Source organism: Cannabis sativa, chromosome 4 (assembly GCF_029168945.1).
Source record: "Cannabis sativa cultivar Pink pepper isolate KNU-18-1 chromosome 4, ASM2916894v1, whole genome shotgun sequence".
Classification (NCBI taxonomy): domain Eukaryota; kingdom Viridiplantae; phylum Streptophyta; class Magnoliopsida; order Rosales; family Cannabaceae; genus Cannabis; species Cannabis sativa.
The window spans coordinates 13,547,212-13,608,159 of NC_083604.1; the positions used below are offsets into that span (position 1 = coordinate 13,547,212).

Below are 60,948 nucleotides of genomic sequence, written 5' to 3' on the forward strand. Positions count from 1 at the left end.
GTATATTTTGGGAACATGATAGCATAACTGAGTGGGAGTGCTAAACATAAATATGGAATCTATAGCTTCTACTGGTGTATAGAAGTCAAGTGATGATTCCCTTCGAGCTTAGTTAAATAGAAGTAAATGGATGAGCTCTTGTTTCAGTGACTATATATATTAGATTACTAATTCATCATTTACAGGTAACTAAGTGTTTTAAGGGGCAAAATACATTGAGGGGTATAAACGGTAAATTTGTCCCATCTCTATGTAAATTATCTATATAGAGGATCGTTTAATCACATTAAGATTATAACAATGGTTAAATGAGATAGCATATGGATATCGTGAAACATATAATATGCTCTATATAAGTCTGAGAGTGCAATTCCAAGTTCTAAGAGTGGATTCAACAAGGAATTAATAAGTTAGGAATTTACTTGGTAAATCGGTTCAACTTATTGGAAGCTCAACAATATAGATCCATGGTCCCCATTCTAGTTGAAACTATACTGTTTGTAAGACTCTATAATTGATTCATGATTAATCAATTATAATTCTAAAAGTTAGACTATGTCTAATTTGTGAATTCTCACAGTTTAAGGATGAAATTGTAAGTAAAAGGGTTTCTAGGTTTAATTATTAATTAAGAGACCTTGTATGTCTAATTAATAATTATTTTAAATGACAATATTATTTAATAATATATTTTAGTTATTAAATAATTAGTTTTGGCATTTAAATGGTTAGAATTGGAAAAATAGCATTTTTGGAGAAATAGAAATAAAATTGAGGAAACTGCAAAATCCATGTGAGGCCCATATTACACCATGGCCGGCCACCTCTTTGCATGTTTCCCAATTATTATTTTCAATTTTAATTGCCATGTAATTGCTAATCAAAGCCTAGCAAATATAGGAAAGTGGTGGATCACACTAAATAAGGCAGTTAATCAATTACACGGTAAAAGAGGAAAATGTTTATTTGGAAAGTTGAGCTCTCCCTTTCACTATATATTGCCGTCCCTCTCTTCTCTTTGTAAGCCATCATTATACACGAATTCAAGAGAGGAAAAAGAGAGTGAATTTCGAATTCTTTGTGAGAGATAAGTACCCACACACATCATACAGTACATCAATCATAGCTTGGAAGATTGTGAAGGATCACATCCAACTGAAGGACATTCGGGCTCGGATCTTGATTATACTCTGCTACAGACAGGAATCAAGGGTTAGAGATCTGAGTGGAAGGAGACACTTAATTCCGCTGCTATCACTGTAAGTTATTCTTAACTTTTATGTGTTTTGTTTATCGTTTTGGAAGTTCATATTTAAATTGTTAAATCAACATACTTGTGAGTAGATCTAAGATCCTGGTAAAATTAATTCCAACAGTGACCTCCTGGGAAGTTTTCACATGAAGTGTGCGAGTGAGGACAAAGCACGCTGAAAACACTCGTGTTGGTCTGTAGGGTCAGTCATCATTCCATGAAGCAGCCAGAGTGACGTACTCGTGTACAAGAGCCATTCATTCCGTGGGTGTAAGGGCCCAATGGAGGCTTGACGCAGGAGCGTTACATTATCGCAAGCTCATTGCCACTTGGGTCTAGGCATTGGTTGCTGAGAGCCCTGACTTCCCCACTAGCGAGTTCTTTGAGCAGTTCGATAAGGTCGGTCTCGTTGCTGTGTTGTCGCCTGGGGTTTATACTTTGCAGGTACTCTTGCCCTTTAGTTGGAATACAAGATTGATCATTTTTTTAAAAAATGAAAATAACATTATTATTGTGTTTATATTTACGGGTTTTATGGAGAATTGCATTTTGGATTCAATTTGTGGGTTGGGGTAAGAATTGTTTAGGTTGGGATAATTTATATGTGGATTATTTGGGTTGGAATTAGATTTTTTGGGTTCAATTTTTGGGTTGGGTTTGATTTCTGGTTTTGTGGGGGGGGTTGATTTTTGGGAAGAAACAAAGAAGAAGAAAGATGAAGAAGAAAAAGAAAAAAAATATATTAATTATTTTTTCTGATTTTTAAATATTTTAAATTATTTTTTTAATGTTTAAATTATTAATATTAGGTGGACTAATAAAAATTTTCCATGTGTGCACCGTAGCAAACCACTTTGTCACTTAACAGACCAAAATAGACAGAGAAGGACTATAGAGCAAAATAATTGTCGAGCCTAGGGAGTAGCCATAATTTTTCGAATAAGGGGGTTAAACTGTAACAAACATAAAAGTATAGGAATTTTAGCCTCAAATTACCCTTGTATATTTGTAATATAGAATGGGCAATCTTCTATTTCAACACCTTACAAAAATTATTTCAAATTATTTAGTCCCATGATTTATCAGTGCACTGGATTTACACTGACGTGATAATCAGCAATGATGTTTGCTTACACTTGGACAAGGGGAATGTCTTTTCCAAGGAATTAGTAAAGTAAAATAGCATTGGATGTATCGGCTATACATCGATGTCGTTATTTAATAAAACAACCCTGATTCTCAAAATTGATATTTAAGTATTACAGTTACTACCATGAACACCTAATCCCTGGTATCCAAATGTTACCGTCGTTGTCAAACCAGACAACCTGAAATCCCACTCCCTGGTATTCATGTCATTGTCTCTACCTGATCAAGATTACCGAAAAGTAAGAAACCTAGTAACGATTTTAGTTTACAGTAGGGCTGTTCAAAAAAACTTAACAAACCGCCCAACCCGAATAAACCGCCCACACCAAATAGAATAAACCGACAAAAAATACAACCCGAATAACTTTACAAAAAATTCAAACTGCCCAATGAATATATTGGGCGGGTTAAATATTATTCTAACCCACCCAAATAACCCGAATAAACCGATTTACATATTTTTTACTAAAATTATTTATAATATAATATATAAATTATGTTTAATAGTTAAACTATTTTACATTTAAAGTTTGTATTTTATAGTGTTTATTTTGAAATTTAGAATTTATAGTTGATAATTTTGATTGTATTTGAATATTGAAGTTTAAATTTAGAATTTACACATGAGTATATTTTTTTTATTCTATTTTTTGAAAAATATTATTTAATACTTTAATATTTATTCAATTCATATTTATTTTTTAACATTAATTTAAACTATAACTATTTTAATTTTGAAAGGCATATAGTATACATTTATCTTTTCAAATCAATTATTTGAACACCAAAAACTAACAACAATGAAAAAAAAAATAAAGATCGGTTTAAACAGGTTAACCCGACCAAACCGACAAAAATCATTGGGCGGGTTAAACTTTTTTTTTATTTTTTTATTAGACAGGTTACAATTAAATATTTACAACTCGATATTTATATTGGGTAAGTAAAAATACACTATAACACGACCAAACCGACCGATGTACACACCTAGTTTAGAGCCATGACTTTTCCCAGTTGTCCCATGTGGATCAACCCAAATACCACTCCTAATATTCATATCACTGTCGTTACCTATGGAGATACCTAGCAAATAGAGAACCTAATAATGGTTCCAGTTTATAGTCATTACTTTTTCTCGTTGTCCCATGTAGATCAACCCGAATACCACCCCTAGCATTCATGTCATTGTCGTTATCTATGGAGATAACCGACAAGTAGGAAACCTAACAACGACTCTAGTTTATCATCATGACTTTTCTTTCATAGTGGTCATGACCGCTTTCTCACTTTCATAATGGTAATGACCATTACCTTGCTTTTATAACGGTAATGACTGTCACCTTGTTCTCATAATGGTAATGACCGTCACCTTGCTTTCATAACAGTAATGACTATCACCTTATTTTTATAATGATAATGATCGTCACTTTATTTTCATAACAGTAATGATTGTCACCTTACTTTTATAACAGTAATGACCGTCACCTTATTTTTATAACAATAATGGTCGTATCGCTTCTTTCATAATCAACTAACTCACAAACGATCTTAATCGTATCAGGCATGCTATGTGGTATAGATGTACTTTTCTTACCTTTAATCCAGATTCATGCATGCTGACAAACTCGAGTGGAGAAAAATACCTGATGATCTCGGCCCTAGTCGCAACAACGGTAAACCGATAAGTGTCTATTCCAAAACACTACCTAATACTCGGATAAAACAATCTAGGGCTTTTCTACCAAATCTCGTGGTATAAATTATAAGAATATTTTTATTTTAGGAAATATATTTCTATTTAATGAAATAAATTTCTATTTAAGGAAATAAATAAATAATTGATTTTCTAATAAATGAATATTTTATATTTATTGAATCTGGACAAAATCAATTACGTAATATTCTATATATGGTCAGATTTAAATATTCATTACCTGATTTGATTTCCAGAATTAATTGTCAAAATATTCTGAAAATTAATGTGGCGCAGATACTGATGGAGTATCTCACCTATAAATATATGGTCTTGGTCCCCGAGCTCCTCACTCATTCTGTTTATACAGCAAAATCCATCTAAAGAGAGTTGAGAGAGCGAGGAAGCCCAATTACCCACATGAATCGGTTTCTTTTGCAGATCAAGCTTATGTGGGACTAAAGCTCAAAGATTCAATGGCTGGAGGTATTTCAATCCTATATTCATATAGTGTATATGTTTATTTATTCCGCATGTTATATACACATACATATATTTCAGTTTATACAAGTAAATGTCTAACAGTTTATACATATGTTATTGATTTCATTCCATATAATTGATTATCATAATTTATTATATATTTTTATGATATTTTTATATGGTTTAATATGTATATGCGATTATATATGTATATATATATTCACGTGTTTACATATTTTTCGAGATGGTGGGTTCAAAAATTTGTTTATTTTCTTTGGATCTTTGATGCGTTTTTCAACATTAATAGCCTTATTATTTTCATATGATGTTATACATTCAATATATGCATGAAAAGGTTTTGAAAACCATCAAAATCTAGAAAATTTACTGAAGAATCCACATTCGGACCCGAATTTTTCATTAAAATTAAAGTTGACGTTTTGCGTGTTTTAGATGTATAAAACCCACTTTGATCTCTTTATTTTTTTTATTTGGATCATTTTGGGTTTAAAAACACGTAATTTGGTCGTCAAAATTCTCTTTTCCAGTCAGGTTTGGGTCGGGCCTATCGGACCCACGTGTAGAAAACGGGTCAAAAGTGACCCGGCTGAAGGTAGTCGTTTTCTTCATAACTACAAACGACGTGTCGTTTTTAAGGGCAAATTTTTCAAAAAAAAAAAGAAAATTAAGAAAAATTTAAGAAAAATCCGAAATTTTATTATTTTGATTTATTTTTGAAATTTTATTTTATTTCCTTATTTTTGTTGATTTAGTCAATTAAATTACATTTGTTTAAACTTTCCATTTTTATTTAACATATATCTTCATATATTATATGTTATTTAGTAATAAATTATTATGCAAAATTTTTAATTTGGTAAATTAATTACATGCTTTATTTTTACATGTAATTACAATAATTGTGATATTTTAAGAATGTGAATAATTGATTATTCTACAATTAAGTACACAATTATTATATTTATTTACCAATTAAGTAATTTACTGATTGAATTAATTGATAATCTGTCATTAAGTATATTCTTTAATTTTGCATTTAATTCATTTCATATAATTAATTGTACTAATTTGTATATTTACCTTATTTATACAAATTTATTATTAGTGCAAATATTTAAGATATTATATGGCCATAAATGCATAATTAATTATATATTATGGAATTAAGCATTTAATTTATTATCATAAAATAATTGTATTGATTTGTATTTATTTGGCAAATTTATTTTTTAATACAATTAATTTTGATTTGTATGATTTAAATGCTATACATAAATTCATTTTATAGTGCTAGATATATTTAGAAATATTTAAACATTAAAATAGGTTGAATATTTTATATAGCACATTAATTAAGTTTTATAAAACTTCATAAAGTTATTCATAAAATATTCATAAAACATTCCTAAAATGAATAAAATATGAATAAAATGTAAGTAATTTTGTGGTTTGACATAAGAAAACAGAAATCTGGGACAAATGCTCATATCTAGAACGGTTTTTAATGATCTTTAGACGACCACACTAGGAGCACTAATCTCGGTAATTGTGTATTATGTTAATAACGAAATTACTTTTAGGTAGAGCCTAATACCTAATGTCAAAGTGAAAATATAGTTTTATATAATTAGGGAGTAGCCACAGCATCCTTGTTTGTATAAAATTATATATCAATTAAAATTCACCTTAATGGACATAACTTGTAATTACTTATATATGTATAATAATTTTACCCCACGGGGATTTTATTATATTTGTATAATTAATTAGGATAATATGTTAAATTAAATTCTCTTAATTTACTCCACAGAGAGTTATGGGGATTTAATTTAATAGTGTTATCACAAATTTAATTAAGATAGATAATAAACTTTCATTTTCCTAAACTAATTGTTTAATTAAATCCATCATAAAGTTCATCTAATTTTATTAAAATTAAATTTAGCCCACAGGCAATTTTAGATTTAGTAAAATTTTAATCTTCAGTTTATATTTTGGTGTCTAGTGAACCACATAATTTTAAATAATTAAGGAGTAGCCACAGCATCCTTAATTATATAAAATTATATATATTAAGTGGATCAAGATCACATAATGGACATGAATTATGTGAACATAATAATCTTACCCTATAGGGATTTTATTATATTTACATAATTAATATGTTAAATTAAATTCTCTTAATTTATTTCACATGGAATTATGTAGATTTAATTTAATAATTTTATCATAAAGTATAAAATTTTGAAACATTTATAAGTGTTTCATACCTTTTATTGAGATAGAAATATTAAACTTTAAGTTTTTTCATAAATTGTGTAAATATATCATAATTTACATCTAAATCTAATCTTATTAAATTAAAAATTTAGCCCACAGGTAATTTTTGTTTAATAAGATTTTATATTTAAGCATGTTTATTCATTGGTAAAAACATGATTCATTTAAACCTCAAAACTATAAATGTAATTTTATTACATCACTATTCATAAATTTCTTCCATAAGAGTAGAAATTTCCAAAATTTATTCTGATAACTTCATCTAAAATGTACAGTTTTTACTGTATAATTAAGAAAAATAAATCACACTTTATTATCACCAATAAATTTTAATTTATTGTGTATGAATTCATTCTAATATAGTTAATGTGATTATTAACACATAGTGGATTATTTTAGATTGTTATTCCACATTCATAATTTCTTGCAAGGTTTACAAATAAACCTAAGAAAGTCAGTAACTGTGAGCGAATCTTATCCACAGACATGATGACTTCTCACATTTAGAAGTTTAAGGAACAAGCAATATAGTAGTGACTTTGCTTTGAAATTAGCAAAGACCTTTATGTTCCAAGCTTCTTTTGAAACTTGATTTAGACACATTTAAAGGTCTTTACTATAAAATGATGTCACTCATAAAGATATGCAAGTTCATTCTGACAATAAGAAATGTATTATCAATAAGAATTTTTCTACATTATAGCACCAAAGATTATGGAACATATCTCCATAAATAGAATAAATGTTAGTAAATAGTGGGGATATTCATTACACTTGATTTTACTAACTTTATTTAGAACTTGTGTGAATTTCATTAAGAATATGTATTCCAACAAGTCAAAATCGGTGCATATTAGAATTTTATCATATTAGAAATCATACAAGTCAATTAATTTTGAAGACATGGACTCAAATTTTGCATCTCATTTTTAATGATTACTCACATAAATTATATTTCTACAAAAGTATAGATTTATATGTTTCAAAGACATTTAAATCTTAAGTAGAGAAATAGTGCATTTTGCATATTAAGATAGTGAGATCAAATATAAAATGGAGAATACTACATTAAAATTCATGAGTATGGATAAACTCCCAGTCCATTTGCAAAGTTTCTTTAAAAGCATGGGTTCATTGCCCGATACATATGCTTGGTATACCCAAATTATAGTGTGTGACAGATTTAAGAAACTAAGCATTTTTTGGACATGGGGTGGAGCCTACATAGCAAACTCCAAACTTTCCTAAATCTTTGTCTATTGATACTCTTCAATGGGGTGTACATATCGAATCGTGTTCTAACCAAAGTTGTTTCTCAAACATATTTTGAGTTGTGATAAGGTTGAAAACTGACTTGATGACATGTACACATTTTATAAATACCCATATATAGTTAGAGTACAATTCTCAAATAAAAGATCTGGGTCCAAAACCATAAATGAGCATATTTCATTTGGAAAGCTATAAGGTTTAAGGGTTATATATTTTATTGTCCATCTCACAACACTAGAACTATGGAATTAAGAATTGACTTGATCAGTGGGAGTGATCAATCTAGGAACCTAGTTTCTGAGAAAGATCATTCATATTTTCTCAAACTTCCACCTCAAGTGTTAGATTAATTATGATTCACAACAACCCTTAAGGTTAAAGGTTATTGAGAATTCATAACTAATCATCAATAATCTACAAATCATTGATAAAATTCTAATAAGTTATGTTATTTAGTCATTGCTTATAATTTCTAAAATAACATGCATATTGAACCATTTGCTCTTTTAAGAGTTTGTTGGTCCATCCTTAAGATGACTTATTAGAACAATAAGATCAATATTTTCTAGTGATTACATTTTGTACAATAAGAGTTCAACTACAATATTAATTTGAGACACAAATTAAATTATAGAATGATAAAGAATTAAAGTTGTAGTACAATATGCCATGAATGAAGAAATGAATATCTTAAAGAGCAATAAAGTTTATCTTTAGTAAAGTTGCATAATGGGGTGGAGAACATTAATTAAGCATAGGTTTTTTCACCAATAATATTCATTAGGAAACATTGAGAAACATAAAAATATAAAAGAATATTCATTGCTAAGAAGTTCATTTTAAAATAAGAATCAATAACAAAGGAGATTTACATTCTCACTTGTTTTTATAAATGATTCTATTATAGACCTTGGCATTTGTTGCTCGTTTCAATTCATTAATCAATTCCAAACAGTGAACTAGAGGAGAAGGTATACAGACTGTCATAAAGATTTTCCTCTAATAGTGGTGAACATATGCAAGCTTATAGTGTCTACCTATAGATTAAAACAAACATCTCACAAATTGGTATTATATCATCTTTTCCTTTAGGTTTGAAAAGAGAATTATGGAAATAATTATATACCAGAAGGTTAGTGGGAGTAATATTTGTTTTATACATAGACAATATATTACTTGTAAATGATGATAAAAGTTTTCTATATAAGGTGAAATAATTCATATCTCAAATTATTATTTTGAGATAATAAATATAAATAACATGTATAATTTTAATTAATTAGAGAGTAGCCACAGCATCTCTGATTAAATAAAATTATGTATTATTCATTTGATATAACTTTTATCTTTAAGTGTGATAAATTCAACTCGAACCAACATCTGAAAAATAATTTGGAATGAGAATAAATTAAGAACATTCATTTGCTTCTATTTTAGAAGCCTAATGTATGCCTCAGAGTCTGAATAAGACTTTACATTACATTTGTTTCAGGATCGTTAAGTAGTATCAGAATAACTAAATTAAGACCACTTTATTCTTCATACAAAGTGATGAGGTGTCTTTAAGATACTAAAAATTATATTCATACATATTTTAAGATGAATTGACAATCTAGAAATATAGTTAACCAATTAGATTCTAACGTACTTCACTAATTGTATTGATTCACGTAAATCAATATTTTATTACGTCCTTAAGATTACCAGTAAGTTATATTGTAGAGAATCTTGATTGTTCTTTCCACTATAGAAGTCAGATTCATTTATTGTTTTGAGGATACATCTCGTATGATGTATTATAGAGTTTCATAGTAGACCTAGAGTTCAAAATTATAGTTTCATTAGGCCATTAAGAAAATTTTGCGATAAATTCAGCTACAATATTTATGGCTAATAACTATAAGAGTATTGGTCGAAGCTAGCATATCGACATTAAGTATTTAGCCATAAAAAGGCGTGATAAGTGGTCATTAATCACGCAAACTGAATTGGGTGATCACATATATCCTTGACTAAAAGTATGCTGCAACACAAATTCAAGGATCATAAAGTAAATATGGGATTCAGTTAACCTATATGCAATTTTTTATTTGTACAACCAAAAATTATTCAATGAAACTCTAATTTCGATATTTTCTCATATTTATGTGCACCTTAATTTTGTTTGAGAAAATTATCATAAGAGGACCTGAATAAACATAAGGGTTAGGGTTTATTCACTTAAGTACATTGCCACATAAAGTACATTGTTATATAGTAAATGTATTGTAATACATAGAAGATAATACTCGACTCATAATGAGGACATGTCGCTATGATTCGTATGTTTATTATATAATGAGGAACGTTGGATTTGAATGTTTTAGTTTAAATGCTGACCAAGAGGGAGAATATAAGAATATTTTTATTTTAGGAAATATATTTCTATTTAATGAAATAAATTTCTATTTAAGGAAATAAAATAAATAATTGATTTTCTGATAAATGAATATTTTATATTCATTGAATCTGGACAAAATCAATTACGTAATATTCTATATATGGTCAGATATAAATATTCATTACCTGATTTGATTTCCTGAATTAATTGTCAAAATATTCTGACAATTAATGTGGTGCAGATACTGATGGAGTATCTCACCTATAAATATAGGGTCTCGGTCCCCAAGATCCTCACTCATTCTGTTTATACAGCAAAATCCATCTAAAGAGAGTTGAGAGAGCGAGGAAGCCCGATTACCCACAGGAATCGGTTTCTTTTGCAGATCAAGCTTATGTGGGACTAAAGCTCAAAGATTCAATGGCTGGAGGTATTTCGATCCTACATTCATATAGTGTATATGTTTATTTATTCCGCATGTTATATACACATACATATGTTTCACTTTATACAAATAAATGTCTATCATAAATACCTTAAAATAAAACTTATACTTTGGCTCTAACATATATACCATATTGTAGAGCTCTTCGCAAGTTTCAAAACGGTATATAGAACGTCTAAAATGGACACTTGAGGGAAAAATTGTGGCCAAAATACAAATTTTGAGCCTCTCAAAGAATACTAAAAAATGGCAAGTTGTAACGCCTTAAATCCTAGGGACGCCATGTGTGTGCTTTTGAAACGTAGTTTTTAATAGTAGATTAAGTATTTAATCAAATCTGTGATAATAGTAAAAACTCCACCAAGATAAAACTATAGTAATGAACATGATGACATCGCTAAAATTTATTTCGGGAATCCCCTGAAATAAATTTTTAGCAATGTCATCCTGTTCATTGCTTTGGTTTTATTTTAGTGAAATTCTTACTATTATCACAAATTTGATTAAAAAGAACTATTAGTAAACTATGTTTCAAAAATATACATGTGGCGTCCCTAGGGTTTAGGGCATTACAACTTGGTATCAAAACCTTGACCCAGCCGGAAGTATGGTCGATGAGGACGTCAGACCTCGTAAGGGGGGTGATTGTAGCATTTAGAGTCTCGTGATCCAGAAGGGGAAAGATCGGGAGCTGTGCAATCCCACATCGCTTGGGGAAGGTTAATGTGATGATCTTGAGACTGTGTAGGTATGGGACTATACAATTGAAGAGGACTTAAATGGATTGATTGGTACCACCTATATCAACAAGGTGCATCTTGTTTTTTGGTAGGCCATCACAATAGAACTCCATAGTTAAGCGTGCTTGACCTAGGGTGATTTCAGGATGGGTGACCTCTTGGGAAGTTTTCCCAGGGAGCGTGCGAGTGAGGACAAAGCACGCTGGAAACACTCGTGTTGATTATACCTGTGTATAAGAGCCATCATTCCGTGGGTATAAGGGCCCAATGGAGACTTGAAGTGGGGATGTTATAAGGAAAGCTAGTCCTCTTATGGAAAGGTTTTCTGGATGGCTAGTTGTTCCCTCCTGGAAGGGAGTCTCGTATAGTCGACTCTAGATGTCGCTATTCCTATTCGGGAAGTCCTTTCAGCGTACGCTTTGTTCTATCTTCTAGGAAGCGTATGACTTATTCGGAAGCGCTTTAACTTGAGCTGACGTGGAGATATTTCTACGAGAAGTTTGTTAAGTTGGTTAAGCCATAACTAACTTAACAAATTATCATTTGCAGCCACTGACTTTGGGATCCATATCCCTGATCTATATATATCACCAACACTTATCATTTTGGTGAGGACAAATTTTGAGAGGTGTGATAACTCTATGGTATAGAGTTATTTTTTATGCTTTAAAACTAAAAATATTGTGAGGAGAGTAGTGAAAATGTGTTTGGTTGCTTAATTTTAAGTAGTTTTAGTTTAATTTCTAGTTAGGAAGCTAACGTTTGAGTCTTGTAAAAATTATTGTGTTAATTGTGTGTTTTTTTAATTAAATGTTGTTTATTTGTTGTGGGTAAGAAGAATTAATTTGCTAGGAAAAAGAAAGTGATGCAAAAGAAAAGTTTGAATAAAAGCTGAAAACTGGACAGAAATGCTGAAGCAATGCTATAGCATTCTGGGCAGTTTGGACAGTGACGTGGAAAAAGTCTAAGAAACGACTTTCACTTATCCACATCACCAAATTTGTCCCAATCACTCAAAATGCAATAGCTGGCTGTTGTGGAAGGAAAAAGACTAAGCCTAGTGGACCAAAGTGGAAAAGATTGGGCTTCTATTTTTAGGGTATGAATTTTCTACCCTAGAAACCCAACAACTAAAAGAGGCGAAAAAGCAAGTACACCACCATCATCCTCCATAACGTAAGCAGCTGCCATTTTTTGAAGGGGAGTAATTGCAGAAAGTACACAGCAGAAGGAAGAAGAGAGGGGGACCAAGATTTTGTGTTTGAATTTTCTTTTACCCTCTCTTAATATTGTTCTTTTTCTTTGTCGTTTCTTTGTGCTTGTACTTAGAAATTAAAAGAAACTTGTTGAACTAAAAAAGAGGCAGCATCCATGGTTAAACCATTTTAAATTTGGATGTTATTTTTTTATTTGAATATGAGCTAAACTATTAAGGCTTGAGTGACTATGAACTCCTATGTTGGTTATGGTTAATTTTAAAGCTTACTTTAGTATTTTTGCCTTTGTTCATTCAAGTGAGTTCTAATTTCTATTTGATTGTTATTTCTTGGCCATTAATAACAATTTTCTAAGCTAGATCTTGTTCCGGAAGGGCTAGATCTAGTAGTTCAACTTGAATGGAGCAAGAGAAATTCTAGATTGAGGTTTTTCTTTGTAAGTGGAATAGGAATATTTCATTTACCTTGGATAACTTAAGAATTGATGCATAATTAGTGTTCTCTAATCTGGTTTGATATAGGAATATGTAAATCTAGATGGTTGAACTTAAATTGTGAGTTTTGAAAAATTCTCATAAACACATAAAAATTTTGTTATCACTGGCAGGAATGCTGAGGTAATGTTGTAGCAACTGGGAAAAACTAGCATAGGATGAATTAGCTATTCAAGCCACTTTTACCATATTATATTTTCTTTCTTTTTTGAAAGTATTTTTCTAGCAACAATAGCATTAATTTTAGCAAGTTTAATTACTGTCATTTTAATTTTGAATCATTGCTCACTCATTTTCATGTTATTTCTTTTTACTTTAAGTTGTAATTAGTTGGTTTTACAACATATTTTTGTTTGCAATCCTTGTGGAGACGATCTTACTTATCATTTTATTACTTGTATGACTACGTATACTTGCGTACATAATTTTCAAGGTGACTTCGAAGTTGAAGATCGAGATTGAGAGGTACAAAGAAAAGACAAAGATTGGGTTTGAGATTTGTATGAAGAATCTTCTGTAGATGAAGATGATTCTTGGGTAAGAGTATAAGAGATAAACACTTTGAGAGATTCCAAACAGAGAATCAATCTCAACTGTAATTGTACCATGTTCTTGCTCAATCAATAAAGACAATTTCGGTGGTATTCCAAAACTGGAATAGAGCCATAGATCACATTAATCTATAAGACTTGTACCAATGTATATCTTGGTGTTAATTTCATTATTTTATTGCTTTAATTTTCTGGTTGCAATTACTCTGTTCTTCCATATTTTATCTCTAATTTTTGTTTGTGAATTGCTAATCTTATCATTGCTAATTGTTTGTTGATTACGTTTGATTTGATTTTGTACATAATAGTTGTAATTTTTCCTCATCTTCCGATAACGTCAAAGAATTTTAATGAGAGTACAATAATAAAACATTGCTTATCATTTTATTTTAATTTTTTTTTCAAGAAAAAAGATTAACGGTGTATTACAATAAATTATGTTAACATGTAATGATAATATATTAGAAGCATAAATATATGTATGTAATATAATTTCGTAATGGGCATTTAAATTATATAGCAATCCAAGAACAACTTAATATTATTCAAATGAAATTACGTTGTTATTAGTCATCAAAAACCATATAATGACTTGCTACAAAAAAAAAAAAAAAAAAAAAAAAAAAACCTTACAATGACTAATGAGGAAATACATAACCAAATGCAATTGTGTTGTTATATAAAACATACTTATACCGCGTCAAACAAAAAATATACTAATACATTCTCTATTTATCTAAAAATATATATTGTTCAAGAATTTATGGTTCTTTTTTTTTTCTTAATTTTTTATTTATTTACAGTCCCTTTAATTAAAAAAAAAAAAAGAAATCTAATCAAAACAATATAATAAAAAACGTGTTGGTGTATTATAAAGTAAATCAAAACAATTTTAATGTTTAAAAAAAATAATAAGAAATGACATTGTGATTATATAGTGAAAATACATCTCACCAAAAAATATATTTACAATAATACACCCATAAAATTATATATTTTATTTTGTAAATGGAAAGACCTAATAAAAAATTATTTATTTGACAAATGTATTTGTAGTTAAAAAATCGAGTCTAAGAAGTCAAAATAATTTTATAATGGTAAAATCTTATTTGTCTCTAGAGGTGTTACACACCTCAAAATGAGGTGAGGGACTTCATAAGTCCCCTAAATAATAATAATAAAAAAAAAATAGTTGAACATTGTTGACCGTATTTAGAAATTTGATTAAAAATAAAAGAGAATGAAGATGAAATAAAAAACACACAGGATATATATGTGGTGAAATGGTAATGAAATTTTAACTTACAGTCTACAAGATTTAAATTTTTACAATGGTGAATCTGAAGAAATTTCAGTAATAATACATTCCATTTATATTTTGTTGCAATTTAGTATAGTTTTTTTGTTACACTATTCATTAGATTGGCTCATGATATATACTTAAAATTTAGGTGATTTTGTTACAAACTAGGTGGCGACATGTTACACATATGCGAAATGTAAATTTTGTCAGTATATTTAGCCAATTGCGTCGACGAAAGTTGCCAGCAAAAGAACAAACATGAAAGAGCCAAAATATTTAGCCAAAATTTTTACTGAAGCATATTTGCTAATAAAAGCAATTTGTACTGGTGCAATCCAGTAAAACTATGAAAATTAACCATCTTTTAGAGAAAACATTTTTTAGAAATTGTTTATTTTTACTGGAAGTCACATATTTTTACAGGAGAATTCCTACGTGCAAATATTCTTTGGCAGGATAGATGACTTTTTCCCAACGAAAATATGCACTGGCGAAAGCCAACAAAAAGTATGTGGAAAATTTTCGCCTCGCTTTTCGATAAGCGAAAAAACTTTAGCCAGCACAAATTTGCACCGGTAAAAATATAATGAAATGGTGCATTTCATTTTTCAAGGCTTTTATTATTTTGTGTTGGCGCATTAAGACACTTTTACCAGCACAACGAATTGCGCCAGTAAAAGTTTCTTAATAAGACACGAAATGAATTTTTTCTTTCCCATTTCTCCTCCTCCTCATCCTCCTCCTCTCTCTCAACTGTCTCTCTCTCATTCTCTCTATAGTCTCTCTCTCTCCTCTCTCTTCGTTTGCCACCCACTGTCGTCCCCGTCTACTCCGCCCTGTCCCCTGTCCCCCATCCTTTACCACTCTATCCTCTCTCTCTCAGTCTGTATGTATATTTAAAAAAAAAATAACTCTGGCCACCTACTTACACACTTCCAACCACCACCCGAAGCGAAGGACCTTTGCTTCCACCATTACTTTATTATTAATTTTGAGTAAATCCTAACACTACTACAAATTACACTATTTAAGTCGGTCAACACTACTGTTCATAGCATTGACCGACGTGAATAGTGTCCAAATAATTAGACCCGTCTATTTAAAAACGACACTAATAATATATTATTTGCGTCTTTTGCTTAAATGACGCTGTTGTGATAAATCCAACACGTAAGTATACGTATCATTTTAACAAGTAATACTCAAGTAAGTGAGATCGTTCCCACGAGGACTATAGTTAAGTACCAATCAATTAAATTCTTATTTCTATTTGGCAATCGAATAAATAAATTTTGAACTAAATAAACTAAGCAAAATTTAATAAAACAAACAAATAAAATGTTTAACAATGGACGTGAAATTAGGGAGATGATTTCAATTGCTTTGATTATCCAATTATTAACACTAATTAACTATTCTTCTTCCTCTTATGTGATGACAAATTATAAATTAATCTAAACTCTTTTTCAGATCATAAAGGTCCTAAATTGTATGCCAATTAATATTTCAAGTATGATAACGAAAGAAAAAAACTTGAACCCATTCCATTAACCACATAAAAATATGAAAACATAAAAGTTAAAACCTTAGCAATATATTGATAAGCTAAGAACCACCGTATGCAATACAACCAACATAAAATTTAAAAAAAAAAATAAGAAGAGAATAAAATATCATGATATTAATCATCAATAATGAAAAAATAATGAACGTACAAATTAAGAAATAAGAACAAATAAAAATACCGGTGAAAAATTTTCATTGTCTTGTTTACAAAGAGAAATCATAGCTTTTCTATCTTGCACATTGACTTCTTGTAGAAATTAAAACTTTTAAAAATACTTTAGTAGAATAGATTTATAAAATTTGGGAGTTTTTTTAGGAGGAAAGAATAATCATCTTCATCTTTAAATATTCAGAGATAATAAGGAATTACAAAATAAAAGTCTAAAAGATATTTGGTAGAAATGAATACTATGGGGAGTAGAAGAGTTTTTTTAGTTAGTAAATGAAAAAACGAGTTTTTACAAATGTCAATAATATATACGAAAATATAAAACTGTATACGTCTGCAGAAGTAGAATGTAATTCTATTACTGCAGAAACCAGTTTTGCAATGACAAAACAGAACAGGCAGAATATAAAAATAATTGCAGAAAATTAAATCACTTGACACAAGTGATTTGTATGTGGTATTAGTGTTCTTTCGAACACTCCTAGTCCACGGGGCCACGCCCAGAGAATGAAATCAATTAATAGAGTATCAACAATTACAAAGATAATTGACTTAAACAAGTTTAGTCTTCCTCTAAATTATTGTCGCAATTCTTTGTAATGAACTTTATGAATCTGACTTCTGAAACACCTCCTGTAACACCCTAACTACCTTAGGCGTATTACGTGATTTTTAAACGTACTGTGCAGCTCGTTGCTAATCAACGAGGTTTATGGAAAAACGTGATTAATTAAAATTTTGCTTTTTTAATTAAACTTATAAAACCATATTACAAAAGACTCGGGATCCCGATTATAAAAATATTTACAAAAAGTTTAACTGTTTTCACTGTTACATCAAAATAAAGTCGTCTAACGACTAGTTACAAAAATTCAGCCTTGCTGTCCCGAGGATCGTACGCTCCAGGCCTAACCGCCCCGACATGTACAATCTCATAAGCTCGCTCACGGTCCATCAGCTATAGCCTTGCCTTTACCTACACATGAACATAAACTGTGAGTCGACAGACTCAGTAAGAAAAGCATAATAATATCATACATAATTCTAACTGCCGTGTCCAACACGATACTGAGTCCCGCTACTGCCATGTCCAACATGGTACTGAGCCACTACTGCCATGTCCAACATGGTACTGAGTTCTGAACGTTCACAGGGACGGTACTATTGACAAGTATCCTCCTGATCGGTCGAACCGGTCATACTCCAGCCGCCGGTCATACTCCACTGTACCGACGGGATAGGTCAATAGCACCGAACCACCAACCAAATGTCGGCCCCGATCGGTCGAGCCGGTCATACTCGATTCTTTGGTCATACTCCACTCGTACCGACGTGACAGGGTTGGATGGTTCGAAGCCTATATACATAACTAATGTAATCTAGCAGGCTTCCTACATGCACGCTAAACATGTAATCTACATATGCATATTGTTATACTAATCTTACCTGGATTCCGATTTCAGGTGTGCCGGTCAACCTGACTGGAACCGAAGCCGAGCTACGGACGGACGGCTCCTAAACCATAAAAATCACAACGCTATAAGTGACACGCTAAATCACTTCCCGGGGACTAAAACTTGGAACTACAAGTTTCTCTATCGATAAAAAGCATGGCAATACCCCTAAAAACATAAAAACGAGGAAAACTAGGGTTCTGAAAAATTCCCCAACCGGCAGACCGGTTGCCCAACCGGAATTCCGGTTTTGGGAATTACTGAACCCTCATCCGGAATTCCGGATGCACAACCGGAATTCCGGTTCCTCGCGACGACAAACCAATTTTTTTCATAACTCGACCAATTCAACCCCAAATGGTTCCAAACTTTCCAGACCTGTTCTATACCTTCCCTAGAACATTTCTAAGGCCTCAAACTAACCCAGAAACCACAGAATCAAAAATCACCATTAAAGCTCAAGCTTTGAGTTCTAAACTCAAACTTGAGCAATTCCCACAAACATGCATTCAAACCTAGTTAATTCTACTCAAATATGCATGAACTCACCTCTGAAAACTATTAGAAACTACAGCAACAACACAATAACAGAATCACTATATTTTCCTCCAAAAACCACATTTTTGCATAGAAAATTCAAAGCTTTAAACAATCTATCCAATATGCTTTCAAAATCACATAAACAACCCTAATCTAACATGCTTAAACTCAGAACAACAACCAGATTTCAGCAGCAACAACAACAACTAATCAAGCATGCATTTCATCAATTTTCATAAAAATCTCAAGAAAACTAATTAGAAAAAGCTAGACAAGAATTACCTTGATTAGAGACACACTAACTAGCTGAAATTTACTTGAAATTGAAGAGGAAAAATCACCCTTGAAGCTGCCTCAAATGGCCGAAAAGAGAGAGAGAGAGTTGAGAGAGTTTTCTTTGAGAAAATGTAATTTTTCTAAGTTTGGAAAAAAATGAAATAAAAGCTATAAAATCCCATTTTATTCAGCCAACAATTAAACACTTAAACATTTAAATTTTCAAATAAAAAGTCATTAAAAAACAAAACACTAATGGGGCAAAAAGACCATTTTGCCCCTCCACCATAAAATCATGAAAATCATACTAAAGGGGTATTTTTGGGACATTCTAAATTCCCGGCCATTCCCGACATTCCCAATGTCTAAAACCCGTCCCCAAATTACTCACATACTAAGTTGTGATTTCTACTGAGCCAAACGCCGAGTTCCAAAATACCGGACACCGGAAATGCAAAATATAAAAACTACTGATGACATAATCATGCATTTCTGAATTCCATAAATAACAGTAATAAATTATTTAAATAGCTATAAATAATTTCATAATTAATCACAAACAACTGATAATTTCCAAATTAACTAAGCGGGCTTTACAACTATTCCCCCCTTAAAAGGATTTCGTCCCCGAAATCTAACCTGAATAACTCTGGATATTGAGCTCTCATATCTGACTCTAGCTCCCAGGTGGCTTCTTCCACCTTACTGTTTCTCCAGAGAATCTTGACCAATGCTATGGTCTTATTCCGAAGGACTGTATCCTTTCTATCCAGGATCTGCACTGGCTGTTCCTCATAAGTCATGTCTGGCTGTAATGAGACTCTCATAGCGAGTATATGAGAGGGGTCTGAAACGTATTTTCTCAACATCGAGACATGGAATACGTTGTGAACTGCTGATAAGGCTGGAGGCAATGCTAACCGATATGCCACTTGACCTATCTTCTCGAGAATCTCGAAAGGTCCTGTAAATCTAGGGCATAACTTGCCTCTTTTCCCGAAGCGTTTAATCCCCTTCATCGGAGATACTCGTAAAAACACATGGTCCCCTACTCGGAACTCAACATCTCTGCGTTTCGGATCTGCGTAACTCTTAAGTCCGCTTCCGTGAGGCAAGCATTCTAGCTTTTATCTTCTCTATCGCCTCATTAGTCCGCTGTACTGACTCAGGACCTAAGTATTTCCTCTCCCCTGTCTCATCCCAGTGGATAGGGGATCTGCATTTCCTACCGTACAACAGTTCATAGGGAGCCATCCCTATCGTACTCTGATAACTGTTGTTGTAAGAAAATTCTATCAACGGTAGATACTTACTCCATGAGCCTTCAAAATCCATAACACAGGCTCTCAAAATATCCTCCAATATCTGAATTGTCCTTTCGGACTGACCATCTGTCTGAGGATGGAATGCTGTACTGAATTTTAGCTTTGTACCCATTGCCCGTTGCAAACTTTGCCAAAATTTGGAGGTGAACTTCGGATCCCTGTCCGAAACTATAGACTTCGGTACCCCATGAAGTCTCACTATCTCTCTGACATATAACTCTGCCAACTGATCCACTGAAAACGTTGTTCTAACCGGCAGAAAATGAGCAGATTTCGTAAATCGGTCCACCACTACCCAGATGGAATCAAATAAACCCGTGGTCCTAGGCAACCCGACCACAAAATCCATCGTAATATCCTCCCATTTCCATTCTGGTAGGGTTAGAGACTGCAACAACCCTACTGGTCTCTGATGTTCAGCCTTAATCTGCTGACAAGTGAGGCATCTCGATACGAATTCTACTAAATTCTTCTTCATACCGCTCCACCAGAAGTACGGTTTCAAATCTTGGTACATCTAGGTGGTGCCGGGATGCAGAGAATACGGAGTAGAATGAGCCTCCTCAAAGATCTCATTTCTAAGTTCCACACTACTCGGAACACAAACCCTGGCTTTATACAAAAGCATCCCACTATCTGACACTGAAAAGTCCTTGGCTTGACCAGCCAACACCTCATCTCGGATTTTCACTCACTCCGGATCTGTCATTTGAGCGACTTTTATTCTTTCTAATAGATCAGACTGCAGCGTCAAGTTGTGAAGCTGACCTACTACAAACTCAATGCTGGATCTAACCAAATCCTCAGCTAGCTGGGGTGAGATCTGAACCATGCTAGCTACTTGCCCGGGACCCTTTCTGCTCAGGGCATCGACCACTACATTGGCTTTTCCGGGATGATAGAGGATCTCGCAATCGTAATCCTTCACTAATTCCAACCAACGCCTTTGTCTCATGTTCAAATCTTTCTGAGTAAAGAAATACTTGAGACTTTTATGGTCGGTATAGATCTCACACTTCTCCCCATAAAGGTAATGCCGCCAAATCTTCAGTGCAAAAATCACTGCGGCCAATTCTAGATCATGAGTCGGGTATCGCTGTTCATAATCCTTTAACTGACGAGAGGCATAAGCGATAACCGGTCGGCTTGCATCAATACACACCCCAAACCCCGTTTGGATGCGTCACTGATAGACTACGAACTTCTCCTTGTCCGAAGGCAAAGCTAGCACGGAGCGAATCAATCTCTCGCTTCGGCCTCCCCGAAAGCTAGCTTCACATTTATCTGACCAGATAAACCGCTGATTCTTCTTTGTAAGCTCGGTTAGGGGCATTGAAATTTTGGAAAACCCCTCCACGAACCTACGGTAGTACCCAGCTAATCCCAAGAAGCTTCTGATCTCTGTCACTGTCTTCGGTCTCGGCCAATCCCTGACGGATTCAATCTTCCCGGGATCCACCTTGATCCCATCTTTACTCACAATGTGCCCTAGGAAGGACACCTGAGATAGCCAGAACTCACATTTCTTGAACTTGGCATAAAGCTTATGTTCTCGAAGTCGTTGCAGTACCATCTGAAGATGCAACTCATGCTCCTCTTCTGATTGAGAGTACACGAGGATGTCGTCGATAAACACAATCACACAGATATCGAGGAAATCCTTGAATACTCTATTCATCAGGTCCATGAATGCGGGAGCATTGGTTAGTCCGAATGACATAACCAGAAACTCGTAATGTCCATACCTAGTGCGGAAAGCCGTCTTTGGAATGTCCTCCTCTCGGATCCTCAACTGATGATAACCCGAACGGAGATCAATCTTAGAAAAGACCATCTTCCCCTGAAGCTGATCGAACAAGTCATCGATCCTAGGTAATGGATATTTATTCTTCACCGTCAGCTTGTTCAATTCCCTGTAGTCGATGCACATCCTCATAGATCCATCCTTCTTCTTGACAAACAAAACCGGGGCTCCCCAGGGTGACACACCGGGCCGAATGAACCCTATGTCAAGCAACCCTTGGAGCCGAATCTTTAATTCCTTAAGTTCGAGTGGAGCCATCCTATACGGGGCTTTGGAAACCGGATCCACCCACCGGTGCCAAGTCAATCACGAAGTCAATCTCCCGCCGAGGTGGTAACTCGGAAGTTCTTCGGGAAAAACGTCCAAAAATTCCCGAACCACTCGATGTCCTCTCGGCCGAATGGTGTACGGCCGAGTGGTGTCCACCACCACGGCCGAAACCCTAAGCACCCGCCGTGCAACAATTCTCTCGCTGACATAGCCGAGATCACCGGGATCCGAGATCCCTGAACTGAACCCACAAATACAAACGGTTCTTCACTTTCCGGTTGGAAGACCACCATCTTCCTTTTACAGTCAATGCTCGCCGAATATTTAGATAGGAAATCCATTCCTAAAATAATATCAAATTCGACTAAGCTCATCTCTATCAGATCAGCGCTTAACTCTCTACCATCTATCCTGATCGGCATAGACCTAATCCACCTATTGGAGATAACCAATTCTCCGCCAGGTAACAGGGTTCCAAACCCTGTTTCATATCTATCAAAGGGTCTACCCAACTTACTAAAGACCCTGGCCGCCACATAAGAATGTGTAGCCCCAAAATCAAACAACACTGAATATAGCGAGTTGTTAATAAAAAGCTGACCTGTGACAACTGATGGGCTGGCATCTGCATCAGCCTGCGTGATAGCGAACACCCTGGCTGGAGTGGGTATCGCTGGAGCTCGCGGTGCCTGCGAGTCGGAGCTGGGGACATTCCCTCTTGAAGTGTCCGGGCATGCCACAATGAAAGCATCCCTGACCTTTGCACTCACCCCGACGGTGCCTCTTGCAGCTAGGGCACTCGAGATAGGAGAATCGGGTCTCAGTATCACCAGGACGACTCCCTCTGTTCTGGTTCCCCCGGAACCTCTTGTTCTGACTCGAGCCACCGGAAACAGCGGGTGCCCTCTCCCTCTGATCAATGGCCGAACCACTACTCCCCCTGCTATAGCCTGATGCAGGAGGGGTAGGAGGTCCGCCACTCACCGGAGTACCGGGCCGATCCCGACATACACCCCACTGCGCCCTCAGCTCGCAGTGCCTTCTCCACCATCTGAGCATAGGTGGTGCTGTCGTCGGTGGTGATCATCAGGTCATGCCTGATCTTGGGATTCAACCCGTCCAGATACTTCTCCTTCTTGCTGAAGTCGGTCGGCACAATTCCCGACGCTAACCTCGCCAACCGATCAAACTGAGTAGTATACTCAGTGACGCTCATGTTCTCCCGCTGGGTCAGGTGAACGAACTCTTTCCTCTTGGCGCTTCTGACCGCCTCATTGTAGTATTTCGCATTAAAGAGTTCCTGGAACCTTTCCCAGGTCATGGTGGTGACGTCATGGATCTGAGACACCATGTCCCACCATACCAAAGCGTCCTCCTGGAACTGAAACGTGGCGCACACCACTCTGTCGTTACCGGTGACACCCATGAAATTCAAGATTTTGGTAATCACCGTCAGCCATTGCTCGGCTTTCATTACATCCGGACCTCCCAGGAATACCGGAGGTGCTTGCTTCCGGAACCGCTCATACAATGGTTCCAATCTATGGGCCGCCACCACTATCTTGGCACAGGCGGCGAGGGTGTGCCACTGGAACTATAGGCACTGGAACTGCAGGAGCACCCTGCTGTCTCAACCTCTGAATCTCGAGGTCTTGTTCTTCGATTCGGGCTTGCATCTCCGCAAACCGTAACTCCCAGTTCGGGGCTCCCTGATCGGCTGGGGGAGCCTGGGCAGCCTGTGGCGGGTTCTCATCACCCCGGCCACGAGCCCTGCCTCGGGGACCTCTACCTCGGCCCCTGGCAGGTGGGGGAAACTGAGCTCCCTGTCCTTGGTTCGACCCTACGGAGTTGCCCTGAATCCTGGTAGTCCGCCTGGCGTCCATCTAGTTAGAACCGCCTGCGAAACCAAGAGTTGGCATATCACGTCGTATTCAAGGAGAGCTTACTAATGCCGCTTAATTTGGAAATTAAAAACGAAACATGTGCCTATTCTACTATCAGGCTACTAACATGCTTCCTAACAGGCTTTTCTTTTTCATAACTGAATAAAATAAACTACTAAAGCAATAAAGGCTTACTGAACCGTGAACCGAGCTAACTCGATGATGATTGTACATGTCGTGACGATCTTCTAAGACAACCCGGCGGCTCTGATACCAAATTGTAACACCCTAACTACCTTAGGCGTATTACGTGATTTTTAAACGTACTGTGCAGCTCGTTGCTAATCAACGAGGTTTATGGAAAAACGTGATTAATTAAAATTTTGCTTTTTTAATTAAACTTATAAAACCATATTACAAAAGACTCGGGATCCCGATTATAAAAATATTTACAAAAAGTTTAACTGTTTTCACTGTTACATCAAAATAAAGTCGTCTAACGACCAGTTACAAAAATTCAGCCTTGCTGTCCCGAGGATCGTACGCTCCAGGCCTAACCGCCCCGACATGTACAATCTCATAAGCTCGCTCACGGTCCATCAGCTATAGCCTTGCCTTTACCTACACATGAACATAAACCGTGAGTCGACGGACTCGCAAGAAAAGCATAATAATATCATACATAATTCTAACTCGCCGTGTCCAACACGATGCGAGTCCCGCCATCGCCATGTCCAACATGGTACCGAGCCACTACCGCCATGTCCAACATGGTACCGAGTTACGAACGTTCACGGGGACGGTACTATTGACAAGTATCCTCCCGATCGGTCGAACCGGTCATACTCCGCCGTCGGTCATACTCCACCGTACCGACGGGATAGGTCAATAGCACCGAACCACCATCCAAATGTCACTGATCGGTCGAACCGGTCATACTCCGCCGTCGGTCATACTCCACTCGTACCGACGTGACGGGGTTGGATGGTTCGAAGCCTATATACATAACTAATGTAATCTAGCGGGCTTCCTACATGCACGCTAAACATGTAATCTACATATGCATACCGTTATACTAATCTTACTGTATTCCGATTTCGGTGTGTCTTGGCCAACCCGACCGGAATCGAAGCCGAGCGGCGGATTACTAGCTCCTAAACCATAAAAATCACAACGCTATAAGTGACACGCTAAATCACTTCCCGGGGACTAAAACTTGGAACTAAAAGTTTTCCTATCGATAAAAAGCATGGCAATACCCCTAAAAACATAAAAACGAGGAAAACTAGGGTTCTGAAAAATTCCCCAACCTACAGACGGTTGCCCAACCGAATTCCGGTTCGGGAATTATCGAACCCTCATCCGAATTCGGATGCACAACCGAATTCGGTTCCTCGCAGCGCAAAACCAATATTTTTCATAACTCGACCAATTCAACCCCAAATGGTTCCAATCTTTCCAGACCTGTTCGATACCTTCCCTAGAACATTTCTAAGGCCTCAAACTAACCTTAAACCACAGAATCAAAAATCACCATTAAAGCTCAAGCTTTGAGTTCTAAACTCAAACTTGAGCAATTCCCACAAACACGCATTCAAACCTAGTTAATTCTACTCAAATATGCATGAACTCACCTCTGAAAACTATTAGAAACTACAGCAACAACACAATAACAGAATCACTATATTTTCCTCCAAAAACCACATTTTTGCATAGAAAATTCAAAGCTTTAAACAATCTATCCAATATGCTTTCAAAATCACATAAACAACCCTAATCTAACATGCTTAAACTCAGAACAACAACCAGATTTCAGCAGCAACAACAACAACTAATCAAGCATGCATTTCATCAATTTTCATAAAAATCTCAAGAAAACTAATTAGAAAAAGCTAGACAAGAATTACCTTGATTAGAGACACACTAACTAGCTGAAATTTACTTGAAATTGAAGAGGAAAAATCACCCTTGAAGCTGCCTCAAATGGCCGAAAAGAGAGAGAGAGAGTTGAGAGAGTTTTCTTTGAGAAAATGTAATTTTTCTAAGTTTGGAAAAAAATGAAATAAAAGCTATAAAATCCCATTTTATTCAGCCAACAATTAAACACTTAAACATTTAAATTTTCAAATAAAAAGTCATTAAAAGACAAAACACTAATGGGGCAAAAAGACCATTTTGCCCCTCCACCATAAAATCATGAAAATCATACTAAAGGGGTATTTTTGGGACATTCTAAATTCCCGGCCATTCCCGACATTCCCAATGTCTAAAACCCGTCCCCAAATTACTAACATACTAAGTTGTGATTTCTACTGAGCCAAACGCCGAGTTCCAAAATACCGGACACCGGAAATGCAAAATATAAAAACTACTGATGACATAATCATGCATTTCTGAATTCCATAAATAACAGTAATAAATTATTTAAATAGCTATAAATAATTTCATAATTAATCACAAACAACTGATAATTTCCAAATTAACTAAGCGGGCTTTACACCTCCAAACAGCGAACTCCCTTCGTCTTTGAAGTGTGCATGCTTACTTCCTCCCGAAGTAAGGCTTGAACAAGTCTTCTCCCGAAGACCACTCTCTTGTTCAGTGAACTCGTTCTAACAAACTCTAAGACAGAGTAGGAACTGATATGAAAAACACTAAAACCTAGATGAACAACTAAGTTCTCACAAAACAAAAACTCTCTTCTCACAAATAAGAAAAATGCAAAAAATGAATACTAGAATAGCTGATTCGAATGGCTGCTCTCTAGGTTCTATTTATAGAACATAGAACCCTAGAGACAGCCACAAGGTCAAATCTAAAGCTGTACAAAGCTTTCTTAAGATACACATGATCTACAGCATCAAAACCAGATTCTGACGTAGCAAATCATATCAAAAAAGGAAACTTGCCATAAACGAGTCTAATCTTGTATTGGGTCTTGATACCTGCTATAAACAGCGAATATGATCTGATATAATCAAGACAAAATCGAACTTAACAAGGAAAATGATAAAGAACAAAGTTTCCTTTAAAAACTAATTTTCCATAAGAGAATTTCTTCTCTTACAAGAAGTTTCCAAACAAAGAAAAATCCAGCTGAAAAATGCATATTTCCTAACATTAAAAAGAGCAATAAAAATCGAATAAACAAGGTGAGAAAATCAGTTATGAATGCAAATAAATATCACCATAAAGTAAAAAATATTTTAGCATCTAACTTGCCCAAAAAAAAACTTTACACTAAAAAAAATAAGAAAACATATATACATTCATCAATCACTTTTTAATTTTTAATTAATTATTAATTAATAGTTAAATGGGATAATTAAAATTTTAACTATTGAAATGAAAGAAATTTTGAAAAAAATAAAAATTGGGAAAGAAACTTATTGGAGTTGAATAATTCTAATCCTTTAGTGAAGCTCTTCACTTTGCATGAAATTCAATTTACTTTACCATTTTCATTTTTTTCTTCCAATCCTCCTTAATCTTAAATCAAATTTAAAGATAAATTAACAAAAAAACATATTACAAATATCCAAATTCAAACTCTATTTGACAAACAGATAATTTGAGAAATGATATCTAGAACATAAGCACAATATTGATGTATAATTAAATGGAATAAATAGAAAAACAATACTGATGTATATTGATAATATTAATGTAAACTTTATTTTTTCCCTTGTGAAACATAAGATTCTTAGTTTATGAAACAACATAAGATTATTTCAAATCATAATTATAGTACAAACAAACAAAAAATCTAAGAACAGAAATAAAAGAAACCCAATAATTACCTGACTATTCCCACACGATCTTCCCAATCAGAAAAAATAGTGCATTCTGCATAACAGAGTTAACGAGTTATTAGTGTATTACATTTTTATTATAAAATTATGAATATGTCAATGTCACAACAGCAATGTATATAGCCTCATGTTACTCATGTTACTCAGCTTTAGCTCAAGTGGATCACGTAGTAAGCGAAGAACCCAAGTCACCTATCAAGCAACTAAATGTAAGTTATTATGATTCTATTAAGGGAAATTTAACTTTTTATGCTTACAAATACTTAATATTTTTCCCCTAAACACATAACATGTAATATTTATGGGATATGACACATTTTACAATATCCCTAAAATACCCCCATTTACATTATCCCCTATCCCCTCTCTTCTTCTCTCTTTCTTCATACCCATCGGACCCCAATCGGGATCCCCATCAGACCCGTCGAACGGACCCAAAAACAAATTTTTTTCTAGCACATGCATCGGACCCTAATCGGGGTCCCCATCAGACCCGTTGAACCCAAAAACAAAATTTTATCAGCACATGCATCGGACCCCATCGGGCCATCGTCTTCCCCAAACTGCGATTTCCCCAAATCGTATATCTGAACATAAATTGAACCCTGAATCTAACAAAACTCACGGTGCACACATAAACACATGCATTATACGTTATAAAATCAATACCTATCAATACTCCAAATCATATATCACACAAAAAAAATGACAAAAAAAAGAGGGCCGAATCTTACCTTGGATATTTCGGTTTTGATGGGGCCGGCGATGTAGGCAATAGGCAGTGAGAAGTGCTCGATTTTGATTTGGGAAGGGGCGGGCCGGCATTGTGGCCGGTGGTGAGGGGGTTTTGGATCGTGTGTGGTTCGGTTAAGAGAGAGATAGAGGAAGAGAGAGTTAGGGTTGAGTTATGAGAGGGGTATTTTTGGGTTTTAGATAAAGTCTTCATAGGTTTTCAATTTTGATATGTATTAGTTTATGAATAAAATATTAAGGTATTTTATGCATATTTTTTCAAATTTTCCTATAATAATAAATAGTAGCACGAGTTGGAAACACAAATACTTTAAAAAACTAATGATGCAATGACTCATTAGCAGCTGAACTCCTTGATGGTCCCAAGAGCATTGTTGTTGCAGACCATCATCCAAAGAAAAACAAAAAAGACTATCACAATTTGAACATAGTAGAGACATTTAATTAGAGCCAAAAAAAATTTAAGTGAGTTGTCAATACCGGTTACATCCGGAGAGAACTAATGGGCAATGGATCCCAAAGACTAACACAATAATTATGAAGAACCTGAATAGACGAAAAAGAAAATAGAAATATATAGATAAGAATCAAAATAAAAATAAATTTCGTTTAAATAAAGAAAAAAAAAGTAAAGCACAAAGAATATATAAAGAACCAATGTTTCCAAAGCATAAGTATGGCTCTCATAATAGCACATACCGTCGAATGGTGAGAATAAATATAAAGAAAAAGTACATAACTTCAGTTGCCTTGAAGACTATCAAATTATTTTTGGGATGTTATTTTATTTAATGTGGGGCTTACAGTACTGTATTGCCAATAGCTTACAAACTTGAATGGGCGTCTTGGAACCCCAAAATCTTCAATTTTTTTCCAGTCACGTTCAAACATGTACAAAATTCAAATCCACACAATTAAGAACTGAATCGGAAGGGTGTTCTCTTCGTACCCGTTCAAGTCTCCATCGTTCTTCAGCTTCTCATTCTCGAGCTTTACAATCAAAGGCATCTCTCGAGCTTTACAATCGAAGGCATCACACATATGTAAGTCAAGACCATCCCTGTTCATCTGCACCCTTTCTCTCTGCATTTCCTTTTTGAAGCATCACACCCATGAAATGGGTAAAGACCAGTCGTCGACGATGCTTCAAAGAATAGATTTCTTTTTTATTGAAGCATCATTGATAATCGATTTCCTTCAAAATTTGCATTTCGATTTCCTTTAATCGTTTTATTGAAGCATTGTTGAGAATAATGGTTGGAGATTTGGGGTTAGTAAATTGGAGAATACCACTCAGAGCTTGGTAGAAGTGTTAGAATTTGAGGATAAGATGAATGAGGTTCCATCCCAAAACCAATCGGCAATGGGAGGAGTAGCCCATTCCTCTTATATATTCTATTATCTTTTCATACATTAGCAATGTGGGACTCTCTAACAACCCCCCTCAAGATGGTGGCTATTTTATATGCTCACCATCTTGGACAACTCGATCATAAGCGGCTCTTTTTTTGGCTCACTATCCCTGATCACAAGTGGCTCTTTTGCTCTACTTTTTGGATCGGTATTTTTGGATTTTTTGTGGCTCTTTTTTTTTGCTCACTATCCCCGAATCACAAGTGGCATTTTTTTTTTACTTTTTGGCTCTTGCATCAGTTTTTTTTTTAGGTTTTTGGTGGCTCTACTTCGATCGGGTTTTTTTTTTGGGTCGAAAGAGATTTTTTTTTGTTTGATATGCTCTGATACCATGATGAGAATCATGGGGTTCCATCTCAAAACCAATTGGCAATGGGAGGAGTAGCTCATTCCTCTTATATATTCTATTATCTTTTCACAGATTGGCAATGTGGGACTCTTTAACAAGAAGCTCCGGATCTTACTTCTGATGAATTCGAAGGTCTTCTACAATGGAAAGAGGAGAGAAGGCGAGGTTGGGGATTGTAGAGAACTAACACCATTATTGAGAAATACTAAGCTTTGTGAGAGAATAGGGTAAAATCGCAATACATGTTTTAACATAAAAGAAAAAGAATCAATAATGGCGTTAGTGATAATGTAAAATAAAATAAAAGAGATCGTTAAGTCAAGAATTGTCGTTAAATAACTATTTTTAATATATAAAAATATTGATCCAGCTAATAATATAATATTTTTTTATAACAGTAATATAATATAATATTAATATGACTTTAGAAAGAGTTTTTTTTTTTTTTTGAAATGACATGACTTTAGAAAGAGTTAATTTACTTTAATAGCACGTTTACTAAAGCGTAATCTTCATCGGAATAAATTAATGAGAGAAATAAAAGGGAATAAATGTTATGAAATCAAAATCATTATTCTAACATGTTGTTTACTAAACTGTCCGGAAACAGAATCACAATCATTTTATTTTGTTTACATCAATAAGGAAAAGTAATCGGAATACTTTAAGTTGACCATATTACCCTTAATATAAAATTTATATTTTTTTTTCAATTTATTAAATAAATTATTTTACATAAAACTAAATAAATTCATAAATGATTACATAAAAAAATTAACATAATACTGCTTAAAAAATCATCCTCATATTATTTAATTAAACATTATATGACCAAACCATAAATAAAATCTCCACATGAAAATATTCTAATGTGAAACATAAAGATAAACAGAATCCCAAATGTCTAGCAATTATAAAATTATGCATCATTTTGCAACATATTCAGGATATATAACAGTTTCATCTCATCTGATATTGCGTAAAATACTCGCATCAATGGAGGTTCTTTAGCCAATATGTTGGTTGCTTGAATACACTACATTGGAGTTAGGCCATTAATCTTACTGCTTATTTCTGTGAATAAATTGGTTTGCGAATTCATATATAATAGGGTATATAATATTTGGTGGCAAATTTGTCTTTTTATTTTTAATAATAAAAAATAAATAAAAAACTAAAAAGTAGCATTACCCATAACAATTTATACCTGAAGAAATTGGGAGGAGAACTTCTCCCATTCTTTTCTCCTAATTTGATGTCTTTCCCTTAGAGTATTCCAACCATTAAATAAAGTAAACAAATGAAAAGGAGTGATTACCATACCTATCACTCCCAATCCTGATTAGTAAACATGCCATAAGAGATAATTTGTCGAATTCTTTAACTTCAAGAAATTTTAGTACTAAGGCCTAATAAAAATATTTTGGGATACATTATTATTACTTTTTTGTTTAAACAGTGTGGAATACATTATTTGAAAAACAAATAGAAAATACAAGACAAAAAAGAAAATCTATGAAAATAAAAGGGGTAAATATAATCAAGTCAAATTACAGAGCAAATCAATAGACTTCATATCATAAATGTGTGAGTTAATGTTAATGGAACCACACTAATTAGATAGTGTCCCACATTATTAAATTATCAAACACCACCACTTGTATATTATTGCTTAATTTTTAATATAGTATATTTTTTTAACGCATTTTACATAAATGTATACATTTTCTTAAATAATTACAAAAAATGTGCAAAAAAAAATACAATTTTAAAAATATACACATTTGAAAACATATTTACAAAAATTCATACAAAATCTTAATTAAATTATAATAGATATATTAAATTAGTCATAAAAATAGTTATAATCTTAATTAAATTATAACTATTTTTATGACTAATTTATATAGTATTAATGAGTAAGCCTAGTAATTACATAAATTGTAAATTAATAATTACGAAACATAATAAAATACTAATAATAAACAATAAAATTTGTATTTATCATACAAATCACGTCAACAACATAAATGATATATTTTTAAAATTCAAAACATATGTAATCATAATTTTTTGATTAACTATGTCCAATATCATTATTAACTGATTTTTAAAAATCTTAATTTTCACTTATCTACAATTTATATTTTATTTTTTCTAATTAAATAATATTTGAAATTTATAAAGTTATGTTTGTTTATTTATTTTTTAATGTAAGAATTGTTTTTCAATAGATAAATTCGTTCACTAACTCATTAGAAAATAATCAACATATAGAAACAATAGAAAAAAAAATATATTTATTTTAGTATAGTATGAATATTAGATATGTCTATTTTTATGTTTACAATTACAATGAACATATCAATAATATAAAATATTTTGTATGTATATATGTGTTTATTTTATTTTCTATTAGTTAAACATACTAATTTAATAAACAAAATAATAATATTCACATAGGTTTATTATATTACTCTATGTGTGTCATGTTTATTTTTTAGTAATTTTTTATAAAATAAATAATATATATAAAAAAATTTGTTTTATCTTTTTCTTTTGTTTTTGTTTATTGTGTTATGTTTATTTTTTTTAATTAAATAATATTTGGAGTTTATAAAGTTATATTTGTTTATTTATTTTTTGATGTAAGAATTGTATTTAATTCGTTTACTTACTCATTAGAAAATAATGAATATATAGAAACAATAAAAAGAAAATATATTTATTTTAGTATAATATAAATTGACTATGTCTATTTTTATATTTACAATTATAATAAACATACTAATAATATAAATACTTTGTGTATATATGTTTATTTTGTTTTCTATTTATTAAACCTACTAATTTAATAGACAAAATAATAATATTCACATATGTTTATTATATCACTATGTATGTCATGTTTATTTTTAGTAATTTTAAGCATTGATTTATATTTATATACATTAATGTTTATAATTTTGATATTGTATTTTATTGAAGAAAAAAAAAAACTTATTAAATTATAATAATTCATACTAAAATAGATAATAAATATTTTTTCTTTAATAAAAAAAATATTTAATTTGTTTATTTTTATAAAATTGTTTATTATTTATTTAATTAATTTTAAAGAATTCTTTGTTTTGAATTTTAATAAACATGTTTTATTATTAATAATTTTTAAAACATTAATATAATAAGCATAAGGATAAAATATTACAAAATAATATTAGAAACATTAATTACAGTTTTCTATTCATGGTAATTAGTTTAATTATTAATGATTAAAATGTATGGTTTTATGTAATAAATTTTCAAAATATATAAGTTTTTCAAATAATTTTTTTTTTTTCACATTTTTTGTAATTATTTTGTTTTTGTTGTACATTTGTGAAAAAAACTTTTTTTTACTTCACTCATAATATAACAATAAAAAAATTGTGTCGAATGTCCTATAACATGAACATAACGCACTAACAAGTATTCATGTATTATTTGTGGTATTTTTGCACGCACGCCATCACAAATTCACAATGAGTCTCACAATCTCATTAGCTTTATGTGGTAATAAGAGAAGTGAAGAGTGTGTGGATATGTGTCTATGGAAAATCGATGTTATTTGTTTGTTAGTGTACTTTGTAAAAATCTGATTTTGTGCTGGGTTGGTGTGGTGTGGTGGGGTATTGTTTTATATAAATTACAAATAAAGTATAAATTAAAGGAGCTAGGCAAGTTGAACATTATATTAATATAAAATGGGCACAGCTAAGCTTATTAATAAATTCAGCTCAACTGCCACGGGCATTGCCTAATTTTCTCTTTAAATTAAGCTCATCTCATGACACTACCACAATCTTCTCATTCAATTAATTATATATAATATAATAGATATTTCTTCTTTTTTTTTTCATTTTGTGGATCTAAAAAATATGGCCGATTTCAACAGTGCTAGTAATAGTACAGGGAAAGAAAAAGAAGAAGAAGAAGAAATAGTAAGAGTTGAATTTAGTGAAATAGAGAAGAGCAAAGTGGGGATAATGAGGGCTCTAGTCCAAAATCAAGATTCTTCAAATTCAAAGGAAGTGAATGATGATTTGATTCTAAGGAGATTCCTTAGAGCTCGAGACATGGATGTTGAGAAAGCCTCTCAAATGTTCTTAAAGTACTTAAGCTGGAGACAGTCCTTCATGCCACCCAACGGTGGGTGTTTCACCCACTCAGATGTGGCCACTGATATTGCTCATAACAAGTTCTTTATGCAAGGCCATGACAAACAAGGACGCCCTGTTGTTCTCGTCTTTGGTGGCAGGCATAAGCAGCATAACGTCGATGACTTCAAACGTAATACCTTACCCCCAATTGTTCTCTCTAACTCTCTTTCTTATTTTTTTTTTTTTTTCATTTTACGATTATTGATTAATTCATGATTATTATCAGGTTTTGTGGTGTATGTCCTTGAAAAAATATGTGGCAGGTAGGTCGTTTATGGCGTCTCCATCCATCCCCTTGATCTTTTTGGTTAATTATTTATAAGATTAAGAAAATTACAAGAAATTGATGATGAACTAATCATTTACTCTGTGTCCACTGTTGTTGTAGAATGCCAAGAGGGCATGAGAAGTTTGTAGCGATTGCAGATGTTCAAGGCTGGGGATATGCCAATTGTGACATTCGTGGATACCTAGCAGCTCTATCCATTCTGCAGGTTATATCTTATATTTCATATAATCATTATAGTTATAAACATATATATATTACATGTATTGAAACTCTTATTAACAAATGTATATAAACAGGATTGCTACCCTGAGAGGCTTGCCAAGTTATTCTTTGTCCATGTGCCATACATTTTTATGACTGCTTGGAAGATGATCTACCCATTCATTGACAAAAATACCAAAAAGAAGGTACTTATTTTTTTGTATACCTTTTTTTATGACAGCATTGGAAGATGTTTAATACACTTCTTAATCAGTTTTAATAGATGATGGTTACTAATTTTAAATATATTAAATTAATATTTTTTGATTTAATGATAAATAAAGAAAAAGAAATTTAAGATTTTATCTTTAATTTAGTTATTTTTTTTTTTTGAAAAAATAATTTAGTTACTCTATTGTTTTAAAAAATATATATATCTTTTTATATTATATCAAAATAAATTTATATAAAAATATCTTAGTCAAACATATTTTTTTTTTCAGTCAATAGATTAACCACAGCTCATATGATTGGAAAATAATTTTTTTTAATTAAATAAAAAAATTAAACATTAAAACTTAAATTTTTCTAATAATACCAATTACAAACGTACTCATATATATACAAATAATATATATAAAAAAATTAATTAAGTTGATAACATGTATGGATGTTAATTGATTTGGCAGATAGTGTTTGTTGATAACAAAAAGCTCAAAGGTACTCTACTAAATGACATCGATGAGGAGCAGCTTCCGGAGATTTATGGGGGCAAACTACCTCTAGTTCCTATCCAAGACTGTTGACTTCTGCTATACACATTCATTCATAACTATATTCTATTATATCATATTATGCCATACCATAATTTTTTCTTTCATCATTAATATTCATATTCATAAATACAAATATATTACTATTTTATTCACTGCCCAACTATAAATATATATATATATATAATTTTTTTGGAATTAAGTTACAATAGGGGGAGGGGCTTCTTCCAAAAAAAACTCATAAGAGCGTGTTAAGTCAATTTATGGGCCACAACAATTAAATTGCAATAACATTAAAAAATGATGCCGCAAAATTTTGATAACAAAACTTTAATGTCAGAAAATATAATATAACTTCTAATTTATTGCAATAGATATAAGAGTTATTCAACACTAAAATCGGCAACAAGAATCTAAAAATTAACTTTAACACGCATACAAATAGTGCAAGACCAATTCAATCTCATCCAAAGAGCTAATGTTTTTGCTAGAATTGCTGAAAGATCACAAGTCGATTAGTATCCCTTTAAACAAATAAAAATTATTTTGCAAAGAATTCAAGTTTAGAATAGACTATATTTAACATTTGGAAGAATTGATTAAAATTAAAAATAAAGACTATTTAACCAAAGGGAAGAGAGATCCCTTTGGTTACAACCCTAAATTTTATTGTAGCTTAATTGTAATATTCTACATGCTAAACATTCTACTAAAATCACAATTTTAAATTTTATTTTAGATAATCTTTTTATACCTAAAAAATTTAGGGGCTTTTTCATTTTTACATTTCAAAACAGTTTTTTTTCTTTTTTTTTTTTTTTTTTTTGCATTTTTTACGGAATTCTACATAAAAACTCATATTGCAACTAGCGCTGCAACCACTTTAGAAACTCAAACCGTAAATTTAAAAAAAAAAAAAGTTAAAAAAATAGTATATAAGATAATTCCCCAAAAATTTTAATTGAGTTTTAAATATAAAATAAAACAAAATAATCAGCCACCATACTTGGCACAATCAACCATAATGTTGAGATTTATGTTCTAAAAATAAGTAATTAATGGATAATATGTTAGAGAATGTATAGAATATAATTATAAAATAAATGATACATTAATTATAAGAGTATAATTATTAAATATCTGAAAATTCATTATTCATATGGATCATGTATAATCTTGTAAGGATGTACAAGAGAATTAAAATTATACGATAAGAATAAAACAAGTTGGTAGTGTATTAAAGTAATGAGAATCTTTAATATGGAAATACTAAGTACGGTTTACTATACACTATACTTCTAGATACTTCTAGTGTGTGTGTGTGTGTGTGTGTGTGTGTGTGTGTGTGTGTGTGTGTGTGTGTGTGTGTGTGTGTAATTTTAATATGGATCACATATGTGGATAAACATGTAGTAAAAGTGATGTGTATAATTTGATTATACATGACTGGACCGATATGTAATAAATATTTCATTAATGTGTCGCTTACCATGAAAGAGTTATTCATTTTACAATGATGATCATTAGTAGATCAACATGAATCCTAAGTATACATGAACTCCTATTTGTGTTCATTAAGTTCTTTGATTCACTTGTTAAAGTTTCTCAGAGAAGATGATTCTTACAACTTCTGCTTTGGGAGCTTTATAACATGAGTGGCTGGGAACATGTTATACAATAGTGAAATCTAAGCTTTCCTAACGGATTAAATATTAGTTCCCTTATAGTGTTAATTCTGGGAGTGCTAACAGTTAGATCCAAATATATAATAAATTATAGATTAACTGTTTACATTGAACTAATGGTACATAAGGAATAAAGAGATAATTATAAGGATAAAATGGTATTTTGACCAACTCTAATTATGAACTAATAATTGGAGGGTGAATTGCTTATATTGATTATATTAATGGAATACAAATAAGAATTTTGTAAATATAATTGTATATTGTCAAAGAGTGCAATTCCATATTTATAGAGGAGTAATAATAGAATTAATAAATTAAATTATTCTATTAATGAGATCGATAATAATTAAGTATTTATTGAAGCTTCGAAATATAGGTTCATCGCCTCCGAGTCACCTCTACAACACTATACATGGAAATGTTTTATTTAATGAATAAATTTCGAGTGAGAATTATTTTTTATGAAAAATAAATTCTTACGAGCAAAATAGTAATTGTGAAATTATTGTTTTGATTAATTATGATAATTATGAATTGTATAATTAATAGTATTTAATTATTTAATTTTATTAGATAAAGTTATATTGATTACTTAAATATAATATTATTTTTAAATAATATTAAAGAGAAAAATATATTATTTTAGAAAAAATAATATTTCTTTTAATCCTTATGAAATAAGAGATTAATGAGAATTAATCAATTATTATTTATTGATAGAATAAATAATAAATCTTATTTATAACAAAATAATATATATGTTGTTGTGGGCTTTATTTTTAGAAAATAGACATGAGAGTTATAATTTCTCAATTCTTGAGATTTTATTAAACTGTAAGTGTATTATTCTTGCTATGTGTGAAATTTACAATTTTCATGACTTTTACTCGGTAATGATGGAAAATGCGATGGATGACCATTAGAGTGACATGGGTGAGTTTAGAACCTTTTACTTAGAGGGACAAATATATGTGATATTTGAAATATCGGGTTTAGGTGAGGTTATGATTTTTGACCATTTTCCCTCTAGACCTATTGACTATTTAAGGTGGAAATAAAGGGGTAGCTGTGAAGGTAATTGTGGAATTTTTGCCCTTGGTTATTAATAAACTTATATTCTGAATAGTTTTATTATTATTATTAAGATAAGGTTAGGTTTTAATAATTAAAGTCCTTTGAAGAAAAAAATAAGAAAAATCAATTTTATCTCTCTCTCTTTTCGAACCCAAAGGAATCTAGGGTTCCACTTCTAATTTTTCATCTAGTTTAGCTAGAATTCAAGGAGTAATTCTATAGCAATTGGGAGGAATTGACAAGGTAAACCCTAGAAATCCTAATCTTCGAGATTTTGAAGCTCTTAGTTAGGTTATAGCATGCTATTTCAAGAATTTGGATCCTGTATGAACTGGGCTTGTTTGTTTTGAGTTTTTGTGTTTGTTTGTTGCTGCTACTGCTTGAAAATAATTCATTGGTGTTATTACAAATATTTTGGAAAGCTTATTTGAAGGTGGGATAAATTTGAGTGAGATTCAAAGTTGTTAGGGTTTTCTGCAGAGAACCGGTTAACTGTTTCTCCAGGCAGGACCCTAAGAACCAATTTGCCATTTGGAAATCCGATTTACAAGTTTGGGTAGTTTCTAGAACCTTAGTTTTTGTTGGAAATTATTTTACCAGGATCTTAGATCTACTCACACGTATGTTTATTAACACCCTAAATATGAACTTTCTAAAACGATGAAATAAACACATATAAAGTTAAAGAAACCTTACATTGGGTGCAGCGGAATTAAATGACTCCTTCCGTTCAGATATCTAGCCCTTGATTCCTTTCTGTAGCAGAGCATTATCAATATCTGAACCCGGATCTCTTTCTCTGAATCTTTGATGCTGAAACTCCTTCTTGCTGAAAGTCTTTCTTCACGATCTTCCTCACTATGATTGAGGTATCACTTGCTGTGTGTGGGCACTACTCATACACTAAGGATTTCGAAATTCAAGAGGAAGAGAGAGAGAGTGGGTTCGTCCAAAGATAGGGAGAGAGAGAGAGGCTCAGTTTATTCTGAATCAGAAGTGTCAGAAGAAAAGTGTAATTTTCCTGAAGCCTTCACTATCTATTTATAGCATTCCACTAGGGTTAGGTTTGAATTATTTGGCATTAAAATAATGAAAATATCAGAGGGAAAAACCCTACAAAATTGGCCGGCCCTACATAGTGGATTTGGGCCTCACTTTTTGCAATTTTGCAGTTTTATCTTTTCTGCATCTGATTTTCTCAAAAAACGCCAATTTTCTAATTCAACCATTTAAATGCCAATTCTAACTATTTAATAACTATAAATAATTATTAAATAATATTGTCATTTATCATATTTATTAATTGAACCATACAAAGTATCATAATTAACAAATATGCCCCTAAAACTCTTTATTTACAATTTCGCCCTTACTTAGTGAAAAATTCACAAATAGACATAGTCTAATTTGAGAATTATAATTAATTAATCAAAACCAATTACATGAGTCTTACAAGCAATATTATCTCAACTAGTGCGGGGACCATGGGTCTATATAACCGAGCTTCCAATAAGTAGATCAAGAATTTATTACTAAAATTCACTAACTTATTAATTCTCCGTTGAATCCACGCATAGAACTTAGAATTGCACTCTCAGTTATATAGAATGCTCTATATGTTCCACCATATATACACATCATTAGTTATCCATTGTTATAATCCTAATTTGATCAATGATCCTCTATATGAATGATCTACACTGTAAAGGGATTAAATTACCGTTACACCCTACAATGTATTTATTCCTTAAAACACTTGACCCCGTATAAATGATATTTCAGCTTATGTGAAATGAGTACTCCACCATTTATGTTCGTTTGGTCAAGCTCGAAGGAGATCATCCTTTGCTTACTATTCGCCAGATAGAAGCTATAGATTCCATGTTTATGCTAGCGCTCCCACTCAATTGCACTACCGTGTTCCCAAAATGTACGTATCACCCTGACCTGAAAGTAGGCTTAACTAACAAGTCAAAGAACACGAATAGCCTTTCAAGATTGATCCTAATCATAACAGGATTAAGAACATTTGATCTAGGATCAACTAGGCGATATTGACTTGAATAGATATTACGTTAAGTTTAATAAATCTAAGTCAAAGTTCAATATCGGTCCCTTCCGATGCATACTCCATGCATCCAACCTGAGCTTTACTTTAACCAATGCTCTGGAAAGAACATAGCATTTCTCCAAATGCAAGTAAACTCTGTTGTAGATTATCATATCAGTAAAAACCCTATGTCTGATAAATCTAGGAAACTTTATTCACATAGTCATGTTTACTTTCCAATGTGTTGATGGCACAATAAACAGGATCAAGTATGTGAAAAGGGTTTCAGATGAATTTATACATTATGTACATATAATCATGAAATAAATCATGTGAACCATGCAACATTAAATGTTATTTCTGATCTATATTAATAAGTAAATCTGATTATATTGAAATGAGTTTTATTTAGGGCATAAAACCCAACAGTTTTAATGTTTCCTCAATATTTAGGGTATCGCCATGCTATTTATCGATAGGGAAACTTCTAGCTTTGAGTTTAGGTCCCCAAAAAGGGTTTTAACAAGTTGTTTACTTGTTTATGTGATTGTGACATAGGGACTCCATTCAATGCGTGATTTTCCATGTACATTCAGGGGTGGATGTAAATTATCGTTAAATTCTTAAAACGATCACTCTAGATTATACCTTGAATAAAAAAAAATTGAAATGTTTGAGAAAATTCATGAATTTCTAGCAATGGTGAAAACCATTAAGGTAAGTGGTTAAAAATCTTCCGAACTGATAGGGGTGGAGAAATATTTGGTTATGAAGTTTAAATATCATTAAATTGAACTTCAAATTGTACCAAACTTACCTCCCCAGAAATTTGGATTATATATTGATGAAAATGAAAGGTCTGTGATTAGTTACTAACAACTGCCTGAGTCCTTCTAGGGAAATACCCTAGTGATGGGAAAAACCTCATAATGATGGAATGGTCATATACTTACTATACACCATTACTAGGTTCATGAATGTCCTAATCATAAACTTAAGAAAAACTAGAACTGTTAACTTAAGTTTGCATGTTTGATAGCCATTCTAAAGTTATTAGGGATGGATCATCCTATGGTCATTAAGATAAAAAAAAATGTTTGTTTCAACAAATACTACTTCTCTAAGAACCTGACTAAATCTAAAAACAAGATAGCAAAGTAGAGGAGATATTTTTAATTCCAAAGTGTTCTATCATCTTATTCTACATAAGACGGTCCCACTGCCTCTGTTATCTTGACACAACCGATGAGGACAATACCATTAATGTTCCTAGATAGAAAGTCACAGTACCTTGTCGTAGTGGGAGGGTTTCAAGGAACCTACCCTATTATGACTTGAAAGACACTTGTGATAAAAATTCATTGTTAGTTTAAACAAGTAATGTATAGTCAGAATAAGGAACTAAGAAGCAAATCCAAGAGAACTATGGTTAAAATCATTCATATGGAGTAACCAAAAGCTTTCTATGACAAGGATAAGAAGGGAAATTTCAACAATAAGTCTATTCAATGGACTTAAAAAACCTTCTCGATCCTAGTACAGTAGGTTTGAGATTATCTAAACATGTGCCTTGTGGTATACTTGGTAAATTATTTACTCAAGTGCAAGCAACTTAATTTAGTAAGATGCTTGAGTATTTTTCTAAATGGCTAATTCTAAAGGAAGTTTTTTGGCTCTTAGAGATAGATTTTATTTATATAAGGAATAGTTTCAACTATTCTAGAAAAAGATAAAAGTCATGAAAAGAATTCCTTAAGCACCAACAGTGAGAAGTCTTGTGTATGCTCTGGTATGCATTAGACCAGACACCTGCTGTTAAGTGAGAGTTATGAGTAAGTACTAGTTTAATCCAAGAAAGGAACATTAGAAATCAAATAAATCTTAAGATCAAAAGAGGAACTATATGTTAGTCGATAAGGGTGGTACTTTAATACTCTTAGGGCTCGTTTGGAACACCGTATTAGGTGTATTGTATTGTATTGTATTATATTGAATTGTATTTTATGCAATATTTTTATGTAAAACTATATGTGGTATTAACTTTTATAGACACCTAAATATATAATATTTTAGTATAAATTAAAGTTTAACATAGTATTATATAAAAATATGATATATAATCCAATTCAATATAATACAATACATTACTATACGACCTAATACGGCGTTCCAAACGAGCCCCTAGACTACACCAAATCAGGTTTCTAGACTTGCGTTAATGCTAAAAAGTCTACTTATAAGATGGTGATTACTTTGGGGGTGGAGCAGTGATTTTTAGAGAAGTGTAAAAACTAATTTGGAGTCTTTAACTCTCCTAGTGAGACTGAATGTTAAAGTGGCCCAGAAGGCTACTAGATAATTATTCAGCATATGGAAAGTTCTATGTAATTTTTTGGCATTATTCCAGTAATAGATTAACTACTAGTGTTACTTCCTGACTAACACAGATATAGTTACCAAACAGTAAAGAATACAGTACCCTTAGAGGAGTAAAACATATACAAAGGAATTTCACAATATCAAAGATATGGTAGTATAATTGAGTAGATCGCTAATGATTAGCGAGATATAAGCATTGGGCTGATCCAATGCTTAGCGATCTACATCTATGATTAGCGATCTACATCTTGCGAATATGGTAGTATATTTGAGTGAGAGAGCTAATCATAGATATGGAATCTATAGCTTCTATAACTTTTAGAAGTGAAACGATGATTTTCTTCGAGCTTGGCTTAACGCGATAAATGATTGAGATCTCATTTCAGTAATTATATGTTTATTGAAATATCATTTACAATTAGCTAAGTGTTTTAAGGATAATATACATTGAGGGTAGAACGGTAAATTTGTCCCTTCTCGATGTAGATCATCTATAGAGCATCTTTGACTATTTGAATTGAAACAATGGGTAATTTAAATCGCATCATTTTTTTTTTTTTTTGGTAATAGAGTGTTCTATGTAATTGAGAGTGCAATTCCAAATCTATAGTGGAGTTGGGAGGAATTAATAAGTTAGGAAATTTACTTGGTAAATTTCGGATCTACTTATTGGAAGCTTGATTACATAGGGTCATGGTCCCCACACTAACTGAAATAATATTTTTTGTAGTCTCAATTAATTGGTTTTAATTAATTAATTAGAATTCTAAATAAGATTATGTCTTGTTTGTGAATTTTTACCAAGAAAGGGCTTAATTGAGAAGAAAAAATAATTCAAGGTTTATTTATTAATTAAGAGACCTTAGAAGGTCTAATTAATAAATATGTTTGAATAGTAATTTTATTTGATAATTATTTATAATTATTAAATAGATAGAATTAGTATTTAAATGACTAGAGAAGAAAATGGCATCATTGAAGAAAGACAAGTTTGTTTCATTAAGGAAACAAAATAATGGATAACTTATGGGCTTCACTTAGGGGTTCGGCCATGAGATGAATTCCAAGCCATTGGATCTTTCTAACCAGCCCATTAAGCTCTAACCCTAAACTTAATGAATTCCTATAAATAGAAAAGTATAACTCTTATTTTCAGATAACTCAAGACTTCAGTCTCCTTTGTCAAACATAAATTGGAAAATAAAGAGAGAGCTTCTTCTTCTTCTTCTTCTATTTTGAAAATTCCTACTTCTTCCTCATAAATTTCAAAGCTCGTGGTGATTGAGAGTATGCCCACTCATGTCAAAGCAATACCTAGCATAGTGTGGAAGATTGTGTCTAACCAAAATAAAGGAGAGAAGATCCAGATTTAGATCTTGATAATGCTCTACTATATAAAAGAATCAAGGCTATATATTTGAATGGAATGAGTCATTATATCTTAGTGCAATCAATGAAAGGATTTCTTAATCTCTTATGTGCTTATTTTATTGTTTTAGAACATTCATATTTAGGATGTTAGATTATAGATTATAATCAAACATATATGTTAGTAAATCTAGATCATAATAAAATAACTTCCAACATAAATTGTCTTATCACCTCTGTAGTTTCGTGTGATCGATTGTTAATTGCTACATTTTGAGCCCCTAGACTTGCTGCCTGTCTATCCATCCATCCTTGAAAAGCCTCTTTTGATGGGCAAATTCTTCATTCATGGCTGCTCCGGTATCTATCTGCCTGATCATGATGATGGGTGTTAGTATGCTTCTGAATTTAAGATACTGCTTCTTTCAAATTATACAACTTGGTATCATCATCGATAGTCACTTGAGGTTCGCCAACTGGTGGCCCTCCGGTACCCGAGCTAGTTTCTCCAACACCATGGGTACTAGTAGTTTCAGTATTTTGAGTGCCTGGAGTAACTCCAGTTCCAGGAGATGTGCTATTTGGATCCTTAATATGAGAATTTCTCAGATTTGTAGGAGTTTGGACATTTGGATCAGTCACCATAAGATCCGTAGAATTAGTTTCATACCAAACTGTGTTGGGATCTTATGCCCTAAATAAAACCTATTTTAATATAATATGATTTGTTATCAATAGAAGATTAGAATTCATTTATGTTTACATGTAGTTTTCATGTTTATAGTTTAACACACAATTTTTGTTAAATCTAGAACATATAGTTATTCACAATTACAGTGATGTCAACATAGTGGAAAGTAATTGTGATTATATTCTTCAAAAGAAAATGTCACATCATTCATCAGTGCACTAGATTTACACTGATGTGATAGTCACCGATAGAGCTTACTTACACCTTAGATAAGTGTTATGTTCATTTTAGGACATTGGCAAAGTATGCTAGTATCGGATGTATGGAGTATACATTGGGCTAGGACCGATATTGATCTTGGTAAAGATATTATAATCTTACCGTTGTATCTTTCAAAGTCAATATCATTGGTTGATCTTAGATTAAAAGATCTTAACCCTGACATGGTTAGGTTCGATCTCAAGAGTGTTACATGTGTTCTTAGAGTTGTTAGTTAAAGCCTACCATTTGGTTCGGGTCTTTTTCGAAACATGATAGTAAAATTGAGTGGGAGCGCTAATCATAGATATGAAATATATAGCTTCTCTCTGGACATAGAAGTGAAATGATAATTTCCTTCAAGCTTGGCTTAATAGAGATAAATGGAAGAGCTCTTATTTTAGTGATTATATTAGTTTACTGAAATATCATTTATAGGAAGCTAATTGTTTTAAGGATAAAATACATTGAGGGATGAAACAGTAAATTTGTCCCTACTCATGTAAATCATCTATAGAGGATCTTTGATTATTGAGATTAGAACGATGGTTAAATTTTCATAGTGTATCTATATCGTGGAACATATAGAGCGTTTTATATAATTGAGAGTGTAATTCCAAATCTATAGTGGTGCAAGGAGGAATTAATAAGTTAGGGAATTTACTTGGTAAATTCTAGATCTGCTTATTGGAAGCTCGGTTATATAGGCCCATGGTCCCCATACTAGTTAAGACAATACTGCTTGTAAGACTCAATTAATTGATTTTGATTAATCAATTATAATTCTAAATTAGACTATGTCTTATTTATGAATTTTCTCTAAGCTAGGGCTTAATTATGAAGAAAAAAAGTTCCGGGGTTTATTTGTTCATTAAGAGACTTTATTAAGTCTAATCAATAAATATATTAAATGATAATTTTATTTGATAATTAAATTTAATTATCAAATAAATAGTTTTGATATTTAAGTAGTTGAATTGGAAAATATGGCATTTGTGAAAGAAAAATGATAAATAATTGAGAAAAATGGCAAAATTGTAAATGGTGAGCCCACATCCTATGGCCGGCCACTTAAGCTCCTTTTTACCATTTATTTACAAATTTTTAATGCCAAATAATTCAAACCTAAACATAGAAGGATTCCTATAAATAGATGGTGATAGAATCAAATTGACAGATGATAGACAAGTTGTTCTCACTAGCCTTTCAGTAAAACTTGAGTCTTCTCTCTCTAATTTTTGAATCCTTCTCCCTTCTCTTCTTCTTCAATTTTCGAATCCCTTATAGTGATAGAGTACATGCCCACGCATAGCAAGTTGGTACTCAATCATAGTGTGTAAGACTGTGAAGAATCCAACGACTGAAGGAGAATCGGGCTCAGATCTTGATAATACTCTACGACCAAAAGGAACAAGGGTTAGCGATCTGAGTGGAAGGAGTCATTTAATTCCGCTGCAACCAATGTAAGGTTTCTTGAACTTTATATGTGTTTAAATTCCATTGTTTTAGAAATTCATATTTAGGATGTTAAACAACATACATGGTAGTAAATCTAGATCTTGGTAAAATAATCCCCAACAAACTGTTGACCTCAGAAATCGGCCAACTGACAGTGGAGAGTCGTATTAAACTGATGCTTGCCACGTGTTACACAATTAGAGCTAGATAATAAATGAACACAAGGATTTATATAAAGGTTCGACCCCATTAGTTAGCGAGTCATGACCTACTCCCCTTTTGATTACTGATACAGAGAGATAATACTATTTAAATCACTATAGGTGAGATATGATATAACTCTCTTTAAAGTTACAAAGTATGAAGCAGTAGGCAAATCTCTAATGAGAGAGAGATAGGACCTTGGAGGCGTGTGAGCGAGAGAAAAAGAGAAAGCCCTTTGGGCGTGTAGGAGAGAGAGAGAAGAGGATTATGGTTTCAGACTTAGAGCTTTATGGCTTAAATGAGATCTAGGGGTTGAGGGTTGAGTTAAGGCTCTTTATATAGGAGAGCTTAAATTCTAATTAGCAAATAAAATAAGAGATATTCACATATTAAATTAATAAATACAAAAGACCAAATTGCCCATTAAAAGTAAATATTTTCGTAGCATCTTAGTGGGCTGTCAAGGCCCAACTTGTAGCTTGACTTGTTGTCCACAGATAAAGGCTGCACATTAATTTCCTGTAAGGGAAAAGCGGGCCAACCATGCACCTGTAGGTTGAGGTCTATCTGGCCATGCTACTGCCAGGATCTAGCAGGTCATGTGCCTGCCAAGATCCTGCAAGTCATGTTGCTTTCAGCTTTACCAAAAGGAAGCCAGCCTTTGGAGATGGAGGCCAACCTTTGTACACCTTTTCCTTGCAAAGGCTAGGCTTCCTTGGTCGAACGAACCTTCCCTTGGTCTGAAAGTCACCTTTTGGGCGACCAACTTGTGCCCAGATCTTGGCCGGCCTATAGACTCCCCTTGGCTAGCCAGACATGGTGGTACAACTCTTTGACTGCTCGCTTAACTTCTTTCGCTTGCTGCTTAATGGTTTTGCCATGCCTTGCAAGGAGACTTTGTCTTGCTATTGGCAAGGCTGTATTCCACATGTACTCTTGCTTGGCTTATGTGGACATGCCACGTCAGGTGGATAAAATTTGGGATGATACTCTTAATAAAAGCACCAAAATATTGACCTCGCATTTAGCCAATGACACTGAGTCTTGAAAGCGATATGAAATCAATTCGATTAAATGAGAAAATATTTAATATCAAGCATAAACTAAGAACACGAGATTTTATAGAAGTTCAACCCCATTATTTGGTAATAGCTTACTCCCCTTTCAGTTATATTTCACTTGTGAGAAGAGAAGCAAGAACAACTTAATCTATCTCGAAAGCTTTCTGTAGGTATTTGAGCAGCGTCAAGCTTTCTTGAAAATATGATTTTGGATCCTTGAATAGTGAAATTGTTCCACTATTTATAGGGAATAATTACAATGAGAAAAACATTTTTTCAAAAGCTGGCAAGTCATAAAAGAAGAAACTAATAACTTTCATAAATTGTGACAATTACATATAGAAATTCTCTAAAATTGAGGTTTGACTACATATAAAGTGAGAAAGTATCTTTAATGAATTTATCTCATGCGATTGCCCTAATCGGGTCACTTGAGACGCTGACTATTTTTCTCCGTCCAGGTTAAATCCATTCATCCCGTACGACAAGCTTTACCTTGTCTATTTATTATTACATCTAGCAAGTTATATATCTTAGGTGGACACTCAAAAGAATATTTCCCTCACCCAAGTCTCAATGTCATAATACGTGTTACCCAAAAAACATACTACGGGCAAGTTTGGTACAGTTGTGCTGTGAGAAAAAGCAGCTGTAGTTGTGCTGTGAGAAAAACCTACTGAGTGTTTGGTAAATATAATTTTAAAATAACTGAGTTAGAAAAGTTGTATATAAGTGTTTGGTAAACTAAATGATTAGATAATTGTCAAATATACAATGACCAAAATAGGTATTATATGTATTTATTCAAATAAATTCATACATATTAACATATATTTATAATTTTTTTTTATTGAAAATAATAATAATTTTTTTATAATATTTAATTTTTGTATATATATAATAAAATAATTAGTAGACATTAAAAAAAATTAAAAAATTAGCATAAATATTATCTATTAAATAATTTTAGATTATTACAAATTTTGCTCATAACAGTCAATTTAATATGACAAAATACATATTAATATATTTTAATTATGTCCCATTAAACTTGCAGCAATCATATCTCTGATATTGTCCATTTCATTTAAATTTGAAGTTGTAATGGTCTCATCTTCATCTTCAATATTAGTTTGATTATTTGCACAATAATCTGGATTGTCTCTAATTTTCTCAAATGTCGATCACGTTTTGCATGCCTTCGAATGTAATTATGCAAGGTCATTGGTGCAATCACTATTTTTACTTGCTTCTGGTATGGATAACTAGGCATATCTCTTAATATTTTCCATCTTTTCTTCCATACACAAAATTTCTTTCAATAACACTTCAAAGAGAAGAATGTGCCTGGTTGAATACCTCTTTATAGCCAGTAGGTTTGCTACCTCGTTGAAATTGTGGAAGATGGTATCTTTGACCTTTATATGGTCCTAAAAAACGTGTAATTTGTGGGTATCCCGCATCTACTAAATAATATTTCCCTATCAAATAAAATATAAAAACATAATTAAAAAATTATAAAACTTTAATAATTTATAAATGTATTTAGAGGACAACCTTGGGGAGGTTTTGGAAAATTTGAAGTTGAACTACGTAAAGTTGAATAAAAAATTCTTGTATCATGAGCAGAACCTTCCCACCCGACATATGCATATATAAATTGCATATCAAAATTACATATTGCCATGACATTCTGAGTTGGTACCCCTTTTCTACCAACAAACGGTACTTGATCTTCAGGAGGAATTATGGCATTCACATGTACACCGTCTATTGCGCCAATACAATTCTAAATAAAGAACACTAAATTATAAAAATATACTCTAGCTAGAAAAAAAATGTATAATTTTAAAGTATGACTTACCTTAAAATGAGGCATGTATCTAGAATCTTTCAATATCTCTTTAGGAACATCTTTAAAGTCTGGGTCCGGTGGTTTTAATACATCTACACTCATATGACATAAAACATCTAAAACCTTGTTGAAATATCGACTAACTGTCACGCCTGAGTGCTGGAATCGCTCTTATGTCAACCACCAACCGGTTTCCAGCACCGTGACCTAATGTAAATAAAAATATGCCTAATATTTCAAGAGCACACATTCTCTTTGAACCCTTAAATCCATAATTAGCTTCCAATTCATTGCATAATTTAATGAAAACACCCTTCTCCATCCTAAACATTCTATGACATCTACTTTCATTTCCTTGTAATATTTCCATCAACCACATATGAGTAGTTTGAGAAGAATTCATACAAGGAGTCTTTTCAATGTATGTTGTATAATAATGTTGAACTAGATATGTAGCTAGATACGTCGATTGTAACTCAATCTCCTCATCAGTGTCTGCCATTATTTCTAATTTAAAATTATCCTGTAAATATTAAAGAGTATATGAAATACATATGAAATAGCCATAAAGTCTTTATAGCAAATGCAAGTTAAAAAAAAAATAATAAAGCATATTCATATTAGTGATTACACCAAGTCTTGAGAACAAATACAATTAAAGAAATAACATAACAAACATATGTTAAAGTCTTGAGAGCAAATACAATCAAAGAAATAACATAACAAAAATATATTAAAGTCATAACACAAAGTTTAGAAAATAAAGGCTACTATTATGAACGATTTAAGCATTATAATTATTCCAAAGTATACTCATTCTTGAGCCAAGTAAGCATCAACTCAGGTTCTTCCAATGAAGCAAACATCTCTCTCTTCTCTTTCATGATAAACAAGCGAGTTACAAATAAATACAAGCTGCTCCCTTTCTCAATTTCAGGCAAAGAATTTAATATTTTCATGACGTCAGCAATACTATTCTCCTTTCTAGCTATTTCAATATTTCTACTTCTTGTCTCCGCGTCATCAGCAAGGCGACCAATTTGTTCAAATATCATTACAGGCCCTGTCTTCTTCATTTCCCTTTTCCATTTTTGCCTTTTTATTTTGTTTCTCAAGCGGCTCAATTGATCTCTTGCTAATTTTCTCTTTAAAAAATCTATCAATACTAGGAGTCTCTAGATCATCATCACTACTCTCAGTTGTTCATGTAAGGTTTCAGTATCATTAAAAGGCTTTTCAGACTCAGATGGAATTATTCCAAATGAAGGTGTCCAAGCATATTCTCCTGCATCAACAGTATTCATAAAAATCTTATATAATTTTTCTTCTACTTCTGGTTCAATTCCCCGAATGCGAAACTTTGCAGCATCGGGATGAGTCTACAAAAGCAATTTTGTTGATTAAATGTACCATTCATAAAAAAGTCTTTTAGTTTCATATAAATATTTAACAAGATTATAATATACCTGTAATTTACTATTTCACCAATTTTCAGTTGCATCAATTGTATTCTTTTGCATACTCAATCCTAAACCAGTTTCTTTTCCCTTGAGATGCTTCTAAAGCTTCCATTCATTTTTCAATCCATCCCACTTATTTTTCAGCTGGGCTCTAGTGTAATCTCTTTCAGTTACTTTTTTCATATTTGTAATCAAGTTTAGATATCTAATTTTATCTAAATAAGTAGTAGGACGATGACCATCTTCAACCTCTTTGATACAGAATTCCAAGAAAAAATTCACACTCTCAGAATTCTATATTGCTTTACCTCGTGGTACTGCTACATCACTTTTAGTACAAATATTTTTTTCTTTCTCCATCTAATTAAATTAAAATAATAAATTTTATTAAGAAGTAAAAAGTAAAATAATGAGTCATAAAGCTAAAGACTAATCCAACACCAAAAAACACATAATAACTATGATGAAAGCAACACCATCATCCTATTCTACTTGGGTACCTAAAAATTTCAAAGAGAGACCAAAGTAATGTAAACGAATTTTTTGATATTTATATATATAATATATATACATATATATGTTCTTACATAACTTTTTTGTTAGTACTATAAAAACATAGTAACAATACTATAATTAACTAGTTATTATATAGATATGAGTAACACTATAATGAATCTGAGAAAAAGCAATAAATTTTCCTTTTAGTTTCGCTAGAAAATAATTAATATTTTGGGAAAGTGATGAACTTTCTTCTTTGATAACTAAAGAAGAACAAATCCATTTTCTGTTACAGTGATTTAAACTCAGATGAATCATTAACGACAGCTAGGAAAATAGCAGTTCATTGGTTTTTTTATTGTGAAAGCACATTGGTGATCAAATCTTTAATTCATTTACCTTTTTAGATTGCTTTTCACTTAAATTTTTTTGTTGACTCTTGCTTAACCAATGATATGGTATACTGGTATTTTTTTTTAAAGCTAGATTCTCATCAACTCGTTTTAGGCTACTTTAATAAAAGTACAGTTTTATGCCAACAATCAAGAGCACCATTAGACTGCAACAGTTATAAGAGCATTCATGCACCACTAGAATACCCACATACATCATAATTGACATAATAAAAACAACCCAAATAACAGCAGTGCATCCACCAGGTGTCACTAGATATTAGTATTCACACAATATAATATTCAATGATCATTAATCTAGAAGCATATAATATCCTATAATGGCTCTAGATTAGGAGAATCTTTAAGTTTGCAATTCATTCAGGTAAAGACAAAAGTGGAAACAATTTCCAAGATTCAGTTACATTTATTTCACTGTCAAGAAACCAACAGAGATTCGACTAGACTCAGCTGATGATGTTATGTGAAAGTTTTTATTGAACTAGAAAGAAGAAATTCCTGTTTTGAAGTTCAAAGAGAACAATAAACTTACCCCATTTCTTTATGTATAGAATTGAGTCTATTCTCTTGTATGCCTCATCCTCACACCAATATTCCAGCTGGTGTTAGCTTGAAACCAAAGAGATCTCCTTTTTCTATATTGTCTTTGGTCTTTTTAACAAAAAAGGGCATTTGTTCTTCTCTGCAACTATACCCTTTATGATTTGATTTTTTTATTCTTCTTGTTTGTGATATGGGTGGAGGAATTTCTCTACGAAGAAGTTTTTTCCAAAAAATTAAATAAGGATAATTATGGTGGGTCTTGATGCTTTTGGAAAAACAAGCATTCTCTACAAGCTAAACTGAGAGATGTTGTTACAACAATTCCCACAATAGGTATTTAATTTATGAACACTTAATCCCAAAAAGTTTATGGTTTTTCGGGTCTTAAGGGAGACAGAGAGAGAGAGGTTGTAGTGTATAAGCAAAATCACTAGGCAAAGATTTTATATAAGCAAATTATTACTCTAAAAGAGGAGGGGAAAAATTCAATTTTTGTTTTACTAATTTTCTTTTCAATTTCATTACCCACAGTTTCCCACAGTTGCAAATTATTTTGAGGAATTGATTCAAGGAAACATATATAGGTGAGACTCATTAATCATAACCCAGTACAGACGCAGACTAGGGAATTTAAAAGAAAAAAATTGATTCGACAGGGAGAAAAAAAGAGAATCAAAAAATATTTTCTTGGCATTCAAAGGAAGAGTTAAGAGATAAACCTTGGTTGTGCAGGAGCTGTTGATGACAGAGTTGGCGAACGGCAGCGTGGGTGATCGGGGACAGAGAAGACTCTTGCGATTGAAGGTGAAGAGCTGCAGTCGATGGGTTGATTTTACGAATGAAAAAAAAAAACCCCTCACTAAAATGATAATTTTTTTAATTTGAATGAGGGTGATTGGGTCAACTAAAAAATTCATTAAACCCAAATTTTAGTTTCCAGTAAAAGCTAAAATCTAAAAGTAGGTGTGGGCCAACTTTAACAAAAAGCTATAATTTTAGCTTAAATTTTAGAAAAAACTATTTTTTTTTATTTTGCCAAACACTTTTTAAAGAATAGCTTTCTCAAAAAGTACTTTTAACTTTTCTAAAAGCCACCCCAAACGGGTCCTACATCACCTGAATAAGATTCGGGATAATAAATATATTTTATTCATTTTAAATATATAATTTTAATATTAACATATATATAATTTTATTCATTTTAAATATATAATAAAAAATTATATAATTTTAATTTTAAATATATAATTTTTTTTTGAAGATGAAATAGCAATTTCATTGAAATATTAGTATTCAAAGTACAAGAGGGGTTTTAAAACAGCTCAAATATTATGCTCAAAAATGCTACGGCCAGGAAAAAATCGAGAGTGCCTTGCAACAACATGAACAACTCGATTTGTTGATCGTCTAATAAAAAAGAGATTAACATTGTGTAAAGAGGATAACAGAATTTGACAATCTTGAATAACAAGTCCAAAGGTAGAATTCATCTTTTGATTACTGCGAATACTTTGGACAGTGACCATGTTATTGTTGGAAATTATTTTACCAGGATCTTAGATCTACTCACAAGTATGTTGATTAACACCCTAAATATGAACTTTCTAAAACGATGAAATAAACACATATAAAGTTTAGGAAACCTTACATTGGGTGCAGCGGAATATAATGACTCCTTCCGTTCAGATATCTAGCCCTTGATTCCTTTCTGTAGCAGAGCATTATCAATATTTGAACCTGGATCTCTTTCTCTGATTCTTTAGTGCTGAAATTCCTTCTTGTTGAAAGTCTTTCTTCACGATCTTCCTCACTATGATTGAGGTATCACTTGCTGTGTGTGGGCACTACTCTCACACTAAGAATTTCGATATTGAAGAGGGAAGGGAGAGAAGAAGTGGCGGCTAAAGATAGGGAGAGAGAGAGGCTCAGTTTTTTCTGAATCAGAAGTGTGAAATTTAAGTGTAATTTTCCTAAAGCCTTCACTATCTATTTATAGCATTCCACTAGGGTTAGGTTTGAATTATTTGGCATTAAAATAATGAAAATATCAGTTTAAATTCCCTACAAAAGTGGCCGGCCCTATACATGTGGATTTGGGCTTGACTTTTTGCAATTTTGCAGTTTTATCTTTTCTGCATCTGATTTTCTCAAAAATGCCAATTTTCAAATTCAACCATTTAAATGCCAATTCTAACTATTTAATAACTATAAATAATTATTAAATAATATTGTCATTTATCATATTTATTAATTGACCCATACAAAGTATCATAATTAACAAATATGCCCCTAAAACTCTTTCTTTACAATTTCGCCCTTACTTAGTGAAAAATTTACAAATAGACATAGTCTAATTTGAGAATTATAATTGATTAATCAAAACCAATTATATGAGTCTTACAAGCAATATTATCTCAACTAGTGCGGGGACCATGGGTCTATATAACCGAGCTTCCAATAAGTAGATCAAGAATTTATTACTAAAATTCACTAACTTATTAATTCTTCGTTGAATCCAGGCATGGAACTTAGAATTGCACTCTCAGTATATAGAATGCTCTATATGTTCCACCATATAGACACATCATTAGTTATCCATTGTTATAATCCTAATTTGATCAATGATCCTCTATATGAATGATTTACACTGTAAAGGGATTAGATTACCGTTACACCCTACAATGTATTTAATCCTTAAAACACTTAACCCCGTATAAATGATATTTCAGCTTATGTGAAATGAGATCTCCACCATTTATTTTCGTTTGGTCAAGCTCGAAGGAGATCATCCCTTACTTACTATTCACCAGATAGAAGCTATAGATTCCATGTTTATGTTAGCGCTCCCACTCAATTGCACTACCGTGTTCCCAAAATGTACGTATCACCCAGACCTAAAAGTAGGCTTAACTAACAAATCAAAGAACATGAATAGCCTCCTGAGATTGAGCCTAATCATAACAGGATTAAGATCATTTTATCTAGGATCAACTAGGCGATATTGACTTGAATAGATATTACGGTAAGTTTAATAAATCTAAGTCAAAGTTCAATATTGGTCCCTTCCGATGCATACTCCATGCATCCAACCTGAGCTTTACTTTAACCAATGCTCTGGAAAGAACATAGCATTTCTCCAAATGCAAGTAAACTCTGTTGTAGATTATCATATCAGTAAAATCATGTGTCTGATAAATCTAGGAAACTTTATTCACATAGTCATGTTTACTTTTCAATGTGTTGACAGTACAATAAACAGGATCAAGTATGTGAAAAGGGTTTCAGATGAATTCATACATTATGTACATATAATCATGAAATGAATCATGTGAACCATGCAACATTAAATGTTATTTCTGATCTATATTAATAAGTAAATCTGATTATATTGAAATGAGTTTTATTTAGGGCATAAAACCCAACAAACTCCCACTTGCACTAATATAAAACAAAATGTGCATTTCAAATAATCTCAACACCTTGATATACAAATCAAGTGTAGTAGTCGTAAACTCCTCGTAATAGGATCTGAAAGGTTGAATTAAACACAACCTTTTCTCCACCATTACTCTTCCTTAATCACAAAATCACTGATAATGTGAAATTCCTCTCTATATGTCTACTCTCTTGGGATACTGGATTCTATATCTTTTGGCAACTACTTTTGGTTAATCAGGAAATTAACACTAGTAGTTAAGGCAATTTGGAATGGTGCCAAAAAATGTATAGAACTTTCCTTAGACTGAATAAGTACCTTTCCTGCAACTTTAACATTCAGTCTCTCTCTGGTAGACCTAGAGACTTCAGATAGGTTTTTACACTTCTCCAAAATCACTATTCCACCCCCAGAGTAATCACCATCTTATCAGAAAGATTTTCTAGCACAAAGGCAAATTTCGAAATCTGATATGGTGTAGTCTAAGAGTTTTAAACACACCCTTATAGACTAACATATAGTTCCTCTTCTTAATCTTAAGATTTACTTGATTGTCTTCCAATGTTCTTCTCCTGGATTAATCTGATACCTACTCATTACTCCTACTCAACAGCAGGTGTCTGGTCTAAGGCATACAAAAGCATATCTAAGACCTCTCACTGTTGATTTAAGGAATTCTTTCATGGCTTTATCTTTTCTGGAATAGTTGAGACTTTTCCTTAGATAAATAGAATCTATGCCTAAGAAGTTGTGAAGCTTCTATAGATTGCCATTAGAAAGAAAATGCTTCAGCATCTTACTAAAGTAAGTTGCTTGCATTAGAGTAAGTAATTACCAGGTATACCACAAGCCATAGGTTTAGATAAACTCAAACTTGTAATACTAGGAACAAGAAGTTTTGTTAAGTCCATTGAATAGACTTATTAACTAAAATTTCCTTTTATGTCCTTGTAATAGAAAAATTTAGGTTAGAATGGATTAAACCATAGTTCTATTGGTTTTTCTTCTTAGTTTCTTATCTTGACAATCCATTACTTGTTTAAACTCACAATGGATTTTAATCACTAGTGTCTCCCAAGTCATAAGAAGGTGAGTTCCTAGAAACTCTCCCACTACGACAAGGTACCGTGAATTATGTCGAAGAAAACTAAATGGTATTGATCTCTTCAGTTGTGACAAGACAACAGAGGCAGTGGGATCATCATATGTCAAATAAGATGATAGAACACTTTTGGAATCAAGAAAAATATTTCCTTTATTTGCTACTTTATTTTCAGACTTAGTCATTTTCTTAGAAAAGTAGTATTTGTTTGAACAAACACTTTCTTATCTATTGACAATGGGATGGTCCACCCCTAATCACTTAAATAGCTAACAAACCATGGTTTACAGTTCTAGCTTTTCTTAAGATTTTGATTAGGTCATCCATGAATCTAGTAATGATTTACATTAAGTATACAACCATTACATCATTCTGAAATTGTATTACCATAGAAGGATTTAGGCAACGACTAGTAACTAATCATTAATATGCAAATCGAAATTTCTGGGGAGGTAAGTTTGGATATAATTCAAAAATCAATTTAATGATCTTTGAACTGCATATCTACTAACTATTTCTCCACCCCTATCAGTTCGCAAGATCTTTAACCACTTACCTTAATGGTTTTAACCATTGCTAGAAATTAATGAAATTTTTAAATATTTCAAATTTCGTGCTAAAAGGTATAATCTAGAGTTATCGTTTTAAAGAATAAAACGAAAAACCCATATCCACCCCTGAATGTACATCCATCTGCGAATGAGATGAACTACTTTCAGTGGATATAGGCATATAAACTCTTTGCAGAGATTGATCTTTTCAAATCCATTATGAACAAGATACAAATGCCATAGATTAATAAAAATGTGGTTGTGTCGTTTTGATGACTTAGGTTTAGTTACATCAAAGAGTTCTTAGAATAGTGCAAGTGGATCCTGGTCACAGAATGCTAAACTCATATTCCATACAGTTTGAATCCATTGATAGAAAATGGTTATTAAACACTTGGAAAGTGTAACTGTATTGCTTCCTGGAAATAGAAATATAAGAAAATTTCTGTTTGGATTCTAAAATTAAAGTCAAAGACTTAAATTCAACTAAATATAATGAGTAATTCTATCTTGGACCACCACTACTAATATAACTCTAAGTCTGATTTGCCCATACAAGTAGGAGATTTCTAAGATTGAGGATTTATATCAATTGGGAATAGAATTTCGGGATTATAATCATATGTGTCATTTAATTTCTTAAGAGAAAATATAGAATGACATGAAATGATGTATAGACCATTCATCCAATGATATGTTATTGAGCTAATTCGCAATGAATAAGCTAAGAGGAATTAGGAAAATTTCATTTTTTAAATAAGAATCCAACGATGCTTCGATTAGCGAAAGTCAAAGTAATCTTATTTATATAATCTTCTTGTTTCATATCGTAAAAATACTAGTCTAAGGTGTCATCAATTGATGAACAGCTAGATGTCGCATATACAATATTTATCTTTCGAGATCTAACACTATTATGTATGTCTAATGGTGAAAATCCACTAGGGATTTATCTCATTAGATAAACAAACCAAGTTAGACCAACAATGAAGATTCGAAATTAAACTACAATTTAATAACAGAAAATAACAAGGTTCAATATAAATTCATACACAATTCAAAAATTATTAAACATATAGCAAGTAGGAATGACAATTGAAAATACTAAAACATACAATCCTAAATAATTTCCAAGGTTTCCAACAAACTGATACAGTGTCCTGGTAGGCGAGAGTCAAAGTATCATTCATTGAATAGAGTTGTCAGCTCATCTAAAATAGAAACCATTCTAGCAACCTTTTATTCGATCAAAATAAGAATCTAACGTTGTCCCGGTAGGCGAGAGTCAAGGTTATTCTCATTTTATGAGCTTCCACCATTGTTTCATGTTTTATAAGTTTATCTCTAAGTAGTCACCGTAGGGGAGAGTCTAATAGAGACGAAAACTTACAAAACACTTATCAAATGAGATCTTACGGTGTTAAATGCGTTCAACGAATAACCATCCATAGGGGGACGAAGTCTAGCGTCTCGAGGTTATATTGAAAATATTGAACTATTGTAAGACCAAAAATGGAGATCGAATATCCTAATAATAATAATAAAAAAAAGCTCATTATTTAAAGAGAGTTGTATTTTCTTTGATACTTATTTTAATCTATTTATTTTAAATATATATTTATTTAATTAAAATTTCCAATTTAGAATGAAAAATTCTAAATATAAATTTTATTTTAATATTTATAAATTTTACTTAGATGAATATGAAAATAATATGAATTTCTTCCATCTTAGTAATAATTTCCAATAAATATTTAGAAAAATATTCAATTTAAGTTGTTACAAAATTAATTTACAACTCAAATTTAATTTTCTATAAATATATATTGCATTTCGAAAAATTAAAGTATTTAAGAATACAATTTTCGAAAATGCATGTTAAAATAAAAAATAAATCCTGGAAAAATTATTCTAATTTAATGTTGGCCCAAAATTAATTAATAAAATTAATTTACAAGAAAAAATATAATTTTCCTATTTAATTAAATATATAAGAAAAATTTCAAATATTTAAGTATTATGATGAAAATCAACTTAAATATTAATTTTCTATTTAATTAAATACACTAGAAAAATACTTCAAGCAAAAATATCACCTATCTAGATTTTCCTCTGACTAATTAATTCAATTTCTAATAATATACTTTAATTCAATTTATTTTAAATTAATCAATAAATGAAAAAAAAATCATTGATTTAAGTTGATCAAAAATTAAAATAAATAATTTACAACTTTAATCTATTTTTCAAATAAAATTCGAAATTCCAACATTTAAGAAATGCAACTTCGAAATTTGATTAATAAAATAAAGAAAAAAAATATATTTTGAAAATTATTTAAATTTAGTTGAAAAAATAAATTTCAACTAAAAATAATTTTCTATTTAATTAAGTGTCATGAAAAAGAAATATTTAAGTATGATGATGAAAATCAACTTAGATATTTAGTTTTCAAATTAATTAAATGTATTAAATTCAAGAAATAAGTAATTAAGTGTGGAGA

General features: G+C 32.0%; 1 protein-coding gene across 1 annotated transcript; it reads left to right on the forward strand.

Annotated features, from left to right (window-relative positions):
• Positions 1-34,598: 34,598 nt before the first annotated feature.
• LOC115714953 (uncharacterized) lies at positions 34,599-36,511 on the forward strand. The gene is made up of 5 exons (XM_030643716.2): positions 34,599-35,223; positions 35,320-35,356; positions 35,482-35,587; positions 35,679-35,789; positions 36,273-36,511. Exons 1-5 carry the CDS (start codon positions 34,812-34,814, stop codon positions 36,387-36,389), a joined length of 783 nt encoding a protein of 260 aa, XP_030499576.1. The 5' UTR covers positions 34,599-34,811; the 3' UTR covers positions 36,390-36,511.
• Positions 36,512-60,948: the final 24,437 nt, after the last annotated feature.

Coding starts and splice junctions, on each gene's coding strand:
- LOC115714953 (XM_030643716.2), top strand. CDS start 34,812: ATGGCCGATTTCAACAGTGCTAGTAATAGTACAGGGAAAGAAAAAGAA. Junction 35,357..35,481: donor CTTGAAAAAATATGTGGCAG/GTAGGTCGTTTA, acceptor CTGTTGTTGTAG/AATGCCAAGAGGGCATGAGA. Junction 35,588..35,678: donor CAGCTCTATCCATTCTGCAG/GTTATATCTTAT, acceptor GTATATAAACAG/GATTGCTACCCTGAGAGGCT.